Raw genomic sequence first — 71,520 nt, 5'->3', positions numbered from 1 at the left:
GGTGCTTCAGGAAAATGGTAAATGGATCTGCATCTAGTACAAACAGATCATTGTAAAAACTGTTCATTACTATTATTAAGTGAAGAGTTACTGCATGTCTCTTGTCATTCACAACATGTAGAGACATATCCTGCACCTACAAAAAAGGTTACTCTAACTGTACTCTAAAGTAACTTTGCTTTTGTTATGCTTTTGTAACATGGTTTTGCATCTCCCTATAGAATTCAGCTTAGTTTTGGTTAGGCTACATGAAGGATATTATTTTATGAAGATTAAAAATACTTAAAATACTGATTATTCAGTATGAATACTAAAATAATTATAATACAGTTTATTAAGTATGAAGATTAAAAATACTTAAAACACTGATTTTTCGGTATGAAGTCTCAAATTACTTATAATACTGATTATTCAGTATGAACACTAAAATATTTAAAATACCGATTATTCAGTATGAAGTCTAAAAATACTTAAAATACTGATTATTCAGTTAGAAGTCTAAAAATACTTAAAATACTGATTACTCAGTATGAAGACTAAAAATACTTACAATACTGATTATTCTGTATGAAGACTAAAAATACTTAAAATACTGATTACTCAGTATGAAGACTAAAAATACTTAAAATACTGATTGTCCTATATGAGGACTAATAATACTTTCACTATTTATATACAATTACAGTCAGTTTCACTGCTAGTGGTTATTACTAGTATTGCTTGTTTTTATTGTTTTTATTTTTATTTTATTTGTTTTTATTTTATTTTATTATCTGGTTTGATATTTTCATGAATAGTTCGGGTTTACTTAAATAAATCTGCTATACTGTGAATACTGTGGTGTATATTAGGCTCAGGGAGAGTGGGAGAGAGTGTTGCATGCGGGTTTGTCTCCACAATACTGAGAACCATACAGCACTGACATCATGCAAACTCTCAGCATGGTACTTTACTATCCCATTCTGCTGGGTAAAGAAAGCGCACTGCAAATGCCCCTTTCTAGAACTGCACTGAAGGCTGACAACATGAATTAGTTTAGAGTGAGGTTATACATATATTTGGAAGCGTTCAGGGTGAGTTGGAAGAAGCAGACACAAAGATGTTGACTAGAACCCACATGTAGACACACATATGCTAACATTCAGTAAGTGAGACTCCGGGTTAAGGTAGCTGTGTGGGAGAGAGAATGGAGCGAGACGCCTTAGCAGGATTTGACATCCTTGATTTCCTGTCACTGGCAGCAGTCACGTGCAAATGCGTAGGCGAGATAGCTGAGTGAAAATGAAAGGCATTAAAGGGGCGAGGCTGTACTGAAGTGTAGACACCCTAACACACTTAAAGTCACAAACATGTACACACACACACACACACACACACACACACACACACACACACACACACACACACACTCCTGCTTTGACTGATCCAGAGGCATTGAGGTGAAGAATGGTGGTACATTTTCACTCTAAGACATGCAACAAGTCTCTAGGACAGACTGCTGTGTGAGAAATGTGTGGTCTGTAGATTACTACATGCAGCATTGCAAATCAGAGAATCTACCCATTATAATGTGAGAAAAATGTCGTTCTCATACATGCACACATACACCATGACTCTAACGACCTATGGTGAGATTTCCTAATCAGAAACATCTCTGGTAGCGTGTCTGACAAATCTTTGTCTTATAAACAAACACATCACATCACGGTTATCAGTCTCATAACAAGCAAGTGTCTATTAGGGAGAATCTCCTAGTGCCATGTGACCAGAATTTAAAGGAGTTTTTTTAGAGTGCTCTAATGCTTGTGAGGTGAATTGCAATTACACTGAAAACCCCAATCAAACCCACTATATCTGTTGTATCTCTTCTTTGTTTCAGATGCGGGTGGAGCTAATTTTCAGGCTGGTAAAATGTAAACAGAAGCCTAAGATTAGGGAACTGGTCAGACCCATTGCATAGATTTATGGTAGATCACAGCTTTGAAGGTATCTTTGAAATTAGATTATTATGTTTATGCTTATATCCATAAATGGTTGTAGATCGCACCATTAATGATTAATGATGACAAAGAGATCTGTTCTGTGCACCATGAGTCTTAATGTGTACACCTGTGTGTGAAGTTGAATAGCTAAAATCTCAGGAGAATGAATACATGGTTTAAAGCATGGTTGGAACATTTGGCCTGTGCTTTTCTGATAACTCAACTTTTAATGAGAATAAAGAAGTATCCCACACCTGCTGTGCAAAGTCCTGGGATCAACTTTATTAGTCTTATCTGCAGCTATGTGGCTCATAGTATGCAACCAGTATGCCAGAGGCTCACTAGGCCAAAGGCGGTCCAACAAACAGGTAGATCCTTTAAACCTGTCAGGAAATATGACTTCTTGAAAAGTCTTATCCTGCAAAAATTTCCCCTTCCCCAATTCTTGTTAAAAAATATCAACTGTCTTACAAACAACATGTCTGTGCTGTGCCTCTGGAATACCTATCAATCCATTTCATTCCTAAGAGAGTATTGTACTATGTACTATGGATGCATCAACACCTTTTTTTTCAGACTGAGTATGAAAACATGTTTTTTATATACTTGTAGATGAGATATACTTAATTTTAAGCAATCATGGATCATGACAGGACTTATTTAGCTCTATTTATGTTGGTTGCTGCTCTGTGCTGCTAGCAATTAACTCCTTATGCTGAATTTTATGTTAGGTTGTTACGGCTTTTAAACAGTGTCTTTAATATAGACGATGGCAAGGGTGTCCAAAATGACTGCGCAGAGCAGTATCAGTGAGCATGGTCATTAAGGTGTTGTGAATTTCACGTAGACCCTGGCAGAAGAAAGCATGCATGTCTCAGTGCTCAGTGCTTGAACAACTGAAGTGTTCTCACATGTAACAGTTTCTCTGCATGTTCACTTCACTGCTTCATGCTCATGTATACTTTTATGTGCATGCATTCATGGCATCTTGCTCTCATTTTTAATGACCATGCTCACCGATACATGATTGTTATAAAATGTTGCTGCCCTGCTGCCTCATTAAGAAAGCTTCAGCTAGTTCAGAATGCAAAGTAAATCAGAGCTCATTACCCCAGTCTTATTCAAGCTACACTAACCAGTTCCTCAGCAGCCCCTCTGGCTAAACCATTAAAAAGTTCTATGTAGAACCCTACAGCACAGTGCTTAGCTATCAGAAAGAGTTCTAAGTAGGGTTATTCAATAAACTACTAAAGAGCCATTAAATCACCCTTTCTTTTCTAAATGTGTACGAGTTTGAATGGTTTAGCTCTAGTGCATCTTATCACTCGTCTAAAGGAGTATAGCTCATTACAATAATTTTACACTCAATCCCAAAAAACAGTCACATCTACGAGTGTTTTTTGATCATGTTTTTCTTATATCACCTGTAAACTCTGTAATAGTGTTCTCAAGACTAGGAATTTTTAATAGCTCTACATGTGTCCTTAATATCAAATGTACTTGGTTAACATGTAAAAAAACTTGTTAAACCTAGCTAATTCTTAACTATTGGGTATAAAGTTGGATATTTAATTAGAAATACTTTATTTTTCAGTGTAGATTCATGAAGACTAAGATTTTAAAGTCAGAATTAAATGTGCAATATAAGCAAACATTCTTCTTCTTCTTCTTCTTCTTCTTCTTCTTCTTCTTCTTCTTCTTCTTCTTATTATTATTATTATTATTATTATTATTATTGTCAGGGTCCATTCTTGAGCTCAGGTTGTTGTCGTCGTGGGTTTCCTCCATGTTCTCCGGTTGCCTTCTACCTCCCAAAAACATAGCTGAACTGGCTACACGTAGCTGGACTGGCTACGTTCACATTGAGTGTTTACTTCTACCCATAAATGATCATTATTTGCCCTTGTCACCCATGATGAGCGTTAGCACACCAATGTCACAAATATACAAAAACTAACCACCAAGCCACCATGCATCTAACCTGTAACTACATATACCTAAATTCCTAAATAAATACCTAAATGTATGCTTAAATTGTAAGCTGCATTTAATTAATTGGAGTGTGATGTGACACCACAATTTGTATACACTGGAAATTAAAATCTGTCTTTTAAGAAAAGGTAAATGGTAAATGAAAATAATAGAAAATATTGTAGATAATAGAAAAAACATGATTAGAGCTCCAATCTGATACATTTTATCAGTATCAGGCTGTTACCAGCAAAATATAGTGGAAATCCATTGCAGCATAGCACATATGATTTTTTTTTAATTAAGAAAAGAAAAAAAAACAAGACAAAGTAAAAAAGATGAATTACTATTTTATTAGCTAAATGGCATTCCCCTCATGGCAGTATGAGTATTTTAGAGAGGTTAAAAGGCACATTCTTTTCACAGAACATACTTCCAATGCATATATCCATTTTCCAAATGTACACACATATCATTCAGATTCATACTTATGAATAAGAACAAAAAAAATCATAAGAATACATAAATGAGTGAGCGTTTAATAATGTTATCTCTGCAAAACTTTAGAAAGTGGATATATGCACTGGAAGTATATTAAAAAACAAAAATAGAAGTGTCAGAATATTTATTTCCCCTCACTTCTTTGTAATTTAGTCATGGCTATTTCCCACCAGCAGCTCAGGCAGCTCTCCTCTATCACATGGCAGCCACCAACCAGGGAGGGCGAAGGCTATCACATGTTTCCTCTGGGGCACGTGAAGCTAGTCTAGTGCATTAGCCCACCTTCGCATTCATGAGCTCACAGATGCCCCTGATTGGCTAGTCTCACTGTGACTGATAGGGGATAGAGAGTATGACACCCCTCCCTCCCTGATCCCTCCACAGTTTTGCTCTCTTGGGCCACAGATGGCTGTGGCATCATCAAGATTCAAACTCACAAGCTCCGGATAATGAAAAGCGAACGCTTTTCTGTTTCTGTTGCACCACTTGGGAGCCCCCTATCTGCAAGCTTTTAACTTCCTCACTATGTATTACTGCATTTGGAGAGAGGAATAGCTACATGATGAAAAGGTAGCACTACAGGAGGAAGAGTTAGAGTTAGAGGAGAAAAAGTTAGAGCTAGAGGAGGAAGAGTTAGGGCTGCAGGAGGAAGAGTTGGAGGTAGGGTTGGAAGAGTTTGAGATAGAGGAGGAAGAGTTTGAGATAGAGGAGGAAGAGTTAAAGCTACAAGAGGATGAGATAGGGTTGCAGGTGGAAGAGTTAGAGATAGAGGAGGAAGAGTTTGAGCTACAGGAGGAAGAGTTAGAGCTAGAGAAGGAAGAGTTAGAGATACAGAAGGAAGTGGTAGAGCTAGAGAAGGAAGTGGTAGAGCTAGAGAAGGAAGTGGTAGAGCTGCAGGAGAAACACCAGCCTGGTGGAAGTGATTCATTTAACAGTAGCAGCTCATAGTTATTTTTGTAATGAAGAGATAGTGTTCTAAACATATACAAATGGAGAAATGATTACACATACAGACTATGTTTTGTTTTATTTTTTCTTGCAAGAAAAGCTTGCAGGGCCCTTGGTTGAGAAGAGGAAGATGATAATGAATGGAGGGGAAAGCAGCAAAATCAGGATAAAGAGGTTAATTTTTGGCATAATGGAGATGGTGACAATGATGAACTTGATCACCTCAATGACAGTGATGGCCTGAAGATAAGGAATATGCCACAAACAGCAACTTATTCCCATCAAGGAGAGCTGAGTTTGTCGCTATGGTAAATGTTCTCTCCATTACGGTGCAGCTCAGGGGAGTGAGGAGGAAGAAAGACAACCAGTTTGAGGAAGAGGGAGGCTTAGAGATGAAAAGTGATGAAGAGGACCCTCCTCATTGAAGTTGCAATGTAGACCTTGATGAGCAGAACTGAGATAATTGAATGAGGAGACACTGATTAATTAAGCTGAAAGGATATGAGGAGTTCATGGTGTGATAATCATACAATTCAGTATTACAGTTTTTGGTATTACCTATATTACAATCTGATTGTTTGTTTGGTGAAAATGTTATTTCATCTTCTCCTCTTCACCAAGCAAATAAATGAACCCTAATTTAAAGACTTTTTTTTATGAAGAATACAAAGCACTTCAGTCAAGCTGCATAAACACGTCCACCAAATGCTATGAATATAAATGTCTGTAAATATTTTTGGCCTATTTGAATATTCAGCATACTGTGAAGTCCAGGAAGTTTTGCAGACTGAAGACAATACTTTATGACTTCATCTGGTATCTGGGCAGATGAGAAAGTGCTGTTTAGTTAAAGAACATCCATACGTATCTCTAGTGTAACCAGTATCCAAACAGCAATGATGATAATCAGGCCTGGTTGGTTTTTGCTTGTCTCTTTGGAGGTTAAAGGTTTAATGTAGAACCCTACAACAGAGAGTTTACCTATCAGAAATGGTCTCAAGTAGAACCCCCTTAAGGGAACCCTTTTTCTAACTGTGGTAAAGTGGAGATTGGAAACTTTTCTTAAAATTGTAGTTGGATTTAAGATGACTTTTATATCTGTTTTAAAGTTATTGAGCTTTAGTTTGGGTTTAATGAATTTGGCTAAAGACTATAATGATTAGGTAGTATAATGACTACATACTAATTAAAACTGCAAGAACAACCATAGTAGCTGATGGCAGGACACCTGTCCATTATAGGTCAGCGTGCATGCACACACACACACACACACACACACACACACACATTCATGCCAAGCATGAATTTAGTGTAGCCTATTTGCATGTTTTTGGGAGGCGAGAGAAAACCTGAGAACTGGGGAAAAAACCTACGCAAACACTGGGAGAACATGCAAAACCCCACACAGACTGTAATCTGAGCTCAGGATCAAACTGGGGAAGCTGAAGCTGTGTGGCAGCAACTACATTATATAGTATGCCCTACATTATACAGGCTTAATACAGATACATATATTGTGTCAATACAATAAAATGTATTTACAGTGTGGTCCACAAAGAACACTGTTTGGTCCACAAAGAGCACTGTCCTTACTGTGTGAAGAGTTTGAAAAATTGAACCTGGAAGTGACTAATGCTTGTTAGCAAATGCAAGATGCTGTTAATGGGTGTGTACTTGCATGAATTGAAAGTTCACACACACCAGAAACTGTCCTAAAATGGAACACAATTTTTTTTTTTTTTTTTTTTTTTTGGGAGTATGAAACTACACTATAGGAAATCTGCTTACTCTTGGACTCTCAGAAAACCATTTCTACATTTTACATTAGTTCCTCTGTCATCTTCATTTTTCACACAAATGCATGTGTGTGTGTGTGTGTGTGTGTGTGTGTGTGTGTGTGTGTGTGTGTGTGTGTGTGTGTGTGTGTATAGTCAGTCAGCCTCAGAGATTGACTGTTGCAGAGTCACAGTGGCCTCTTTCCAGCCTCTCCTGGCTCAGGCCACATCTTTCCATCCTGCACAGTGTCAGTGTGGAGGAGCTACGCTAAGCTCCACACAGACAGCACAGCGAGTGTCACACAGTTCAAACCACTGAATAAAATACTCCTGAGTAAGCCTAGCGCATTTGGCCTGTCAGACATCTCAACAGCTTTACAATAACCCTTCAAACTCCCAGTGGTTTGGCTTCAGTGGATTCAGACATCCATTTCTTACTCTTGCAATGACACACATTTCCTATTAGTTTCACTGAAATACAGAATGCTATAATTTAAGTTGAACAACTGAGTAGTTAATGGCATTTTTACTCATTCATCTTAAAACATATTCGGGGCTAATACTATTTGAGTCTACGCTGAGTATGTGTCCATCTTGTGCAAAGATTTAATTTTTTCTTAAACCCTTTTACTGATGCTTTTCATACAGAATATTACTGCTTAATGGCTTTTACCAACATTATGATTCAATGTGGCCATCTAGTGGTTGATAGTGTAAGTGCTTGTTGGATAACGATACTATAACTGACAACTAAATGAATGTGCATTATTTATTATGACATCGTTATGACGTTTATTTGAGCCAATATATTTTCTATCAAGCTAAAATATATGTATGTCAGTAAATATGAAAGTTTTAAATAAAGTATTTTTGCACCAATCTAACAGTACACGTGAACATGAACATAGAAAACTGGTCTAGTGGCTATTAAAACGGCAGGGCACAAAAACAGTGAAAGCAAAAATAACAATAAAATCAATATATTAATGTATATGTACACATACTTTAAATAGTCAGGGGTAAAATTATAGTTGCTGAGTTGTGAATAATCAAAACCAGGCAATGAAATAGATGATAGAGTAAGAGTAGAATAGAATATTTATGTACCATTCATAAAGAAATGTTCCAATCAATATTTTTTATTTATTTTTATTTTTATTTATTTATTTATTTACTTTACATAATCTCTGTCTAACGCATCTGTGGGATTTGTATAATTACCATGGATAATAATTTCAATATGATTCCCTGCATTAAGATAATAGCTGAAAAACCTGCATGTAAAACTTACTTATCTAAGGGCAGTTGTTGATCTCTGTCAATAAATGTATAAAATTAATGATTATACAACTATATGAAACAACAGTCATATTATATCACTAAAGGTCTTAAGATGAGAGTGATTTTTCAAAAAAAAAGCAGTCTATGTTATTTCATTCCTTTTTTTCTATGTCCATGTCTATGTATTTTGTGTTCTTTCTAGACCATCACTCATTTTGGATAAACCCCACCCTCAGATTTTTTTAATTTTAGTGAACCAGTGGTGCTGTGGTGGAACAATATGAGAAAACTCTTCAAATGCATGATAGGCAATATCCTAAATTGCATATAAAAGTGCATCATTAACATGTCTACTCTTAAACTGTAGAACAAAAAACTCAAACAGAAACTAAAGGTGTATCTTACCATAATAATAATAATATGAAAAAGTAAATCTCTTGTCATAGCAGTGTTAGCACCCCTGTTTTTGTTGACTCATGACCATCACATTATTTGAACTTAACAACATTGAAGAAAGCTTTAAGCTCCATTGTTTCGGCACAATCATATCTATAGTCTATATAAGCTTATTATAGAGGGATTTCTCAAAGTTCATTAAAAAAATCATAACAATGCTTCATATTTTCTTTATTAAACAATAAATACATTGTACAGATATGATAAATAAACAACACATAAACTGGTTTGTGAAAGTTGTTTTTTAAATAGTGTATTCTCTTAATTCAAACATCATCCAAAGACTCGATGCTTGGATTGCTTGTGTTTTATAAAGTATGCAAATATATGCATATTTAGTTAGCCGTAGCTTCATTTGCCTACATAAAATGCAATTCAATAAAATCCAAAACAAAAACATATTTTCTTCTTTTTGATTAAAAATGTACAAATTAATGGATAAATATCTACATGTATTGTAAAATTAATCAAGAATATGAATATACATACATACATAAACAGGTCTATTAGAATGAACGCAAAAGTACACAGACCTTATCAAATTTGCATTTCCTCCCTTTTCTGTCCCAGCACATGCTGAGGGAGGAATTTCACCTAAGAGATAAGTTTCTGTAAGCAAAGTACCGCCATCCTTTATAGTATACATTGTCAATATTCACTGTTGTTAAGAACTTGTGTAATTGTTGTTTTAGCTTTTTAGCACAGATGTCAATTCTACAAAAAAAAATATATATATTTTTTTGATTTGGGTTTCCTATCAAGCAACATTAGCAAAGTGCTAGCCAGGTAATTATCTGTACTTCTGAGGTATATATATATATATATATATATATATATATATATATATATATATATATATATATATATATATATATATATATATATATATATATTTCAAAGTAAGGCTATGCCCTTTATAAATGAACAACCTAGCTCATCTGTTGAAATGGATGGCACGCTAATGCTAATCCTTGCTAATTCATATCCTTGTTTAATGCTAACGCTAGTTGAAGTCAACTCTTTGGGGGCCATCTTATAACCTGGGGGTGAAGCATTACGAACATGGACAGAGATGGGGGAGTTAATTTAAAAATATTTTATATATTTATTTTTTTTAAAAATAGTTTTTATGTGAAATCCACCTGCTTCACCATTAAAAAACTAATCTTGACAAAATTTGACTAATCTTTCCTAGTTCCCTTTTAAATTGTGGCAAAGTGATCTCATAGCCTCGCTATATTAATTTGTGGTCACGTCCTCTATTTAAAAAAATAATAAAAATCTGCTCATGTCACGTCAGTGGCTCTGTAAGCAACTCCTCAACTGTTTTAACAGCAACACTCATTCATATTTGGAACCACCTGTGCAGAGATTACACAGATTTCCTCTCCAGTGTAATATTTGAGGAACAGAATTTTTTTTTTTAATACTCTCAATTTGTTTTTTTTAATACTCTCAAGCTGTTTTTACGACCAGTGCAACAAATGACTTCTATAAGCTCACCAGAGCGCTTCATATATTTCTGCTTTATAATTATTTCATATATTTTGCTAATTGTAACATGGTCAGCTTGATCTGCTCATTATTCAGTACATTTAGCTACAATCTGTTGATTTAAATTCTACTAAAACGATTCATGATAATTTCAATGTACATACATAAATCATTATTAAATATCATATCAAAAATTCATATCACATCTCCATTTGTATCAAAATCATACAAGGAAGTTACTGAGAACTCTTTTTTTCACTCATTTGCTTCAGAGTGTTAAATATACATTAAATAACCACTAGGGGAGGTTAAATTGAGTGGCCAGAATAAAAAAGGGAAATGAGTCCTAAGGTTGTGAGAGTGTGGGGAAATTGTGAATCACAGTAATAGTAACATTGACCCCATTAGAATAAGTACTGTGTTTTGTCACCTAAAACAGAGTTACGGTTTTATGAACATTATCATCAGTAAATGTTTCTAACATTATCATCATCGGGGTGTGGAAAAGTAATGAGAAACTATAGTTAAGTAAAAGTGTAGATAATATGTCAAAATCTTTCTTAATAAAGAATGGAAATATCCAGCCATACAGTGGCTTAGTGGTTAGCACGTTCGCCCTAAAAACCTGCAGGGTTGGGGATTCGATTTCTGTCACGGCCCTGTGTGTGAGGAGTTTGCGTGTTCCCCCCATGCTGTGGGGGTTTCCTCTGGGTACTCTGGTTTCCTACCCCAGTCCAATGACATGCATGGTAGGCTGACTGGTATGTCTGTAGTGTATGAATGGATGTGTGCATGTATACAGTGCATCCGGAAACTTATGTACATGTGCTTTTTTTGTTTTTTATTTTGAATAAATTTGCAAAGATTTCAAACAAACTTTAGGTTGTCATTATGGAGTATTGTTTGCAGAATTTTGAGGAAAATAATGAAGTTAATCCCTTTTGGAATAAGGCTGTAACATAACAAAATGTGGATAAAGTGAAGCAGTAGAGAAAATGGGTGGATGGATGTTTTTAACTGATAAACTTTAGCAATGCCATCTTTTAATGTGATTTTTTAAAAACTGCAATTTTAGGGTTTCCCTGAAAAGGTTCTGCATAGCTAATAACATTAGCCCCTGGAATTGATGTTAGACTGACATGGCACTATCATTATTAAATTGTTGCAAAGGAGAAAACATTTTATCTTCAAATTTACTTCTTTGTTTATTTCAGCATATTGAAATGTTTTACTGCGGTAGTACCAGGGGTGTTCATCCTCAAAGTGCACCACTGCAGGCTTATCACATTTCACACACACACAGTGTAACTAATATATTTTTTTTCTTTTGAATATTAAGTTACATACAAGTATTCAATTTCAATAATACATACCCTAAAATAATACTTAGGTACAGTAATGAAGTAAAATTACTTTAAAATTATTTCCATATCTGAACATTGTCAGGAGAACCACTGTTGAAATCATTTAATATAAGTTGAATGAGATGCATTGTTCTGTGCATTTTATTCTATAACTGCCATAAATTGAAAAGATCCCTCTACATAACATTGACAACAAGGATATGAAAGAATCAGTTCCTCTTTTTCTGAAGGTGGAAGGTTCACATGAGCTTGAAGCATGTGGTTGTGGGTTGTTCATTTGAGAAGTTGGGACTGAAACATACAGACGTATACTGTTAACAATCAATCCACTCCACAAGCAAGGCAAGTGTTGCAGTTGAATTTTTTTACTACTTTTTCACAGAAAATGGCCTTTATGTTGAATGGCAAATAAATCTACTATCTACTGTTTTCTATGTGTTGATTGGCATAGGTAGCTTAATTTAAAAGTTATTATGCATTATTTGGATCTGACTGATGGCTCTTTTGGGACTTTACTGCTTATGCCTCAGACCCAAGCTAAATACATATGTTTTGTTTTCTCCTCCTTGTCTAGATGATTGCTGTGTTAGTGTTCCTCATGATAGGGCTGGTTTCTAGCAGCAGTGTCTGTCCAGACGGTACAAAATGTCAAGACAAAAATACTTGCTGCCAAACTAAGACAGGATATGCATGCTGCAAATATCCGTCTGTAAGCAGAAATCAGAGCTATTCATTATTTCATTAACTTTTGCAGTTTGTGGTAAATGATGAGTTACAATATTAATTTAATGTTGCATTCAATTAAAGTGCATCTTAAATAGAAACTTTCTTTGAACTGTGTAAATATCCTCCAAATCTGTGTGTATTTTTTTAAAGGCTGTTTGCTGTCCAGACAAGGCCCACTGCTGTCCACAGGACTACCAGTGTGACTTAGAGACTCAGCTGTGTGAGAAAAAGGGGCTTCCATGGTATAGAATCCCTCTTTCCCCTCAGATACCTGCTGAAAATGAAGAGAAAAGTGCTCCTGCTCCTCTGGTGAAATCTGACAATCCTTCTGTCTCTGTGGTTTTCTGTGACAACTTCTGTACCTGCCCTGATGGTACAACATGCTGCAGGTCTCCTTTTGGGCAGTGGTCATGCTGCATATACATTGTGGTTGGTATTTTTTCAGCAAATCTTGAAGGTGGTAAGTTTGAGAATGATCTTAACATTTTATCTGATCCTTTAGGGTCAGTGCTGCCTTGATGGCATCCACTGCTGTCCCTTTGGTTATCGCTGTGACAGCACATCCACCCAATGTTTTAGGGGAGCACTGAGACTTCCTGCATCTCCACAGATTGCTGCGATGCAGAGCAACACCATTCAGGTACAAGACAACTATAACCTTCTCTATTTCTTCAATAAAGCAGTGAATAAACACAGTAAAATATCAAATGACTGTTATGTAATAAATGTTAAACATTAGCAAAAATGACAAGCTATGAAAAGACTGTTTGTATAAGTGAAGAAAGATCGCTCATGAATCAAAATGTGACCTAGGATAGGGTAAGCTTTGTGTTTCATGTAAGAAATAAAAGACAAAGGGACGTGCTGTTATAAGAAAATAATAAATAAGAATTTGCAAAAGCCTTTGCGGAAAAAAAGAAACACACAACCCAAAAAAACAAAGAAAAGAAAATGATCTTCTGTGAATGAAGAAATTTGTCATTTTCATGAGATTTTTTTCTTTCTTTAAGAAGCCCACTAGTAAGTAGTGCACACGAGAAAGTATGTTTGACAAGATTATTTTCTCTGAAAAGGATATGATGTAATATGTTTAGGTAATTATAGTGTGTGCACCTCTTACTTTCTCGTTTTCTTTAAGAAAAAAATCTTGTGAAAACAACACATTTCTGCATGCATACAAACTTTTCTGTTGTAAATAAAACATTTTAGCATGTATTTATTTTTATTTTATTTTTTTTATTGTTGTTTGATGGTTGGACCTTGCAAAGCACTGGAGACTCCTTCCATAGATGTTAAATAAACATTTCCTTTCAAAAAGCTTCACCATATCAACGATTATACAAATGTACTTTCTTAAATAACAACACAATTTTTAATCTGTTAGATTATGTGGAGAGACCTCCATACATGCCCATGTGACTTAGCCCTTACTCAGGGCTGGGAAAAGTACTGAGAAATGATGCTTAAGTGAAAGTATAGATAATGTGTCAAAATCTTACTCAGTGAAAAGTTTTAGTATCCAGTCAAAAATGCACTCAAGTGAAAGTAAAAAAGTTGCAGTCATGTGCATGACTAACACAGCACAAACAAAACAAGCTGCAATGGCTGTATCTTTGAGCCAAAAAGACTTGGTGTTTTGCAGTTTTTACTACTCATTTTAATACAAATTGTTTTAGCTTTTATTTTGTAGCTGAAATATTGGGTCTATAAGGCTAACTAAATATAACTTCTCCAAATCTTGATTTAGGATTGAAAAACAAGTCAAAAGGCTACTGTAAATGCATCTTAAGCAATGTTGCCATTATCAAGACGTTACTCTCCACTATTTCCCAATGGTTTTCACAACTCTGATTTAAAAAAAAAAAGTGACACTCAGGCTGCAAGATAATTTCGGTTACCCATATTTTCCAACTCTTTTTTTTTTTGTCATTTTAAAACCATCAACATGTCAGCAAATCGGGGTTTTGGATGGATGCCCATGTACCATTTTCCCAATTGCCTAATGCATAGACCTTCTAAGTCAACCACTTAAAGTTTCAGCTTATTATTAATTTATTCCCCAGTAACAACAGCGAAACTAATGGAAAGGTGTGTAGTTACAGGAGTGAGGAATGTGAGTCTAAACCATCCAATGAATACTGGAACTTTAATTGGTTAAAAGAAAAATGATATATCTTAATAGAAATTAATGGTAAATGTCAGTCTCTTTCCCCTCAGATACCTGCAGAAAATGAAGAGAAAAGTGCTCCTGCTCCTCTGGTGAAATCTGACAATCCTTCTGTCTCTGTGGTTTTCTGTGACAACATCAATACCTGCCCTGATGGTACAACATGCTGCAGGTCTCCTTTTGGGCAGTGGTCATGCTGCATATACATTGTGGTTGGTATTTTTTCAGCAAATCTTGAAGGTGGTAAGTTTGAGAATGATCTTAACATTTTATCTGATCCTTTAGGGTCAGTGCTGCCGTGATGGCCTCCACTGCTGTCCCTTTGGTTATCGCTGTGACAGCACATCCACCCAATGTTTTAGGGGAGCACTGAGACTTCCTGCATCTCCACAGATTGCTGCGATGCAGAGCAACACCATTCAGGTACAAGACAACTATAACCTTCTCTATTTCTTCAATAAAATAGTGCATAAATAAAATGTGATAAAACATGATAATCCCAATAAGTTATGTGAACTTATTTCTTCTCTTTAACTCCAGTTGTCATGACAAGTTTTAGATGTTGAACTGGATGTGGAATTGGATAAGTTTTCAAAAAATGAAATTTAAAGTAATCCATTGTCTTGACTTGGAAAACTTTTAAAATGTAACTTTTGAGTTGAAACAAAGGTTATCTTCAAGTTGAGTTTACTCACATTTTTAAGGCAGCAGGTGAACTTTCGTCTCTAGGTTTAAGCACCTAAACTGTGAAGTGACTGTTATGTAATAAATGTTAAACATTAAAAAATGGCAAGCTATGAAAAGAGTGGGTGTCCAAGGGGAGAAAGATGACTCATTTATCAAATCTTTGACTTAAGATAGGGTAAGCTTTGTGCTTCATGCAAAAAATAAAACACAAAGGGATATAAAAGCATATGCTGTTATAGGAAAATAATAAACAAAGAGTTGGTGTGATAAAGAATGAAAGAATCATTCAAAGCCCCTGAAAGGACCTTTGCAGAAAAAAAAGAAGAAATGTTCAAATAAAATTTTTAAAAATCTTGTGAAAACAGAAAATTATCTTGTGTGCATGCAGAAATTTGTCATTTTCATAAGATTATTTTCCTTAAAGAAAGCACAGTAGTAAGTAGTGCACATGAGACATGTTTTGACAAGATTATTTTCTCTGTGATGTGATTTGCATATGTCCATTACAAGCCACTACAAGTTTCTTATTTCCATCTTTTGTATGTTTTGAATTGTATTCTTGTTGCAGGCTACACTAACATTTAATTTTTAATATCTTGAAATTATATATTTTTTGCAGATAAATTGCAAAAATATACATATATTTCTCTTTCCTTACCCAGAAACCAATGGCTGCAAACTTTTTTCACTCAACAGTATGTGACCTTAAAAATCCACAGCCATACTAGATGTTTGTCAATCAGTGGTCATTGCATCAACTCCATTGGCACACACATGATAGTTGGACATGATTGCCAACTATTAAAATCCAATCTTATGACACATGTTACATTGTAGTGTTTTGCAATTTCTAGCACTTGTTCTAATACAAACTGTTTTAACTTTGTAGTTGTAATATATGTAGTTGGATCTGTGAGACTAATAAAATGATGACTGCTTCACAGCTTCATTTAATTATATACCAATCAACAATATTACTATTAGTATTGATGTTGGGAAGACTTTGCACTCCACTATTCCAGTTGTTTTCTAAATGAGTGATAAAACTTGTCAGATGTATTCATAATTATACAAATTTTCCCAGACTTTATCTTAATTGTAAAGCCATTTTCATCAAATTGTGTTTTAGCTGTATGCTTACATACCATATTCCCTATTGCTTAATGCATAGACAACATTTCATCTTATCATTCAGTTAGTAATCTTGAAGAATATAATTCAAGAAATACAGTGACACTAATGGAAAGGTACATGCAGTAGCTCTTAGCCGAGCAATACTTACTGGGAGTTCAAAGAAAAGAAATGTAAAAAGGTATTGCATAATTTAATTTATAAGCAAATCATGAATGCAGCAGGTTTATAAGTCCATCCTATATGATTGTTTATGGTCAGTGCTGGCTTCATATCCATGCAGAGCCTTTATGAAGGACTTAACATGGTTAATCTCTGTAGGATCAGTGCTGCCAGAGTGAGACAGGCTGCTGTCCCATCGGGTTTCACTGTGATGAGGAGAGCAAAGCCTGTGTGAGAGATTTCGACTACTCATCTCCACTGAATGTCCAGAATCAGGCCGGGATTATACACTGCAGTGACCGATTCTATTGTCCAGCTGGAAATAGCTGCTGCAAGACACTAACCGGCCAATGGGCATGCTGTCCATATACTCTGGTACATATATCCATCTATCTATCTATCTATCTATCTATCTATCTATCTATCTATCTATCTATCTATCTATATCTATATCTATATCTATATCTATCTATCTATCTATCTATATATATATATATATATATATATATATATGTACACCTATCTATCTATCTATCTATCTCTCTATCCATCTATCTATCTATCTATCTATCTATATATATATATATATATATATATATATATATATATATATAGATATATAGATAGATAGATAGATAGATAGATAGATAGATAGATAGATAGATAGATATTCATTCCTAAAATAACAACACATTATCTTCTTATATATAATAATTAGAATTATGATTATCTCTTCTCTTCTACTGTATGTTCTTTCAAAGGGTCAGTGCTGTAAGGATGGAAAGCACTGCTGTGAGTATGGCTATGACTGCAATTGTACATTTACTAGATGTAAAAAAGGCTACTCAAGCGCACCTGCTCTTCTCACAAATGAAGCACTGCTCCTCTGAATGCTTCTTCCTTGAACCAAAGGCTAGGTCCATAAAAAGATATCGTAATTAAGAGTATTTCATTTGATCAACAAATGTCATACTTTTTCTAAGCTTTATGATTTGAATTTTGCTATACTACAATAAGCAGAAGTAGTTACAAAAAATAAATGACAATGCATATGTTAATTAATAAAGTTATTTTAATCCCAAATTTGCATTATGTTAATTATTTTTAGTCTGATTCTTCATTGTATATTGTATTATAAAAACTTTCTTTATTTAGTTTTTATAAAATTTCTTATATTTCTATTTCTCTATTTGCTATTATTTTCTGTTTTTTATACTTATAATTTTTTTACTTCATTATTTAATTATTTTGCATTTCTTTTACCTTATTATAATGAGACCTATGTCACAATGTCTCAGTATTCACTATATATTATATTAATTGTACAGGTGACACTTAGACTATATGGCCAAAAGTATGTGGAAACCTCACCAACACACCCATATGTGATTTTTGAACATCCCATTCCAGATCTTGTCCCCTTTTGCTGTTATAATAATCTCCACTCTTCTGGGAAGGCTTCCACTAGATTTTGGAGCATGGCTGTGGTGATTTGTTCATTCAGCCACAAAAGTGTTAGTGAGGTCAGTCACTGATGTCGGGTGAGGAGGCCTGGGGTGCAGTCAGTGTTCCAGTTCAGCTCAAAGCTGTTCAGTGGGGTTGATATTAGGACTTTGTGCAGGCCACTCAAATTCTTTCACTCCAACCTTGACAGACCCTGGACTTCGCTTTTTGCACAGGAGCATTGCCATGCTGGAACAGGTTTGAGCCACTTAGTTCCACTGAAGGGAAATTATAATCCTACAGCATACAAATACATCTTCCTCAATTTGCATCATGTGATATGGCAGCTGATTATAGCAGTGAAAAAAAACACCACTTAAACACTAACATAACAGACAATAACAAGACTAGCAACACAGAACAAATAGCAGAAAGCTATTACCACATAAGCTTAGCAAATCAAAAAAATCTAACCATTGATTTGCCAAGAGAAACTGAAAGTAAAGTGCTAGTTTGAGTCCTGTCTCAACGTATTTAAGTATTCAAAAGTAAAAATTAAACGTTATTTAACTTGTGGAATTACATAATGTATTGTTTTTTTGAGTGTGAAAACTAACTTTTCTAACTTATCTAAAACTCTTATAAGCAAAGAAGTCATATAGAATGTTTTTTTTTTAATGATTAAGATATGTGTATTCTAATAAATTATGTTATTAACACAACTCTAAGGTTATGCATTATTTATAATTATAGACAGAATTGTTGAGAGTATAGTACCTCCCAGACCTCAAAGAGTGTGACCCTACAAAATTTGAGTCCATTTTACTGTCAACCTTTAAAGAATATTCACCATAAACTTTGCCTGTATGGCTGCAATGGACTCTAGTCACATCCAATTTGTATTTACACCGGTTTGTATTTTGTAAAATACACCCTGGATATGACCCTAGTCCATTGTAGATTACTGGAACCTAAAATTACTTATTAATACATAAAGGCTTAAAGTTTAAGGTGGATTTTCTCCAAAGTTGACAATGAAATGGGCTCAAATTTAGTAGGGGCATGCACACTCTGAGGAGATCAAGAATCTGTCCGTTTTTCAACTATGCAATATTTCATAACTAGTGCCACATGAATATCAGTTATTGATGACTGTAATATAGCCATTTAGGCAAAATCTAACGTGAATCTAAAGTTTGACAGTGAAATGGTCTCAACTGTACTCAAACTGGGCTCAAATGTTTCATCATGCTGATGGCATATATGAATTATGTAGTATTTCATAACTAGAGCCACCCAAAAAAATACCCAGATATAAGAATGAAAAATCATCTGAATCAAGATTAGGGATAGGACTGGATATGTTCTATCATATTGTTCTAATTATAGTACTAAACTATAACATATTATTTAGTTGAGCCTGTAAATATATGGTGTAAAGCTATATTTTACCTTATATTCGTTTATTATTTGATACAGTGGATCAGAACATTAAACATATATTGTACACAATGTTGTCTAAACAGCATTTTTTACATCTATGTGACCCTTTTGGCTTTCCATGGTCACAACTCCACCTCACTTACTCTTCAGGGTCTGATAACGAGATCAAGAAATCCGAGTGTTTTGCTACATAGTTTGAATTCATTAATCGTGAATCGTAAAGTTTTCTCTACTGTGTCCAGACCAATGGCTGTGTTGGTAGACGTCCTATCAGGGATTCAAAAGTGAAGCCAAAATATCTCTGAGGCCCTCTAGTGGCTGACTGCAGTACAGTTTTTAACATGTTAGTGAATGGGAAAGGACTCAAAATGACATTTTTAGAATCTCCATAATTCGTTTTTGGTGATTAATAAAAGTGCATGACTGATGAGTTGACAGTCATCAAACTGACACGACATGACAGTCAAGTCTCATAGATGCACACACACTCTCCAACAGACACCGAAAGCTCTTGAGAGATGTGTAGCCTATGTAACACCTTTAGGTCAGTGGAACTTGTGCAATGTGTTACCACTATCAAGAGATTAAACACATTAAATTCAATAAAAGTCAGTGTTTTTCTATTTGGTACAAACAATCAGGAATTATATTTGTGTTCACTTTCATAATACATAAATAAATAAACTGTTGTCCACTAGAATTATCTAGTCTAAACTGGCATTATCAAAACAGGCCAACTTTGTAACTTATTTAAATATAGCCAGTAAAGTAGCTAAACTTTCCTCAACATGCATTTTAACATTGGAAGGAGTTCATGGCTTCTATGGAGGAAATGAATGTGTCGTGTATTATGAATCTTTGCTTACTCCAGCACATTGAAATATTTTACTGAAGCAGGGCCAGAGGTGCTTATCCTCAAGTTCCACATTGCAGACAAGTGGCCTATTCAGTTTTAAATTCACATGAATAGATATAACGTTAACTAAACTGTGTAGCATGAGAAGCTGACCATAGATGAGGAATTTGCACAATTCTTGAGGTTTGAGATGTGTGGGAACCTATTTGATTGATCACACAGCATGCAGTAAATGGCTAGTTGAGAGAAGAAGAGACCTTTAATATTTGTAATGAGTACAGGGTTCCCGAAGGTCATCAAAAAGTGTTAAAGGTCAGAAAATTGAATATCCTGATTTTAAGGCAATTAAAATGCCTCAATATGTGTATTTTTTCTACAAACCATTGAATTTTTAGATGAAGTCTTAAATCTGATAAATAAATAAATATAGCCGTTTAGGCTGGATTGCAACTCAGTGTTGTTATGTAGTCTTGTTTACATTTGTGACATTTTGCACACTTCAGTGTGTCACTTAACTTAGAGTTAGCAAGCAAATTGGGCGTAATGGGGAAGGGCAAATTCAACTCTCAGTGGTTCGAAGATGAGCAGTTTCTGAGATTGTTGGCATCAACTAATGACACTAATGAAGCCAACAATACTTTTAAATTGGGTACAATGGGAATTAATGCAACTGAATCTCATAGTTGGTAAATCTGAGAAGCACCAGCGCAACACTGCTAGTCAGAGTAGTGTACTGTAGTGGATTCCTATGTTGCCGCTAGTAGCAGCTCTTCTCATCAGGTGAACACTAAGGCAAACACAACTGTAACACAGGCTTTTTAGTTTATCAGAAAAATTGAAAGCTGACGTGCTGTGGGTTCTTCACACTATAAATCGACACCATTCCTAAAACAAAATCAAACGACGAGATCAATGCAGTTTTTAAAGCGATGTTCCCCGATTCTGAATGTGCATAAGTCATTATTTGCGGTAGAGACACAATGGCATACTGTAGAGTGCTTTTGCTCCATTTATTCAAAGAGAGCTTGTGTCTGAAGTAGGGATGCACCGAATGTTCGGCAACTGAAATTATTTGGCAACCGAAAATATTCAGCCGAAAATAGCGACAAAAAAAAAGCACTTTCGGTGTTCGGCCGAATAAGTGAAAATGCCAAATAAATTTGACCGAACAATGACGTGTTTGATGACGCGACCAAATAGCCTAGCAACCAGAGTGAGACGCGCAAATGTCACGACCTCGATGAGGGGGCGCGCGCATGCACGAGCTACGTGCACGAGCTACGTGCTCTTCGGATGTTTTCTGTGCGTTTGTTTTGTTTCTGTCACGTCGCGAGACGTAAGGGAGTAGAGTAGGGAAGCAGGTATAGACATATTTATCTATATCTAATATAATACTGTGTACAGTGTACAGGGACGCGAGCAGTATATATCCCCAATATAATCAGCCGTATAGAACCGAATAGAACCATTTTTTGCACTCTTGTCAATGCACTTTTTAATGCACTTTTTAGTTGTAGGCTACAGAGTGTTCCATTCTTTCAGCAGTCAGTTATAGGCCTAACATAGGCTGTTCAAGGGGGGGCTCAAAGATGACCACATAAATATTTTTATTTTACTCATTTATTTATTTAAAGTTATATTGTGCCTTGTTGGTAGCTTATGCCTGCTGGAATGAAAAAAAAATGTTCAGTGTTAAATTAATATTTTGAAATTATAGTTTTTGTAATTGATTTTTTATTGAAAAGCAAGACAAAATAGTAAAAAGCACATTTTGACTATTTACTTTATGCAATGGTGAAAAAAATGGCAAAATAAATGGAAAAAACACGAAAAAACGTGTTCCGTATTCGGCCTTCGGCTTTCGGCCAAGTTTTTCATTATACTCGGTTTCAGCTTCAGCCAAGAATTTTAATTTCGGTGCATCCCTAGTCTGAAGTAGAGATTGTGTCTCAAGAATCTGTTTTGTTGTTATGATCGACGAAATTATGAACAAGATAACTAAAAAAAACCAACTGGACCTCTACTTGAGATACTGCACCACTGATGAAACGGGCATTATGCTAACTCTCACTGTATTGAGATTGTGTTAGCTTGTTCTTTATGTTCGTCCAGTATTCATTTTTATTTCTTCAGGTCTTAAAAAGGTCTTAAAAAGCCTTACATTTTAATTTAAAAAAATAATAAAAATAGTCGCAGCAACCCTGGAGTACTTTCAAGATCTGAATAAAAATGCAATTAATTAAATTTTTGTTTTTTGTTAAATGTAATTAAGTAAGTGTACAAGTACTCAGGTAGTATAACACTCAAGTAAAGTATAATACTCCAAAATACAATTACCTAATTATTTTCAATATCTGCTTTCAAAAACATTTAGTGTAATCTGAGTCAGGTTCATTGTTCCATACGACACTTGAAACATTGTTTTTCACAAGTGCCCTACATGAAAACTCTTTCTATGCAACACTGACAAGAGGGATATGAAAGGGCCAGTTCCTCTTTTTTTTGCATGTTGAAGGTTCACATCTGCTAGATATGTGTTTGTTTACAGGTCAATATAGTCATTTGAGAAGCTGAAATTGAATGTACGGACGGATATTGCTAACAAGTAGTCCACTGCAAAAGCAAGGCAAGTGTTGGAATGAGATTTGTATTTTTTTCATAGACAACTGCATTTACATTGAAGGGATTAAACACTACTTAACTTGACAGTCTAGTTTTGACTGTAGTTTTGGATGCAGACATTCTACTGTCTTTTATGTGTTCATTGGTGAAGGAAAATTTAGAAATTCTACATTATTTAGATCTTACTGCTGTTTTGGGGGAGAATTTATTGTACATAAAGGCATTATTGTAGATAATGGGTAAACAAGTATGCTTTGTTTTCTCATCCTCTAGATGACTGCTGTTTTAGTGTTGCTTATGGTAGGGCTGGTTTCTTGCAGTATTGTCTGTCCAGACGGGACAGAATGTGAAGACAAAAATACTTGCTGCCCAACTAAGACGGGATATGCATGCTGCCAATATCCATCTGTAAGCAGAAACCAGAGCTATTCATTTCTTGTGGAGCTTAATTAATAAGGATTTATTACAAATATGTGATCTGTTTATCTAATCAAAGATACAATAATGTTACATTATGACTGAATCTTAAATACATCCTATATAAACAAAAACCTCCTTAGTATCCTCTAAATTATACCCTATTTGTATTCTTTAAGGCTGTTTGCTGTCCAGACAAGGCCCACTGCTGTCCACAAGACTACCAGTGTGACCTAGAGACTCAGCTGTGTAAGAAAAAGGGGCTTCCATGGTATAGAATCCCTCTTTCTTCTCAGATAGCTGCAGAGGAGGAAGAGAAAAGAGCTCCTGTTGCTCTTGTGAAATCTGACAATCCTTCTCTCTCTGTGGTTCACTGTGACAACTTCTATACCTGCCCTGATGGTACAACGTGCTGCAGGTCTCCTTTTGGGCAGTGGTCATGCTGCATATACAGTGTGGTTGGTATTTTTTCAGCAAATCTTGAATGTGTTAGGGTTTATGAGTATAATCTTAACATCTTATCTGATCCTTTAGGGTCAGTGCTGCCCTGATGGCATCCACTGCTGTCCCTTTGGTTATCGCTGTGACAGCACATCCACCCACTGTTTTAGGGGAGCACTGAGACTTCCTGCATCTCCACAGATTGCTGCGATGCAGAGCAACACCATTCAGGTACAAGACAAAATGATATTCTCCCTTTCTTCAATAAAGTATTACATAAATAAAATGTTTTAAAATAGGATTTAGTGACAAACATTAGCAAACTACAACACTGTGTGGTTGAGTGGGTGTATACAGGAAGGAAGATGACTCATTATAGGAAAGTACTTAACAATAGGGTGGTGTGATTTGTGTCAGGCCATTACCATCCAATCTTCATATTTTGTATGTTTTGGATTGTTTTCTTGTTGCAGGATACACTTCATTCAGTATATCTTAGAATTATCTTAGATTTCCTTGCAGATAAAGTGTAAAATATAGGTACATTTCTTTTTCCTTTCCCAGAAATCAAGGGGGCTGCAAACTTTTATACTCAAATGTATTTAACGTGGGGCACACTGTGGTTAGCATGTTCGCCTCACACCTCCAAGGTTGGGGGTTCAATTCCCGCTGCAGCCCTGCGTGTGTGGAGTTTGCATGTTCTCCCCGTGCTGCGGGGGTTTCCTCAGTCCAGAGACATGCATGGATGTATCTAACATTAAAATCCACAGCCATACTAGCTAGTTTGTCAGTCAGTGGTTATTGCATCAACTCTAATGTCTCCCAAGTGACAGTTGGACATGATATCCTGGTCTTGTGAAATCTGATCTTATGACACAGTTTACATTTTAGTGTTTTGCAATTTCTAGTACTCATTATAATCCACTCTTAGTCTTGTAGCTGGAATATTTGGTTTGTGAGGCTAATAAAGCAATAATTTTTCCACAGCGCCACAGAAAGTTTAACTCTTATTATGTAAACTCTTATAACAATATGGAACGTGAATCTCAGCCAACCAATATGCATAGAGTTTAAAGAAAAGAAATGAAAAAAAAATATTGCATTATTTATCAAGCAAATCATGAATGTAACTTGGCTAACTACAGTTAATCTCTGCAGGATCAGTGCTGTCAGAGTGACACAGGTTGCTGTCCCATCGGGTTTCACTGTGATGAGGAAGTCTGCATTACTGACTTTGACAATACTGCATGAGTGACTTTGATTTTCTTTAAAAAGAAGGCTAGGTTCAGAAAAAAAAGCAATAATCATTTACTGTATTTTATTTAAGCAACAAGTGTATTACTTTATTATGCTCCATGGTTCAAAAAATTTTTATGCCACAATAAACAGGAACAGTTACATTGAATTTTATTAAGTTCTCATTTTGAAGAAACAAGAAATAAATTACAAAAATAAATGACTGAAAATGAGTAAAAAATGTAAATGATGCAAATAGAAATTAATCTTAAAAAATGTTATTCACAAAATTGTATGCGCATTATTTCTAGTTTATGATTCTTTATTGAATGTTGCATAATATTCAATAACTTCTGTCTTTATTAATTTTTATTTTATTTCTGATATTTTTTATTTCTCTATTAATTATTATTTTCTGTTATTTCGGTTTTTTAAAAAAATCCTTTTTATTCTTTACATCAATATCTGTTCATTTATGCATTACTTTCTCTTTATGATAATGAGACAAATAGCCTATGCCAGGGGTTCCCAAACTTTTCCAGGGCAAGACCCCCCAAATAGCATTAACATTTGACCGAGGCCCCACTTTTGCAAGATGTCTTTAAAACACATTAAAAATACAGACTTCTGAATATATTCCACTTTTTTAAATTAATAATTACATCTTACATCTTTACATTACATTACATTAGGAATTGATTGTGTGTGTGTGTGTGTGTGTGTGTGTGTGTGTGTGTGTGTGTGTGTGTGTGTGTGTGTGTGTGTGTGGTGGTCTGAAAAAAAAAACATGTAAAAAAAAATCATCAATCAAATCAATTCACACCAAATTGTTGAGGTCCCCCGGGCGCCCCCTAGCGGCCCCCACTTTGAAAACCAAAGGCCTATGCCGCCGCGCCTTATTGCTCACAGATATTATACTGTGCAGGAGACACATAACTACGGAAGCCCTAAGCGGCCATACATTATTACTTTTTTTACTGTTGTTTTCTCGTGATCTCGACATAATAAAAGTTGTTTTCTTGTTATCTCGACTTAATTTTCCTGTGCACTGGACCTCAATCATCCCAAAGTCAATGGGGGAGTTTAATGGTTTTTTTGGCAAAATGCCTGAAATAAGGTCTGTGGTTAACACAAGCTCAATGTATGTTCACGTTTTATACTATGCCATAAAATACATCAGTAATACCCCACGCAGGATTTTTTAAAATGCTTTTACGTGTCTTGAAAAAGACGATTGCTAACAAGTAGCTAAATGGGACTACAGAGGTTGTCAGGGACATTAAACGTCATCACGCCGAACAGGTAAACTCGTCTGTTACAGCCTCGTTGTGTTTATACTCGCACTCTTGCAACTCAACTTGTAGATTGATCAATTTATAGTATTTTCCAATTGTATTGTATTTTAAATAAAGATTGAAAGAGTTGTCGGAAGCATAGCGGTGATGATGTTGAAGCCATGCGACCGTGGTGTAGTTCTTTTTTTAGCCTAACATTAGCTTTTTACTTCTGGCGAGTGTATAGGCTTCAAAATCTTATGAGTCTTATCTTAATGAACGAAACATGTAAGAATCATAAACATTTGTTGGTCACATAGTTTATTTTCTGCAATAATCCAAAAACCAATGGAAAAATCCTATTGGCTTTTTTTGTCGAGGGAACCAGGACAATGCTAACTTCTGGGCTGGCCTACAAAAATACTTCAACCCTGCAGGATTGACGACTTCTACATTAGTGTCCGACACTTGAGAAGGGGACACACACCCCTCTCTAAAGTCCATCTCGATCCTCGATAAAGTCCATCTCTACAGCGGGCAACTATTACATTTATGAAGGAACACCTGTCCCATTCACAAAGCACCAGATTTTCTCACAATAAAATTACATCATGAAAAAACAACTTTTGCTATGTCGAGATCACGAGAAAACAACTTTTGTTATGTCGAGATCACGAGAAAATTAAGTCGAGATCACGAGAAAACAACAGAATAAAAAAGTAGTAATGCATGGCCACTTAGGGCTTCCATACACAACTGAGACTCGGATGAATATGTTAGTCAGGATTATTTACTCTTTCATGTGTAAAAAAAGGCAAAAAAAAAAAAATGCAAGTCCTCCTTTATGTGGAAATCTGCAGACATCTTTGTTACAAAGATTGTTCTGTGTGACTCAGTTTGTGTCCAGCGTAAACAGGACTCCTGTAAACAGTGCAGCGCTTCCGGGTCCCGTTGTATCGCCAGAACGTGCGACATAGGTGAGGACTTGCATTTTTTTGTCTGCTCTCACGTCAACACAACACGCATACGTCGTGGTTCTCTCGTGAACATGCGTCAGAGATCTATATAGAAGTGAAGATATTTTGTGAATAAAGTTTTGTTTTTCTGTGCACACAAACTCGTATCACGAGATTAAACCACTGGAGTCACATGGATTACTTTTGCGATGCCTTTATGAACTTTTTGGGGATTGAAAGTTTTGGTTACTTGGACTGTAAATGGAAGGACAGAAATCTCTCAGGTTTCATTAAAAATGTCTTCATTTGCGTTCCAAAGATGAACGAAAGTCTTATGGGTTTGGAACGAAATGCGGGTGAGTAACTGATGACAGAATTTTCATTTTTGGGTGAAATATCCCTTTAAAGGTTTGTGGACACCTGACCATCACACCCATATGTGCTTGTTGAACATCCTTTGTTGTTATAATAACCTCCATTCTTCCAAGAAGGTTTTCCAATAGATTTTGTAGTGTTGCTGTCTAAATGTATCCATTCATCCACAAGAGCATTAGTGAGGTCAGGCACTGATGTTTGGTGAGGAGTCCTGGGGTGCAGTCAGCGTTACAATTCTCTAGGGCTTCCATACACAATTGAGACTCGGATGAATATGTTAGTCAAGATTATTTACTCTTTCATGTGGAGACTTCGGCAGAAAATTTACTACAGAGTACTTATTTCGATTGGAAATGTAAACACTAGATTTACTAAATCTAACACTAGAAACACTAAAAGCAGCATGTTTGCAGTTTCATGAGCAGTTCAGTGTAGTGAGGTAGGAAAAGCCAGCATCAGTTAATGGATGCTGTTGAGGATCCTTATGAAATGAGGGAAGAAGCTGTCCTTTAGCCAGAAGGTGTGTGCAGTGCTGCTATGGAAGTGTTTGCCAGAGGGAAGGGAAGGGGGAAGTGCAGGACATATAAACTGGGCGAGTTTCCACTTTATTAGGTTAAAGTTAACGAGCTAGCAGGTTTACTAAAACCGGTAGAGTAAATCCTAAAAGACAAACAGAAGGTTAAATCATAAACGGCTCTGTCGTAGATAATTAGTGCAGTAAATAGGGTGTATAAACTGTTCTTTCATGTACAGTGTATTTTGGATTCAGCCTTACAGAAGACTTGTAGGTATTTGTCGCCCTCTAGAGGAGGTAAATAGAGGCGGATTTGAGTTTCCATGGTAACCCAGTGTCAACATCCTGAGTTATTGAGCGTGCGCTTTCAGCATGTCCGAGATGTCTGCGCTGAGCAAAAAGCTGATTCAAACCTTGGCTGAAACTCTGTCTAAACAAGTTAAACACTGTAAGTATCGCAGATTGTTGCATATTAATTATCTGGATGTTACTCAGCGAACAAGAAACATGCGTGTGAGCACTACTGAGATATATAGTTATGCATTACTAGCTTAGCTAGTTAGATACATTATTCACCAACCAGTGAGTGGACCTTTAGTTTTAATAATCGCTTGTATATATACGTCATACTCTGATATGTCAGACCCTGGTACACCTGGAGGGTTAGTATTAAAGGGATAGTTCACTCCAAAAAATTCTGTCATCAGTTTCTCACCCTCGAGTGGTTCCAAACCCATAAGACTTTCGTTCATCTTCGGAACACAAATGAAGACATTTTTAATGAAACCTGGGAGATTTCTGTCCCTCCATTTACAGTCCAAGTAACCAAAACTTTCAAGCTCTGGAAAGTTCATAAAGGAATTGTGAAAGTAATCCATGTGATTCCAGTGGTTTAATCTCAATTTTTGGAAGTGATACGAATGCTTAGTGTGAGCAAAAAAAAACTTTATACACAAAATATCTTCACTTCCGCTTAGATCTGCGACACGCGTTTCATGAGAGAACCGTGGCGTATGCGTGTTGTGTTGACGCGAGAGCGGACAAAAAAAAAAAATGCAACTCCTCTATGTGGAAATCTGCAGACATCTTTGTTACAAAGATTGTTCTGTGTGACTCAGTTTGTGTCCAGTGTCCGTCTTCCTCTGCTGTAAACAGTGCAGCGCTTCCGGGTCCCGTTGTATCGCCAGAACATAGATGAGGACTTGCATTTTTTTGTCTGCTCTCACGTCAACACAACACGCATACGTCGTGGTTCTCTCGTGAACATGCGTCAGAGATCTATATAGAAGTGAAGATATTTTGTGAATAAAGTTTTGTTTTTCTGTGCACACAAACTCGTATCACGAGATTAAACCACTGGAGTCACATGGATTACTTTTGCGATGCCTTTATGAACTTTTTGGGGATTGAAAGTTTTGGTTACTTGGACTGTAAATGGAAGGACAGAAATCTTTCAGGTTTCATTTAAAATGTATTCATTTCATTTCACTTCATTCCAAAGATGAACGAAAGTCTTATGGGTTTGGAACGAAATGCGGGTGAGTAACTGATGACAGAATTTTCATTTTTGGGTTAACTATCCCTTCAAAAGTTTGTGGACACCTGACCATCACATCCATATGTGCTTGTTGAACATCCTTTGCTGTTATAATAACCTCCATTCTTCCAAGAAGGTTTTCCACTAGATTTTGTAGTGTTGCTGTGGAAATTTATCCGTTCATCCACAAGAGCATTAGTGAGGTCAGGCACCGATGTTTGGTTAGGAGTTCTGGGGTGAACTCAGCGTTACAATTCTCCCAAAGGCGTTCAGTCAGTGTTGAGGTCACGGCTCTGTGCAGGACACACAAAGTTCTTCCACTCCAACCCACTGTGTGCTTCCAACTTTGTGCCAGTTTGGGTTAGGCCTATACACATGGGTGTGATGGTCACGTGTCCACAAACTTTTGGCTATGTAGTGCAAATATTTATGTTACAAAGCCATCTTGGCTCGAGGAAAATAAATCGCTAAAATTGGTGAAATATCAACTGACATTTAAACTGCCTTTTTTTTTTCCAAATCTAAAACAAATACGTGAACTCACAATGTTTATCCATGTCTTATTTGCACTCCCATGCATCTCATGCAGCAACCCCAAGCATGAGAAGAGGTTTTGTGTGTCTTTAATCTTCCCCAAAAAACATAGATGTATTGAAGGTTAGTCATTTTAAATATTATTATCTGTCCCAGTTTTACAAATGTAATACAGTAGATTCGTTGCTAAGCAGTGAACAGTATGTTATACAATGTGTAAATTCACCCATCTTCACAAGCAACTCTTCTCTGATCTCATAAAGAAGTTTACACCTGGTTGTTTCAGTACAAAAGTCAAGTATTAGGAGAGATTTTGGTAGTCAGATACTACTAGACTTTATTATTTTTTTTCAAACTGGTCTGGAATATTCTTCTTGCTGTGCAGTTAATAAAACTGAAGCGGAGTGCCTGATCCGACTGTTTAACACACTGCTGGGAGAACAGACTGAGAGGAAAGCGGCTCATGGACTGGACCGGGGAAAATTCCGCAACATCCTGCACAACACATTCGGACTGACCGATGACATGATTATGGACCGAGGTAAGGTCACAAAGTTTGTGCATAGATGACAGAGTGTATTCTGCGTGTAAACTATATAATAGATAAAAGATAAAAATTTCTCGAGTTTTCAATAAATATACTTCATGTTATCCGTAAGTATACATTAATTCTCATCTGTCCTAGTTTTTCGTGCCTTTGACAAGGACAACGATAGCTACATCAGTGTTAAAGAGTGGATAGAAGGACTAGCGGTCTTCCTCCGAGGGACACTGGATGAGAAAATAAAATGTAAGGGAATTCAGTGCTTACTTCTATATGAGTAATTTCAGTCACAGTGCTCATCGTGCCAATGTCCTGTTTGTGAAATTCCTGCAGTCTGTTTTGACATTTATGACCTGAACGGGGACGGCTACATATCTCGGGAGGAAATGTTCCACATGCTGAAGAACAGCCTGATCAGACAGATGACTGAGGAAGACCCCGATGAAGGAATTAAGGACCTCGTGGAAATAATACTAAAGAAAATGGTAAGGGAAAAGCTGGGCACTGTCGAGAGAGATAGAGAGAGAGAGAGAGAGAGAGAGAGAGAGAGAGAGAAACAGTCATCTGAAAATATGACAAGTTCAAGTAACATTTATTCTGCAACTGATGTTGATGTCCAGGATTATGACCACGACAGCAGACTTTCATATTCAGACTTCGAAAAGGCTGTGAGGGATGAAAATCTTTTACTAGAGGCTTTTGGATCTTGTCTTCCTGACACAAAGGTAAAAATTAACAAAAGCACACATTAAAAGTGATATGAATGTACTTGCCTGTGAGGTAAATGGCAATAAAAACACTGACATGCCTTGTATTTCTTCCTAAACAACCCCAGCCCTTTGGTTGAACTACAGACAGGTGACAAATGAAAGTAAAAACCAGCAGCTCACAATGCCCCAATCAACCTAATGCCTAAATGAGTAGTTTGTGACAATGTCTATTTTTCAAACTGCTATACAGTTTAATAAATTTTAATTGAAAGCATCTCTAATAACAGTCAAGTTAATCTTTTATTTTAAAAAAAATAAAAAATAAATAATAAATAATAATATATATATATATATATATATATATATATATATATATATATATATATATATATATATATATATATATATATATATATATATACACACACACACACACATACACACACACATAATGTATAAATAATATATATACATAATATATAAATATAACATAATGGTCTGCCATCGTTTTTTTATTAATATACAAAAGGCTGTTCAGTAATATACTGCTTTTTTGTTTGTTTTGCAGAGCATACAGGCATTTGAACAACATGCATTCCAGGATACACTGAGGACCTGAATCAGTCAAATAACAAATTCACAACAAGGTTTTAAAAGCAAATGTACAACGTGTGTTTCTCTGTAGGAATTGTTAGAATGTGATTAAATTCTTCTCCGAGGCTTTGTGGTGGTGGTGGTGTTACTGCTGGTCTTCATCTCCGTGGGAATTGATGAGACCTTAAAAAAAAAATAATAATAATAATAATTTGAAATAATTCTGATTTCAGTAACCAGAAAACCTAACTTTCATGAAACTGATCAAAGTGACACGATAGGGGTTTTTCCACACACACACTTGTCACACTAAAACTCCATGCATACTATATAAGTCTCATGTTAATATGAGTTAATAAGTCCTTTTAAATGTTGTCTATAATTTATTGTTGTGTTTTTAACTGTTTTATTTTTGTTTGGGCAACAGACAATAGGAAAAATGTGTTTCCTTTTCCAGAAATTGGTTATTTTCGAGAATTGTAGAGTATGCCGTAATCTAACCAGACATGTACACACACAGTCCATGAACAATACTGATAATGACAGATTCGGATAGGATTAAAACCCCAGAGATGCTTCAGTAATAATTACATCACCCCACCTTCCCATGTAAAATAGAAAGAAATGCATTTTAATCAGTATTTTGAAAAAGTCAACACTGAGGTAACCATTAATCATATATCCTGACTAACCATGAAACTGTGCAACTGTAACAACACTATTACACAGCGTACCTTTGCCATTGTTTGCCGGATTAAGCTGGCCGTTGTGTTTAATGAATTATCTTCCATGTCCATTTTTTGTTGTTCTGGTAGTTTGGGTCCAAAGAAAGGAGCATTTTTGTCCAACATTCCCAAAAAGTCTGTATTGTCCATCATTTTCCTCTTTCTGTTTTCCAAACGTGCCGTCCTCGGTATGAACCTTGGTGCAGTGGATGGAGGATTTCTGGATATTTTAGACCTGTCTCTTTCTTCCTTGTCAGCAGATGCTGAGTTTGGCCAATTTGTGGTCTGTTTGGAAAGTTCTGGGGAAGCTGAGATGAAACGATGTAGAGATCCCATCTTATCCTCTGTAGGCGCATTTGTTTGTAGACTGTGTGATTTAAATCCCCAAGAAGATAAACATTGCTGAGGGGCTTCTTCCTCTGGCGGTAAAGGCAACAGTGGAAACCCAGAATAAGTGTTGGGATTTGAAGTTTCTGTTTGAGCACGGTTTCCGTCTTCCCATGGAGTAGATGCCAGTGCTGGTGCCGATGACTCTGCAGGTTTTTTGGACCTTGTGGGTTCCTTTTCACTTTCTGTTTCTGTTAAATAAATAAATAAATAAATAAATAAATAAATAAATAAAAAATAGGCAGGAAATGTCTAAAAATGCAGAAAGATCTTAAACATTTTAACATAAATCTAGAAAGTGTGCTGTCAGTATTTCATCATAATACCTGATTTTATACATGCTCTGTTCATGTAGCTCCTCCGGTCTTGCAGCTTCTTTCTTATGTCTTCTACAGTCTCGTATTCAGGAGCATAACACACATGAAGTATCCCTCCATAGAAGCTTTTTTCATCAGTGTTCCGCTTTGCAGCCCTGAAAAAAAAAAATAAATCAATATAATCACACTTTCAGTACAATGTATACCATGGGCGCTGTTTTTATTATTCAGATATCACAAACTGATTCTCACCTTGCACTTGTAAGTTTCTGAAACTTCATGAGATAAACTTCAGTGAATTGTTCAGCAGGATACTCATCAAGAACTCTATATTCCTCTATCACTCCATAAAGTGCAAAAAGTTGCACCAGCTCGGTCATCACACCGATAGCAGGCACTCCTTGCACCAGGAGAAACCGAGACTCCAAGTTAATGGTGTACACCTAAAATGAGGCAAGGCAGAACATACCATGCAAAAGATATAAAAGCGCACTCAATGTCTGAAGTACAGACTGATGATGACAAAGGCAGTGTTCAAAATGGCACACTATCCATACTATTCATATATTGATATCCAGCCCTGATGTCATCCAGTTTATCTGCAGATAAGAAATATGAATCTGCCTATCTCTGTGTTCAATATATCTTTACGGCTAATTATTTAATTATGTTAATCACTGAGGATTTCACATATCATACTCACAATTACTCAATAGTTCTAAAAAAAAATCTGTCTGATTAATTAACTGGCTGGGATCAGGGATCACACCACATACACACACACACACACACACACACACACACACACACACACACACATACACATACATATCTTTATAGACTCTGAAGTAGCTGTGTCCAAGGGTGAAACTGACTGACAGGTAATTGATCATGTGACTATGTTGTATATAAAATAATACTATATATCAACAAGACAGTTTTCAGTACAGTAATGTCATTTCCAACCCTGCCGTCGAAGCTTGAGTCGCTAACTAGTGCAGTCAGTTTTAATTAATTATACTAACTTCCCTTCAAATGTACAAGAATTAACCCGAACTGACCTTGACAGCTTTTGGTCTTCTTCCCTCCCTGTATTTTGGTCTTGTGTGACAGGCTTTCTGTTGCTCATGATGTTTGTACACTCGCGGTGTATCCCAAACAGAACAGCCCTCGGACGCCGCCATGTTTTCTCACAGTCTTCTCCGAGCATGCGCACAACGAAAGAGCCGTACTGATGCAGCCTTCACGTGCTGCTGGAACTATTATCAATTCGAGTTTCCGACCCAAAGGGGACAAACGAGCGTTCCTTCAAATCGTAATTACTAGTGAGAACATCGGAAATAATTACAATCAAAATAATTTCCAAATCAACCTAATGTAATCAAAGCTGCTGTACCACTGTATACACAAACCTGAATTTTAGATGTTTTATTTCAATGCTAATATCATGTACTTTAGGACATTTCTATTGCATTGTGAGATGCTAATCAAATTTTACTCGACTTGTAAGATGACAATAAAGATATCCTATCTCTATACATATTTGACCATAGTGTAGGAAAAGTAGTTTCAGTGGTGGTTGTTATTCTATTATTAGTGGTGGGTTAGTTTCAGTGGTAGGTAATAATGATTAATTCATTTTTTTTTTTTATTATATACCGTTTACTTTTACTAACCTCTGGTTCCATTATGTATATTTGTGCAATAGCTAGGAAGGTTAATAGGGTTAGGGTTAGTAAGTACAATTTCTCAGGAGGAATAGAAGTAAAAGAGAGCATGAACGCTGCACAAGACCAAACCAATCTATCTAACTGATGCCTTTGAATTTACAAAAACTAAATACTTTTTATTATTATTATTATTAAGTATTCTCAATCATCACAGACTTCAAAGTAACAATATATATATTTCAAGTATTGTCTGAATACAACAAGATTAACTTTTTTTTTTTTAAACAAAAATGTGTGTGCTCAAACGCACCGGTTACACTGTTTGCAGACTGACCTTAATTTTTTAAAGCTTATTTATAAAAAAAAAAAGAAAGAAAGAGAGAGAGAGAGAGACTTTTCAATGCACACATTCATCTAAAATAAAAATAAAAATGTGTATATACGCGTTTGAATATCTTTACAGTCCTCATCATTATATGATTTGTCTAGTGCCCAATCATTTTATCGACAGCTCTATTATTCATGCCTGCCGTGTAGTATGGACCTGGTTAGCATGGCAGCTTGTCTGTTCAAGTTAGCTAGTTAGATAAATATTATCTTATAGTTAGCATAACTACCCTGAATAAACAGTTTAAATCAGATTTCCATGCGATGTTAGGCAGTTATGGGATTCAGCCAGTTACACTGGTGTTTAACAACTCTAAAAACTGCTTTCTTCACCTGTCACCCAACTTAATCTCTCTGCTCTGTCTCCGGGAGGTGTGTATGAAGAATAATAGTTTTCTAAACCGTACTTGTTTTCTCACTGAGCATATGTCTGAACCCGGTGTCTGTTAAATACAGAGTCAGGTGTTGGAGTTGTCTTGGGTTGATGGTGATAAAGCCCTGTTCTTAAGCTGGATCAGAGGCGGGAAGATATTATCCTCAGGGCAGGAGGACAGGGTTGAGCTCAGCAGACAGCTGGGAGAGAAGCTCGGGTTACCTGAAGGAACACAGGTAACGAGGTTTAATACTGTGATCACGCTGCATTCAATCTGATTGGTTTGTGAGAAGGGTGAGATCCAGTGTACTGTTTTGTTTGTTTGTTTGGGTTTTTTTCCCCCCCAGGGCTTCTTGAGGCCATGTGTGCAGGTGCAGTCAGTGCAGCAGGTGTTTGTGGAGCCTCTCTCCTCAGATGACTGGGAAATCCTGGTGAGTTCTTTAGATCCTGAACACATTTTTACAATTTGCACTTATATAGTAATACTTTATACAGTATGATACCTGAAAGGATTCATACATAGCTGCATGAGATCCAGAGTTCTGTGAATTCCAGCTTTTGGTTGGACACAACACTCATCATCCTTCAAATCACATCATGTTTCAATGATGGTTTTATGTTCAGTGGTATTGCTAATATCTAAGATATTATATTATTCATTCATTTTAAGTAAATGCTTTATATTCTTCAGGATCATGGTAGCTCTAGAGACTATCTTGGGAATACTGGGCGTGAAGTGGGTGGGAATGCACCCTGGATGGGATGCCGATTCATTGCAGGACACCATGCACACACATTCTCACACTCATTTAGTGCTAGGGGCTTGTTTGCACCTACCGCTATGTTTTTGGTAGTTGGGAGGCAACCGGAGAACCTGGAGGATACCCACACAGACACAGGGAGAACATGCACACAGTAACCTGAGCTCAGGATCAAACCAGAGAACCTGGAGCTGTGAGGAGACAACAGTGCTCACTGGGAACTGTAGTTCACTATGAAAGCAGTCCCTTCAGGATTTTGCGATTGCAGGAATGAATGCACAATCAAGCAAACTCCACAATATTCGGAGGAGCTTGCAATTTTTCTAAATTATAGCAGACTTTCTGCAGATTTGAGCCAAGTCGCATCACGTAACGTCATCACAACACACATTCAGCCAAAGCCCTCTTCACGTGCGTCATATGAGTACAGATAAAAGGTCTCATTTACCAACAAACATCACTGTTTTGTGCAATTGCAATTTTGCAGATTCAATTTCACACACACACACACAAAAAATACAAACAAACAATTTTTGAAAAAGCCACAGCAAAATCAAGCATTTTGGCCACAACAATCACAAAAAAACGCCACAAAATCCTGTCCTTACTGTGAAATTTTACTGATTATATGATTTATTTTTTCAGTCAACATTCTCTGCATAAAACACACCAGTTGTATGCGAAAGAAAAGAGCTCTATTATCCTTCAAATGTTTTCTGCAGGATTCACAGGTATCCAGTACAGTGTTCATTAAAGCAAGTTAGCAATTTTAACTAAGCACATATTTGAATGTTTCCAGGAGCTTCACTGCTTGGCTCTTGAACAGCAACTTTTAGACCAGATCCGAGTGGTCTTCAGGGACGCAGTGTTCCCTGTGTGGGTGGACCAACACACTGTCATCTACATCAAGATAGGTTAGTAACCTCAGTGCTTTGTTGTAATTCTACTACTACTACTACTAGTGCACTCTGTAAGCCATTTCCCCTCTCGTCTTTATAGTCTCCTTCTCTCCGTCTGTCTCATACGGCCGATTGGAGCAGTTCACCGAGCTGGTTGTCTCCCCCAAACTTCGACCTGGAGGCAAGCAACTTCCTCATGTTCCCCCAGATACTGAACCAAAGAACCAACTTCTGCAAAGGCAGCAGAATGCTGAGCTCACATCCTCATCCATTACCTCGTCCACTGGAACCGACTCTCTACCCGAGTCCATTACAAATCAACCAGATTGCAGTCAGAGTCATCGGGGTGGAATGGCTGATCTGAGGAGTCTGTTAAGATACGTGTTCACAGGAAAATATGAGCATGCGAAGGTGATTCCTGAAGTTCCTACTATTCCTGCTGTCTTCCAGGATCGTGTGCTTCGGGTGTGTGGAGCCCCACCCGCAGCGATCAGTCATCTTGGCTCAAGTCATGGAGATGTTCATGTATTCCCATGGCACCAGTCAGACTGTTTGAGTACAGGACAGCCTGTATTAACCTATGGTAGACTTTCAAAGATTCACTCTCCTAAAGAAGTGAGGGAGCAAGCCAAGCAAGTGATGGAGAAGAAAAAGAGCAGTGGCTCTCAGACAGATACAGATATGCAGGAACACGCAGACGAGTCGGTGGTGGTTAGGATGATTTGCCACAATGTAGAGAAGCTGCAACTGGATCAAAGATCGTGTAAAATGGGAGAAATTTATAGTGGGAAGATTTGGGTGAGTAGCATTCAGCACCACTTTTTAACTTTTAAAATATAGATTAATATGGTTTTTCATCCTTTGCTTAATCAAAAATCAGATCTCACAGGCTGCAGACACTAATCATTACCTCATAAGGGTTGGCAGTTAAGTTAATAATTTCTTGTACTAATATATTATAAAATAATAGTACAGTAACTGTTAGGATAGTTCATGGTGTTGAGGGAAAATAAAATGAATGTAGCTCAAGTGCAGCTTGCAGAAAAAGTGTTCACATATGAACAGTTGAGTGTAAAAGTTTGTGTACCATTAGGAGAAAATTATAGTAATTATAGAAAAATGTATAGTGTTCAGTTTAAAAATGAACATATGCTACAAACACTCTTAGTTGCATTGCAAATTTCGTTTTGTTTTAAACACAGCATGTAACTGAATGTTGTTGTTGTTTTTTTAAACAATACAAATTTGTAATTAAATAATAATAAAAATAAACAGTTCAGGCATTGCTGCACTTCCATGTGTCACGGCTTGCAGTTTGAGAACCGCTGCTGTTACTGAAATTAAAAGAGTAGAAGATGCTTATGATGACCTTATAGTTGAGATCAAAAGTACACATACTGTACACCTTGCAGAATCTGCGAAATGTTAATAATTTAAAAAAAATAAGAAGAGGGATCAATAATTACATTTTGTTTTTTACATATAGATTATTACATATAGCCCAAAAAACACAACAATAACTGAGTTTACATAAATGAACCAGTTCAAAAGTTTACATATGAAGGGACTCATGAACAACTATCACAAAACATAAAATTAGTTGTTGATCATCCAGGATTACAACACACAGTATTAAGAATCAAGCGTATGCAAACTTTTGAACTGCTTCATTTGTATAAATTAGAGATCGACCGATAATTGGTTTTACCAATTATTGTCCACGATATGTAAGCATTTTTCCGTAATCGGGAATCGGTTTTGTAACATCGGATCCACTGATAAATGGCGCCATCTTGTGAGCGTTTTTAGAATTTCACGCAGGACCGCCTTTGCGGCACTGTATTTGAGGGGAATTGAGTCAACAACGATGTGAACAGGTAAAGTATACTTGCTTTGCTTTAATTAATAAACTTTATTTAACATAACAGCCATAATTCCACAAGTAAGATGAGTTACATAAATGCTTGATATGTAGTTGGAGTAGTAGAGACGAACTTGAGACGAGTCATGTAATCTGTTTAACTCATCAAAGCTTTTATTAAAAAAAAGACACCTGAGTAGCTTTATTCCTTGCACCCTTTCAGATCCCTCTATTTATTGGTGCATAAATAAGAGTTGTTTGTTTTGTTTTGTTTTGTATGCAAGGAGGAAGTGAAATTGACAAAATTGTAATAAATAAAACGGTTTGTTCAGTTCAGTGGTGTTATCATTGTGTCAAAAACAGAAGGAAAACAATAAATAAATATCGGTTATCAGGCACATAAACATGCAAATAATCGGTATTGGTTATAAAAAATCAACATCGGTTGATCTCAAGTATAAATTCAGTTATTACTGTGTTTTGTGGACTATATGTAAACATCTGTTATGTGAAATGGCTTATTCAGGGCAGCACAAAAAAAACAACAAATGCAATTTTTATGATCCCTCTTATTTTTCTTATTTAAATTATTAAAATTTTTACAGATTCTGCAAGGTGTATGTAAACTTACGACCTCAACTGTAGGGTGATCAAAAGTCGTCCTGTTCTTTCTCCAGATCCCACGCAGTTTACGAGGCAGGTTGAGCATCGACAAACACTCTGCTGTGAAAGTCCTTCCTTTAAGCTGTACCCCTAAAGTAGCACTAGCTGTTTCGCTCCAGCCCTTACATCCACTGGTGAGTGTGTCTCTCCCTTTCTGTATCTACTTAGTAACCAGCATGTTTTCACTGACATTTCATCATTCTAATATTATCTATGAACTTTATTTAAGGCACGTAGTGGAACATGGTGCTTCTGTTAAGAGGAAAATTCTGTTTCTGTAGGCTGAGAGTGAGAGAGAGGAAGATATTCAGTCTGCTTTCCTCAGCTGGCTTCATGCTCTGAGCCATCAGCCTTTAGCATGCCTCACAGCACGGACCGACCTCATCGTCCTGCAATGCACTGAAGGTAGAAACAAGGCACATATGGTTTGAACTATTAAATAATAGTTTGTCTTTATCACTCATTTGGTTCCTGCTGTTTTCTTAGGAAAGTCTGAGTTCATCTTGACTGTACTAAAACCTGAAGCTGAGCCAAAGCAAGTGGATGAGATCTTTCTCTTATCCACTGGTGCCCTATACAAAGCAGACATACAGGTCAGGTAGTTTGTTGCAGGGATTTATGGATATTGGACGGAGCAGTAATGGCTGTTTTATAAAAAATAATAAATATATATAAAAAATTTGTCAGCCAGTTTAGGAACATCAGTTTTATTACACTTTTATTATTTTAACTAAACAGAAAACAGTTTTTTTCTTTCACAGTACACATTATAAACTTGTAGGTTTATATAAAAATGTTTAAAAATGCTTTAGTCAAGTATAGGCTTTGTTTTGTTTTGTTTTGTTTTGTTTTTTTTACAGCCAGGGACCTGTACAGAACTGTAAAATAAATTCCTCTGACCCCCACACTTCAGATTTATTTATGAACATAATCCGATTATTCAAATGTTAAGCTACTTATTTAGTGTCCAATAATATTTTGGCTATTTATTGGAGCCATAAAGCTTTTTATTCCCTTCCACTGACAGAACATATTCGATTAAAGTTGTTGTCATTTATATTCTTACTAGTTGAGATCTTGAGGTTTGTATTAAAGCACTACAATTCAAGTGATCAGTCAAATATGATAGTAAATATTGGAGCTTAATAATAAATATAAGAATTTTGATAATGGTGGGTTTATAATTTCCAGCACTGCCACCAAAATACGGGCCCCCTGAAAGTGCTTCACAGACCGTGTTTCTTGAAGACTTTTTGAAGTTAAATATTAACAAAGGCTAACAAAATACATTTGCCACTACATTAAGCATCTAAACAGACAATTAATATTAAGAGAGAACACAAACATTTATGAATCATATAACCAATATCACAGTCTATTTTAATTCACAGTCACAGTCTAGTTTAATTATGTCAAAAGTTAATACTAAAATAATGTGATAAATTGATAAGGATAATGATTAATTGTGCATCCATAATCTGATTTTCATTCTCAGCTTTTCTGTTTACATTTGTTGAGCACTAAAATGAGGCATTTCATGGATTTTGATCTAGATTGTCAAGGAGCCTCATGTGTCGAACCACACACCACCACACACTGCAGACAAGTCACCTTGTGATGGCTTTCCTTCCCTCAGCTCTCTTGGGTAAATCCAGTAAATAACAGGTTGTGTTATTGTATAGCAAAAACAAACATACCAAACCTGAGTGTGTCATACTTGTGTCATTAATTATTTACAGTATGTGAAATTTTGTGGAGCACTTATCTGATCTCTGCTTGTTTAGCGGTGTGGAGGACATCAGTATATGTGCTTTTGAGCACATCTCTCTCAGTCTGATGGGAGGTCCACTCTCACGTGAGCTAGTATCCACTGGCTGTGGTCTCCGCAGTGGAGCTCTGCTCATCACGGGAGCCAAGGTGACCATTTCACACAGTTAAATTGAGTCATGCCAGTTTAGAGCAAGGCCAAAGGTAGACAGTTTTAGCAGCAAGCCACTGACAATAAGGTTATTTATTTATTTATTTGTTTATTTTATATAACCATTTAGTGCATTAACTTCTAATATTTCTCTCTGTGCATCTGTAAAGGGCAGTGGTAAGACTTCTCTAGCCAAGGCTCTCTGCATGAAAGCTGTGGAAGAGCTGGATGCCCACATCGAGGTACTGGACTCCAAGAAACTTAAAGGTAGGCAGAGGTATTTGTGCATCTGTACTCTAGCATCTGAAGTGTTTCAATCCTCTTGTACCACAGCAATTTGCCAACGTTAACAAGTTTTTAATATATTAAAGTATTTAATCCGCTATAGTCATGCTTAATGTTGTGGAATGTTTGAGAAACAAACTGTTTGCGTCATTCCCTCACCAACTGTTTATCTGGAAAAAATGCAGCTTGTCATGTTACCAACCACTCTGTCCTGAAGTCTTCCCGTGTCAAAAAACTTAAAGGAACAGCTTTACCTCTGACTGTTACAAAGCGCTGACACTGGAGACTCAGTACAAAAATTTGAAATAAAAATCTCCTCATAGAAAACATCATCATGTCAACAATTACATACAAAAATCCCACTGAACTGTCTTATTACAGAAACAGTAACGCATTAGAGAGTTCAATACTATATAAACCTGTGATTTGTCTTGCAGCTGGAAGTACTGTTCGAGCTGCCATTATAGAGAATTAATCAACGACGTCAGACCAATCAACAGTGCTGTTGTATGAGTTTTAATTCTGCATGACGTTGTAATACCTCTCTCAGGTAAACGAGCAGACACGGTGAGGCAGAGACTGGACGAGGTTTTTGAGCAAGCAGTGTGGAGACAGCCGTCAGTGGTCCTGTTGGATGACCTAGATCACATGACTGGAGCAGCCACCACACCTGAGCAGGAGCAGAGTGGCGAGGCAGTGCTGCATCACCACATCGCACAGAGTATACCACGCCTGAAGCCTAATACTGTACACTATTTGGGGCATTTTTTGAAACAGTGATCTGATCTAGACACTGTGTGTGTGTGTGTGTGTGCGTGTGTGTGTGTTGCTCAGGCCTGAAGGATTTGGTGGATGAAGTGGTGGGACGCTCCAGTTTGGTGACTCTGCTAGTCACGGCGCAGAATGAACGCTCTCTTCACCCAGTGCTGACTGAAATACAGGGTTCACACTTCTTTCAGAGCTTTTGTAAGATCGAGCCACCCAACCAGGTTAGCTCAAATAACTTTTTGCATGAAGTAGGCCTTTACAATCACACTGGTTTATTATCACTGAAATGTAATGGTGTTGAGAGTGCATGTTAGATGATTTTAGAGAATATTTCATTGTTCAAAATAGTTATATTAAAAATACATTAATAAGAGTCAATTTAGAACAAAGCTCACACAAGCAATCAGTGATTATTTCCCCACCAACGGTATTGCGAATCATAATCAGTGGAGTGAAGAGATGACGATAAGGTTCGTGTTTAAGTGCTAACGGGGACTTTTACCTTAGGTCATTAGAATTCATTAGGTATCACTGGCCACAATGGACAACAATCTCAACATGTTTTACTGTATTGGGAAAAGAACACAAAACTTGTTTTTTGTATAATGAAAGGGCAGTTGTTGGGATGGTCAACATTTATACAAAATGCATTTTATATAGTGATTTAATTAACTTCAGGGAAGGGAGGTGTAATTTTTTTTTTTTTTTAAATAATCAAATCTGTCCTCCTTTCGGTTGTATTGCAGATAGGCACTACAAATCCTTAGGGAAATAATAAACAACCTGTATGTCTTTTTACTATATTGCTCTAGAGTTTGGTTAAAAGTTGGATAAAATTACACAAAAACAGCTTTGGATAGACAATCACTCACGTGTCTAATACTAATACCTTTATCATTAAAGCTAACACTTATACTAACACTTTTTCAAATTAGCAGGTTTTCGGTTCTTTTTCTCAGCACTCAGTGCATCTCAATCGGTTAAAATTATTGTCAGTGATAATCGTACACAAGCTACAGATTCTAAACTATCAGCATTGTAGTGCATCATGCTAAGGAAATCTATTAAACTTTTAACTAATAATATCTTATTCTACACAGAAAAATGAGAGCATATTATAATTCTAATAGTTTTAATAACTGATGGTGGCTAAGAATATTAACAAGTGTGTCTTTAAAAATATCTTTTCAGTTTTCCATAGCAAACAATTCAAAACTTGCTCTACTGATGCACTTATAAATCCATTAATATCATCTTGACTGCGAAAGCAGATACAACATATCGAAAACCATGATATTGGACTGTTTGGTGCTTATACTATGATTTTTATTTTATTTTATTTTTTTACAAACGGTTTAACCCCTAGCTATCTATCTCTCTATCTCATATTATATTTATATATATATATATATATATATATATATGTATATATATATATATATGTATATATATATATATATATATATATATATATATATATATATATATATATATATATATATATATATATATATATATATATATATATATATATATATATGAATTATTTGCTCTCTGTTCATGCAATAAATTAGGACTGTGTCTGTACAGATGCAGAGAGTGGACATTCTGAGGTCGCAGATGAACTGTAAAAACGTCGTACGCGAAGACTGCTCAGGAGTTCTTGATTTGGATGACGCAGCCATGAAAACCGAGGGCTATCTTCCACGAGATCTGAACCTACTACTGGACAGAGCCATCCATGCCAGTGTTGTACACAATAGAGTCAGTGGCAATGCTCAAGGCAAGCACTGAGTAAAGTTTCAGTTTACTGTGAATGTACGATACATGTATGTTTATCTGAAGGTCTACGATGTCCCGCAGGTGTGTGTTTGAGCAGTGCAGACTTGAATAACGCTCTGCAGGGTTTCACACCCCCTTCTCTGTGGGGGGTGCAGCTGCAGATGCCCAGCGTTGTGGGGATGGAGCAGGTGGGCGGGCTTCATCATGCACGCCAACTTCTTATGGACACCATCCTACTGCCTGCCAAGGTAAGGCAAAGCTGGAGGTGAAGCAGTGAGTCATTTCACACAGTGTTTTAGCAGACAATCTGTGAAGGTTTGCATCAAGTCTAGGTGATTGGACAATTTGCTATTAATATAAACAGATTCATGAGTTCACTGAGGTTTCTATTATTAGACCGTCTAGCTGTCAGTGCTAATGTGCAGCATGGTATGTTGCAGTACCCACTGCTCTTCTCAAGTCTGCCAATTCGCCATCGCTCTGGTGTGCTGCTCTATGGAGCGCCTGGTACGGGGAAGACCCTACTGGCTGGAGCTGTTGCCAAGGAGAGTGGCATGAACTTCATCAGCATTAAGGTGATAATGTATGCTTTTGTGTCTGTTACCATCATCCACTCAGGTGACTGAAAGAAAGACTCTTATTTATATGAAGAATGAAGTAATGCATGATTGTAATGCTCTAGCAATTGCCTATAAAAGTAAAAAAAATAATAATAAAAAGTATGGGGAAACACAAGAGAAGTATGAGCTCATTTCTTGGTGAGGAAGTCTCTGCTGTTTTTAGATGCAGCTGTTTCCCTTCCTGTGCTGGTATTGTTCACACTTTTGCATGGTTGAGTGTATTGTAGGACTTTTCAAGGCAATTATGTGTGTGCATCCTGAAACAATACTGTCTGAAAGCTGTAAAACAAAACATTTCGTCTAAAGGTATGCCAAATGCCCATAAAACAAATTCACTTCATTTCTGTGTGTGCATGTTTGTTGTACTGTGTATCTGTGTTAAGCGTCACCATCTTAGACAGCCAGATTGATTAAACTGTTCTCTGTGTTCCTCCAGGGACCGGAGCTGCTCAGCAAGTACATTGGTGCTAGTGAGCAGGCTGTGAGGGACGTGTTTCAAAGGTTTGCATCATAATCCTCCAAAACATTCAGTTTGCCGGTTATGACACAGCATTTTGCCATTCATTGCAATGTTTAATGTCTTAATGAATGACACGTCACACGTTTGAACAGTTTATAGTTAGATTTAATGTTGTGGAATATCTAAGAATCAGATTAGTTCCTGTTTTCCCTACGTTATTTCTGTGATACACGTAAATCGATTCTGGCTCGCTCAAGCTTATTGCAATCTCTCTCTCTCTCTCTCTCTTTCTCTCGGTCCTCTAGAATTTCCCGTACTGGGAAACCGAGACTCCTTTCTTAAACATTAAACAAATGTCTCCTAGAAAAATGCCACCACATCAATGATTCTAAGTTTTACTATGTTTAACAACATGTTTTTTTTTAAATCGGTTTATTATTAGTCATGAAGTATGTGGAATGTCCACTGTACAAGTCCCTGTGTATGAGCTGTTACTATAGAAACAATGACGTCTTAGAATGAGCGCGTTGATATTTACCTATCGTTCATGTTACAGCCGGAACTACTATCCGAGCCGTGCTGTTAGATGAAATTAATGCACACCTACCGACCAATCAGATTTGGACATTTAACCATGCTGTGGTATAAATTCTCTTAATTAAATTCTGTTGTTTTCTCTGTTTGTTTTACTTTAATTTTTTTCTCTTTTGGTTCACTGTAGAGCACAAGCAGCTAAACCCTGTATCCTTTTTTTTGATGAGTTTGACTCCCTGGCACCACGCAGAGGACACGACAGCACAGGGGTCACTGACCGAGTGGTTAACCAGCTGCTCACACAGCTGGATGGAGTAGAGGGGCTGCAGGGTGAGTAAAGGAGCAACACATGTTGATTTTCTGGTATTTGAAGTGTTACCCTGAATTCACATCAGGCGAGTGTAATTAAATTTTTTTTTTTTTAAATTAATGCTAGTATGTAGCCATTGTATAAGCAAGAAGGACTGAAAGAAACACCACTCCACTTCATGAAGCATTCAGCACTGTCACCTCATTCTTTATTTGTTGTTAATGCCTGATAGTGCTTATAAAGGCAGCACATGTTCCCACAAATATTTCTACAGTCTTTATGCAGCTATATGTTTTATTAATCTAATACACAGGAGTGTACGTGCTGGCAGCCACCAGTCGTCCTGATCTGATCGACCCTGCGCTGCTGAGGCCCGGGCGGCTGGACAAGACCCTGTACTGCCCTCCTCCAGACCGGGTCAGTCTTACTTCACTTGCTGAAATGGACTTTTTGGCTTAGTAAACCAGGATACATGAATGAGTTGCATGGATTCTCATTTTACTGAAAGTTTTAGCTACTAGAGGCATTCATATTTACTGATATTGGATATCCTTGTGCATACGAAAAACATTTTTCTACATAAGAAATGAGTTTTCCTTAACTAGTCCGGTAACATTTAGAATTAAATGTGTTCCAGACTGTACAGATTCCCATTCAAACCCTGTTATTATGGAAACAGATTTAATTATTTGAGGGCATGACCATGGGTAACGTAGGGAGACAATGATGAAATATTACTTTTGTAGCCTGGCATTTGTACTCTTCTCTCTGATGGTAGTGCGGTCAGTGTTTAAGTGGTCAGAGGTGTGACTGTGAGTGTTCTTGCCTTTAGGAAGCCAGGCTGGAGATCCTAAAGGCGCTGACTCTCGCTGTGCCTCTGGCTGCAGATGTGGACTTGGAGCAGCTCGCTGTAGCCACTGAGCTGTACACAGGAGCCGACCTGAAAGGCCTGTTATACAATGCTCAGCTGGAGGCCATTCACAGCAGTCTGGGACCTACCGTGCTGGCTGTGAGTCACACACGCACTCAGAAATTCATGGTGGCTTCATTATGGCATAGGCTTGTCTGTACAACAGGCAAAAACTGTACAAATGTTTGAGAATGTAAATGAAAATGATTGATGTTGAAAAATCTACTGAGGTCAGGTAATAAGGATGGATATTAAAATATACTTTTTCTAATTCTGTTAACAGAGGAGGTGTGCAAATATTTTTTAGAGCACTTATGCAGTGGGTCATAACTAAGCTTGTCTCAGAGCCCACTTTCCTCTCTATGTTTCAGGAATAAAAAGTGTAGTAATAAATTTTGTGCAGTAAAAACATGAAATAAATGAACAACCCCCCGAGTTGAGAACACTGTAAAAAACAGTATTTCCTCCATTAACTGTGCAGGATTTGGGCTCAGGATCAGACAGCGAAGTAAGCGTATCATCGCTGATCTTCCTGAACCACAGCAGTGGCTCTGATGACTCTGCAGGAGAGACTGAGGCTGGCATGGAGACTTCTGCAGTGGCACTGGAGCACAGCGAGATTCCCACTGAAGATTTAAACCACAACATCTGGCGCCTCTACTTTGGCAGCTCATTTGAATTAGAGCTAGGCCACCATTCACCTTCCGAGCTGGTATGAATCACTTTAGTCTAATTTAGTCTGCATTTGATTTAACTGAGATCTCACCAGCTGCGATCTAGGAAGAACAGACTGCAGCTTTAAAACACTGGAACCTGTACTCACATGGTTGACACTGGTACCATGGTATTAGAAATAGTGATAATAACAAGAGATGGGCAGTTCTCTGCTTGTGACATATGAGAATGTTTCTGCTACTGTGCATGCTAGTGGACAGAAAAAATATGGTTCCTTATTACCCTAACCTCACTTTGAAGAATGGGCTTTCCTGGCTGTCTTCTTTTCCCCAGCCATAAATGGCTCCAAAGTCTTTAAAAGCATGTTTTGCATAGGCATAGCATTACTACTATTATACCGAGGGATTATTTCTGTTTGACCCCATTTTCTATAGGAGCCCAGATTAAGCTGATGGATGACATAAGCAGAACAACAGAACGTTTGTTGATGGAGGATCTTCATAATATAGTCTGACACGGAGAACTCGCATTCCTAGTCTCTCAGAGAGTCTGTTAATAAATTCAGCCAAGATTTGATTGGGATCATCCCATATAGTATGACCAGTAATAATCTTAAAAGACCACTGTAAGCACACAGTATAAAACCGGCTTAAGTCAAGGCAATGTTAATTATTCGAATACTATGTGCATTAGGTTACTGCTTATACTTACATTTTTTTTGCTGTCTGCTCCACACCCAGAATTCACAGTGCATGTCTGTCCCCAACTCCACCACACACGAGCTGACGGGCGCATCAGTGAGAGACGTGACTTTCCTCCGGGGCCCAGCGCTTATGTCCTCTGTGCAGCAGGGCTTCCAGGAACTGAACCTTGAGCAATCTGAGCATCTGAGAGCCGATCTCAACACCATCAAAAGCAGCTATCACAGGAGCCCAGTCAGTTAAAGATTAGTGATAAAATCATGATTTGTTGGCCATAGATTCCATCCAGGATGCCATATACAGCTCTTATTGTTGTGTGCATGTGTGTACTTATAGGAGGACACCAGTTTGGGACAGACAGGCCCCATTAAACCTGTGGTCCTGATATGTCAGTCTCACCTCACGTCAGCACTGGCTAACACTAGAGCTTCTATCAGTAGACAGGACTGGAGGAGGTATACTGATCTGTAAGTAACTTTGCTTTACCAGTATTTTGTTGGTTTGTTTTATATCCAAAAATAATCACAATTTGACACGTATTTTTGTGCTTATGTGGGCGTCACTGCAGCTACGAGTCATTTGGGGCTTTGAGAGAAGCCAAGTCTCAGAATGCTGTGCTGTTTACACCAGGTCAGCGAGTAACTCTGGCTTAATGAGGACTGTATACACACACACACACACACACACACACACACACACACACACACACACACAGCGCATATTTACTAATTAATGAAAGGAGGTGAATGTTGGACTCTCACGTATTTGAAATAAGTAACAAGGTCACCTATTATATGTTTGGATAACATATTGAAACTTGTATCGCATGTAAATAGTTTTGCTAGATTAGAAGATTTAATTATCCTTGATTTAAGATAACCAGAGGTTTTAATAATTGTAATATATTTCAGAAATGCTTAAGTGGTTTTGATGTGGGCAACCGTATAATCAAGGAACTGGTGTGTAAACATTTGATTCCCTAACTTAATTAAATTAATATTGATTTACTGTATTTTTTAATAATGAACTATTTTTTTTACACAAAGTAATCTGCTGATGGGGAAAAACATCCATCAAAGCTTTGCATGTCGTTCACAAAAGTCTTATCTGTCTGCTTATTGAAGCAAAACCAGTTGCTTAATAAACCAGGCGTTGTTCACCTTCCCAAATAAATCTTTTATATGTTTACACTTTATGAAGCCCAGTAGATGGCAACATTATGCAACAGACAGAACAGTTTAAGGCAGGGGTGTCTAGTCTTATCCACTTAGTTGGAAAGAAATACTGCAACCACACCAGCTCTTTGTAGCCACACCCAAGTACCCCTTACTGAAGAACCAAAAGTCCAGGAGACTGGAGTTGAAAAAAAAAAATTCCAAGAGGTGAAGACAGCTTAGTATGTTTCAGGATGGATATGTGTGTTTGTACAGCCTCTTGTTGACTAGGGTTAGAGGTTAGACTTAGTCTTATAGGAGGAGTTGGATCAAGAGGAGGACTACCGGTCAATACCCAACACACATCTATGTGGATAAGATTGGACTCTACTGCTGTAAAGCATTTGCTGGGTTCATCCTGTGCATAATTTGCCATCTTTTAATACCCCACAGGACTTAATCTTTTATTCTTAGACTTCTACTTCAGCCAGCCTCATGCAGTCTTTCTGAAAATGTGAAAGAAGTATGCTTCTAGGGCTTTCTTAGTGCTTTGAAGTTCTCTTCATGGTTCTCAACAGACTGGAGTTCTCTCAATATTTCTGATTATCAATACTGTTCAGAGCATGTCTGTTCACTTTGCCACAGGCTTTTGTTCAGTATCTCTTGCACATCTTTTTGCTAAATTTAAAAAGTTACTAGTTGATACAACACGTTTTTGTATTTTTCAGAAAAACACTTAATGCCACTGGTCTCAATCAGAATAGCGTGTTGACTGAAAACATGCACCAGTGCCTGTCGATGTGCAGGTTGAAATTATGAGGGAACATTCTCTGATGTTGTCATGCATCACCCAGTTTCAGACAGCCTGGGTGAGGCGTTAATTCAAGATTCATTCATTCAATCATTTGTCTTCAGTATCTTCTTTATCCTGTTCATGGTAGTGGTGGATCTGAATACACCCTGGATGGGATACCAGGCCATCACAGGGCACCATGAACACACACATTCACACTTGGGGGTAATTTTGAGAAACCAGACTACCTGCCAGCATGTTTTTGGGAGACGTGAGGAAACCAAAGAGCCCATACATATACAGGAAAAAGAACAAACCTCAACACAGACAGTAAACTGAGCTCAAGCTGGACCTGGGGACCCTGGAGATGCTACTAACTGCACTATTTTGCCACCCATTCAATTTGACAGCTTTACAGAAACCTGGATGTAGATTTTGATCCCTAATGAACAAACCAGAGGTGACGGTAGCAAGAAAAACTTCCTAAGACAAGATTAGGAAGAAATCTTAAAAAGAACCAGACACAAAACGGAACCTATCCTCACACCGGGTGACACCGGCTGCTCATTCACACCAATGCTGAAAACTCAGAAGGGGAAATCAATCATGTGAACCTCAGTTTAGCACACAATAGTAGTAGTCTAGCATGAAATCCATCCATTCATCCAATTTCTGTACTGCTTATCCTACACAGGGTCACAGGGAGCCTGGAGCCTCTGGACGTGGTGCCAACCCATTGCAATCATTCACACAATCGCACACACACTCACACACCCTTTCACACACTACGGACAATTTGGAAATGCCAATCAGTCTACAACGCATGTCTATAGAATGAGGGAGGAAACCGGAGTTCCCCAAGGAAACCCCCAAACCGTGGAGAGAACACGCAAACTCAAATATGCAGGGCGGAGGCGGGAATCAAATCCCCAACCCTGGTGGTGCGAGGCAAATGTGCCTCCTTATAGCACAACATTTAATCTAAAATTGATTTCCACCTGCAAACACAGCTATAAAAAAGAAGGAGGTACATATAATTTTTTGGACCAATGCCAAACATTCCTTGCGAATGTACATTTATAGCAAGTTGTTGTTTTAATGAAGAAAGTCTTAGGCTATCATAGGATTCTCAGAGACCTACAGTGCTCAAAGGTTACACAGACCATGTACCATTTATTGGCCTTTTGCTGAAGGAAGAACAAGCTACAGGAATATTCTTATTGATTTGCCAGAGCACTTCCTGCATTGGGAGAGGAGCACATTATGTTGTTAGATGAGAACTGGAAAGATTTCACCCAAGAAGCCACTGGGAATTCAGTCTGCCCAACCCGTGACTATGGAACACTTCTTTCTGCAGCATACAATCAGTTCAGGGATGAGGTACTAAGCCCTGATAATCAATGCACATTCCAACCTTATTCAGAGCTGTACAGGCTTGAGGGAACGTATTCAGCGTTCTGTGTAGCCTCCAAGGAACGTCAAGTTTTCCTTTAAAGCAGCTACTGAATTTATTTGTAAGACAAGTAGGAGGGTTCTCTTCAATTGCATCTGTATTTGAGAGGCCTGTTGTTAATTCGCACTCCAAGCACTTGGACTTTGATGTTCTGCCTCTTGAAGAGAATGGGAGGGGGAAAAGAGAAGCCTAAGCCTGGTGAAAACAAAAGGGACACCTCAGAAAGGACAAGTACAGTGTTTTTCCCTCAGCTGCGATTTAGAGCCTACTGTGTCTTGTTTTTCTTATCAATTCTTAATTTCTCGTCCTCGGTGCACATTCAGATCAGCTGTCTGTAATTGTTGGGTGGAAAAATATTTTCCAAGCTTCAGTAAGCAGGCTTTCGCTTTAGCTTAAAAATGTCAAACTTGCATGTGAAACTCCACACACAGTAACCCAAGCTCAGGAAATGAACCAGCAACCTGGAGCTCTGAGGCGGCAACGTTACCAGCTGTGCCACTGTGACATCCATACTTATGGCATACTTATCGTTATCGCAAAACTGCATGTATTTGCCAATGCTAAGCCTGGACGTTTCATGCTGAAAGCTCATTGGCTAATGGTGACCATGTTTTTGCAGCAGAAGATATTTCCAGTGCTTGGAGCCCCAATAAACAGGCAGCTCTGTCTTCAAAGTTACATTGACTCAAACAGGAAAAGAGCTGCTTCTCTGCTGTTTCCATGACCATAAACTCTGATAATAACTGACACCCCCTGGAAGCCCCACCCCCTTCCTCCCATCTCACATTAGTAATGTTTTGGCTGATGCGCTCTTCTTGACTTTCTGTCAAGGTAAATGGAGAATGTTTTTAGTTGATTAACGCAAAATAAAATTATCGTTGTATGTTTAGTTTGGCTAACTTTAGACAAGTATGTATGGGGTTAGATTTGTTTCATAATTCTAAATAAATAGATTACGATCCACAAATAAATGTGGTAAGATTTGCAAAAATTAAACAAATGCACAAATATGTTGAATGAGATACAAACATATTTGTTTATTTAACAGGACAACAAATTTGTGTAAATCTCACTACATTTATTTGTGGATCGTAATCTATTTATTTGGAATTATGAAACAATTCTAACCCCATAAGTATACTATTGATAACATCAGTTTCCTGATGAAAGCTGATTGGCTAATAGTGGTCACTTTTTTTTCTCCAAAAATTCTTCCAGTGATTGGATCCTTAATAAACAGGTAACTCTGTTTACTTTAAGACAAACCTGACTGAATTGCCATGACACAGATAGGATGAGAACTGCGCCTCTGCTGTTTCCACCACCATGACAGGCGTTTTGAAAGACGAGAGATATCTTCTGACAAGTAAAGGCATGTCTGTGTGACAAATCAAATCAGACTCCAGAGAGGACACATAGTCTGCTATAGATAAAGCTTTCTCTGGTACAAAGATCTGTGAACAGATTTTGAGCACAGATGGGGGCCCGGACCTGTTATCTTACTGAGAGATGTGTTCATAGCTAAAAAATGCCTCATATCAAAAGTACCAGGTATTTTAATAAATCCAGGATGGCAGTCAACATAGAGTTTAAGTCATAGGAACTAAGTTTCTTTATTTGGAAATTGGTTTCTACAACATACTCGCAAAACTTTGAAAAGAAGGAAATGAAGTGCTGGTGTAGAGAATTCAAGTGTCAGCCATTATCTTCTGTTCAAGATTACATAAACTGACCTTTCAGTCAGTCCAAGCTGGGTCTTACATAATGAAGTTATTCTGCCCTGTTAATTTTGCTCTTAGGCAAGCCACACACACACACACACCCCAACCCTCCAATCTCCCATCTGTACACGCACTAATCATGGAAAGTTGAGGAAAAGCTTGTCTGTCTTGAAATTATATTGCTAAATCAGTCAATATTTTATTTATTTAACACAGCACCACGAGTGTGAACAATGCACAATAAAAGATAAATAAATAAAAGTCAAGCAGTGCCAAATCAAGAATTGTACTTCCAAGTGAGGAGCATAAGTAATCTGCATGAGTACTTCTACACACTTGAATGATCCATGTAAGAGAAAAAACTGAAGAAATAGTCATGGAGTGGATAAAAGTGACATTTATTGATCTGTGCTTTAACCAGTTGGACAAAGGGCTTATTACCTGGTTGATTACTTCACGCATGTTCCGTAAAAGCTGCACATTTTTAATATATCTTCTCCCACTCCAAAAATACAGCCAATCTACATATGAAACTGGAATGACTGACAATTGAGTTTTAACTGACACAACCCTGGAAGCTCCGCCCCTTTCTCATCTAACATTAGTCATGTTTTGGCCGGTGCTTTCTTCTTGGATCACTTTTCCCACCTAAAAGGTAAATCGATAATGTTTTTAGTTTATTAGCCTGAAATAAAACACCAATTCCAAAAGAGGTGGGACATTGTGTAAAATGTAAATAAAAACAGAATGCAAATCTCATAAACCTATGTTATTCACAATAGAACATAGAAAACATAAAATGGTTGCCCTCATCCCAACTTTTTTGAGACGTGTTGCGTTCATCAAATGCACAATTACCTTTTTTTTTTCTTCTTAAAATTGTACATTTTCTCCATTTAAACATTTGATATGTTTTCCATGTTCTATTGTGAATAACACATGGGTTTGTGAGATTTGCAAATCATTGCATTCTGTTTTTATTTACATTTCACACAGCATCCCAACTTTTTTGGAATTGGGGTTGTAAAACCTATAAATGTGTTCATGTTGTTGTTTGTTTTTAATGGCAATTATTTAGGGATTCCCACCATTCCTCTCTTCCTGGAACTACTCATTATCTCTCTTTGGGGTCAGTAGGTCTTATTATCACTTAAGTAGGCATTATCACTTACCATTATCAATAACCATTATGCCAAAACTATTGACACTCCTGAAGGATATTTAAACAGTATTCAAACAAATGTTTCACTTCCCAAAACTCAAATTGTTACCTTTGAACAACTGTCAGCCATCACCAGGGGAAAAAGCTTTGAACACAAAAGAGACAGATGCTTGTTGACCTGGAAAAGTCATGCCAATAGATGGCTCAATGCTGGGATGATCCTGTATTTATGATGAAAGGCATTTTGACATTTATCTCTAATGGTGCTGTTCAGAAGTGTAAAACAGAGCGAACGCTGGACGATGACATGAAGCTTGAGTACGAGCCATCCAATCACTGCCATATGTAATCAGATCAGATTAGCGTGTCTGGCTGGCTGGCAGAGAGGAGCAGCTGCTCCCGAATGTGTTGAACTTCCCTCACAGGCAAGCTGGAAAGAGACTCAGGGGGACTGACGTACTGTGAATTATTTATTCTAGGGTTTCCTCCACTAAATCTGTCTACAGCTGTGATAAATAATTGGTCTTTGTTGTTTGCTGGACATAAACACAGAATTCAACCTTCACCTCGCATTTACTACTGTGAAAAAAAACAAAAAAAAAACACTTTTGGTGTGTTGCCTATTTCTCCGTAATGTTATCTGGTTGAACATGCCTGATTTTTGCAAATTAAATTTACTGAGACAAACAGAAAATCAGAAAATACATACAATCCCATTTCAATAGATTCATTCAAACAACTAAACGAATACGCCTACAAGCTTCTGTTATTCAATTAGCAGAGTTTCAACGTACTCTCCGTCTACCGCATCTGTAACGTATATTTCCCTGTACTGAGAATAGAATAAGAAACATATACAATGCCCTGTCCAGGGTGTACCCCGCCTTGTGCCCGATGCTCCCTGGGATAGGCTCCAGGTTCCCCGTGACCCTGAGAAGGAGTAAGCGGTAGAAGATGGATGGATGGATGGATGATAAGGCAAATTCAAAACTTCAACAGTTACAGTAGAACAATACCTTTTAGGATGAGACAAAATGAAAGATCTGTACCTGAAATCTTAAATCTGTGCATCTGTGCTTGCAAGTTATCCAATTATGGCAGCAGCACAATGCATAAAATGATGCAGATACAAGGTTCTGCCTGCAGAACTGCCACTCACTGGGTGGTGGTGTTTTTTTGTTTTTCGCACCACTTTATGTAAACTCTAGAGATTGGTCTAAGTGAAAATCCCAGGAGATCTGCAGCCCATCTTGCACCATCACCCATGTCACGGTCAAAATCACTGAGATCACATTTATCCCCATTCTGATGTTTGATGTGAACATTAACCAAAGCTCCGGTATTGGCGTGATTTTATAGATGTGTTCAACTTCATGCCGCGATGCACAGACCGATCGGCGGCTGACTTGAAGCAGTGGCTTCCGTTTAGAATGTTTGTCCAATTTGAGACGGCGCCGACGAAACGTCACTGTGACGTATCGGATCAAAGTACCGCGATAATGATACGTGAGCAGCCGGCTCCCTCAGAGCGGCTGCACGAGCTCTGATGACGACACAGCCATTTCACATTTGGCCAGATTAACAGACGACAACGATGTCATGCTTTTCATGTTTATTCCTTCACCTTCAGATCCACTAAGGCTCACAAATCGGTATTTTTAGACAAGTAAAAACCCTTTTCATATAATCTTAATGTTATGTTAATGTGTCAAGTTTATCAACATAAAACTGATTTAAAAAAATACCCCATTTTATTGGTTTTTAAACAATACAGGCTTATGTCGAACGTTCTTCTTGTTAAGCTAACCTATACAATGAAAAGTGTTTCTGGTTGCTACATGCAAAATTCAGACGTCTGTTAATAGATATATTGATTAATGAGATATATTACATGTAATCCACTTTGTCTGCGATAAAGAAAGCAAACACGGCACAAGTGTCACTGCGGGAATAATAAAGTGAGGAAGGATGTGATCTGTCCTGGCTACCGAGTCTGTATGTGGTGCTCTTCAAAGGGCATGGCTAAGCCTGGACCCTGCTATAAGGTTCACTTTACTAACAGCTTGAACAGGCTTCCAATGCATTCTGAGAGTGAGAAAGATACGCTGGATGGATCTGAAAAGTCGCTCTCTGAAAGTGACGCATCTGAACTGCCTGCCCACACATCGTCTTTTGAATGAAAAAGTAAAAAAAGTAAATTTTAAAAAAATTACAAAACGGCACCCATTTGGGTTAATGACCCTCATGATTCTATTCAAGCTGTGGAAAAAAAAATCTGCAAACAACAACCAATAAATAATGATAAAGAATTTAAGCAAGCTTTATCGCATGGAATTCACTACTTATCAGAGAACCAGAAAAACATTAGATGCATGCTGTGCTTCAGGTATGGCTTTTTTTTTTTTTTTTTTTTTTTTTTTTTAAATGGTGGTTTCTACAGGCACCTTTTGGGTAGAAATAATAATTGTTACAGATGTTACTGAACAAAAGGTTACAGAAAACCCTCCTGACATTTAGTAAAAGGCCATTAACTCGCATTTCAAATACTAGAGATCATCTTTTCTAGAAACTAATTGTATCTGCTATGATGGAAGAAGAATGGCTACTCACTTAGATGTTAGCATTAAGATATCGCGAGTATGCTAGTGGGATGAATAAGCAGGAGGACAGTGTATTTTAAGCTGCATGTATGCCATACATGCACTTTTCATTATATTACAATAATGAAACAATATGAAAGATGCATCAAACACAGAAGTGCAGAAAAATACATTCAGAGTTTTTATAAAGCTCTCTACACTACATGAATCACTGATGTCAGCATGTTGCTTGGTATTTGTGTGTTGAATAATAATTCACAGCAGGTTCCACGTAACACAATCAAATCAAATTAAAATACACAAAAACAAAATGCATAAAGTCAGAATCTTTTGGTCCAAAAAAACAAGGACAGCAAGTTCCTTTAGCCACAAAGCCCATATAACCTATGGCTCTATAGGTGAGAAGGAAAATGCTTATAAAACTTTTTCGGTAGCCATTCTCGCATGAATGTAAGTGCTAATATGAAGTAGTTTAGATAAATGCCTCACTATTAAACATAATGAACCTGAATGGTTCTTTAGTTGTCCATTTAGGGTAACCTTAACAGCAAGGGTATCCAATGGGAACCCTTTTTACAAGGCTAACAGTCCTTAATTATCCAGTTGGCCCTTAAACAACCCATAAACTATTTTTTCCCTAAGAGTGTATCCTGGGCTTCTCATTAGCCCAGTATAAGGCTTCAGAGTATCTGGTATTATTTAAATATTTCTACTAACCCACGTTCAATTCAATTCAGTTTTATTTGTATAGTACTTAGATCCCTAATGAGCAAGTCCTGGGATGAGCACAGGACAGTCTTTCTGATTACAGCAGCAGTTCTACAATATCCAGGTGGGATTATACACTGAAGCAAAGGTGAAACTTGGGCATAAATAAGTGAAAAATGTTTTGTCTCTATAGTAAAGGATTCACTATTTTCACCCCATGCACTATTAATATTGCAGTTGTGTATTATAAAAATGTACTAGAAAAACCTGTTAGAAAGGGTGGTTTGTAATCGACAGTCACTCCACTGATCTGTATAAACCTGTGGAATGATTTACAAATGCCGAGGAGTGGTTATGTTGCTCAGCAGCAAAGCTATTGGCAATGCTAATGAATATATTTGTGATTATAATGAATGTGAAACAACAAATTAGTATGGGGTTAAAAATAGTGAAGCTATCCTTTAAAACTGTGGAAAATGTGAGAGGAAAAAGCCATTTCTGGCAGTGTACTCAGGTAATAAGAACACAGGACTAGAGGCAGGGTTTTATGGCAGTGCAGAATGTTATTTTTGACATTTGTAAGGTAAAATATTCTTGCTAAGATTGACAGCTAAAAAAGAACAAGGCGGCTGCAGCAAATGCTAGGCTTCAAAAGCACTGGGGAAATTATACGTGGGAATCTTGAGCTTCTGTTGGAAGAGGGTTGAAATTCTGGTAAGACTGAATCAATTCCTTTTGCAATTCAGTGTGTGCTGAAACAAACGAATCAAGGTCATTAGTATTATTATTATAGTATACTAATTGGAAGAAACATTTGATGAATCAAATCCATTAATCAGTTCCTAAATGCTGTGTTCCTGTTTCACTCTGAATAGAATCAGTGCTATTCATATCACTGTAATATCAAATTTCATCTTTTGTAATGGTGTTCTAATTACTGTTGTACAAAGAATTAAATACATTTTGCAAATTAATGTGTGATTATTTAGCAAAATGTGATTCTTTCCTCTATTGTTCATGTAATTACAATAAAAAAAAAAACATTTGTAATTTAAAAGAGAAATAATATGCCTTAAATGTCATAGTCACACTTGTACATCATCACAAACTGAAATATCAACTATTTTAAGGATTACAGTTGGGATATTTAACGAGTTCTAACACATGCCTTCATTATCATAAGTAACAGAAATGGTGAAAAGTATATATTAAAATATTAATTGTAAAACAATCAAAATATGTCTAAATTTGAACTTTTATTCCACTTTTTCCTGTTTCATACAGCTTGCTCAAGCTTTTTGTGAATCTAGCGGCTATTTTTCTTCCACTCTGGGTGTATTTTTGTGTGTCTGCATGGTGGTATTTCTCTGTGAGTGAATAGTTTGATATTGTTTATGCCCTTCTCCAGCTCTCTAAAATGTCAGTATTTCTGTTTGAAGACAGGCGATGGACATTTTCCTGATTCCAGACTCTTGCTAGCCGACACTGAACTTGATTGCTCAAAGACAACTGTTTTGAGATCTTGAGCTGGTTTGTAAAACCCCAGTTCCAAAAAAGTTGGGACGCTGTGTAAAATGTAAATAGAAACAGTGCAATGATTTGCAAATCATTAATAAACCCAGTAATAAACCCATAAGTTATTCACAATAGAACATAAAAAACATAACAAATGTTTAAACTGAGGAAATGTAGCACTTTAAGGAAAAGAATATGGTAATTTTGAATTTGATGGCCGCAAGGCGTCTCAAAAAAGTTGGGACGGGGCAACAAAAGACTGGAAAAGTAAGTGTTACTAAAAAGAAACAGCTGGGGGTTCACGCCCCCTTAAGTGGGCGTGACCCTCCGAGGTCACGCCCACTTAAGGTTTAAATCAGAATACAGATAAGAATATTTGCAGCATTAAACAGATACAGATAGTAACATTATGTTCCACCCCTACCAGAAACCATGGGGGAGATACTTTCTTGAATGAACTTATATTACTTTACAAACACTAAATGGCCTTTTTCCTAATTACTTCACCAAGTAATAAAGGTCTATTGTTCACAGAAGTACAGGCAGTGAACTGTAAAAAGGGTAATGGGTTCGATCCCAGCTGATAAAAGCCAGCTGCTCCCACTGTGCCCTTGAGCAAGGTGGCTAATACAAAGCTAAAGTGTTCGAAATTGCAATTACACATCATGGTTGTTGTTTCAATGGAGTTGCACATAGAAGTCGAATTTGCAAAGTGTTATCGAATAGAAATGCAATCAGAAGGCTGAGTTGGAATTGATCTTTAATGTAAACAGCATGGTGTGGGGCTCTAAAATACATAAACATCTGAAAGGATAAAAAAATAATTCAGGAGGATAAAACAGTGAGAGTATTTATCATTTAACTTAAATTAACATCAATGATCAAATCTATCTCGTGTTCCTAAAAAATCGTTTAACTGACACAAATGATACTGACTACTTGGCTGCACAAATATCACTAAAGTTTACACCATGTTACAAAAACAGAAGCTCAATATATTGCTTTGGAATGTTACAGCAGTCTACCACAAGTCTGGTGGGTATCAGGTAGAAGCAAGCGTTGGATTTGGATTTGAATTTTCAGGTTACAGTCCCACAGGCTGGCTAGACCACTGAAGGAAGGACAGACTCAGATCAGGGCTAATATGAGACAGGAGTTCAGTTAACAGTCTATCGTTTGAGAAGCATCGACAGAACGCGCTGATGCCGATGGACTTGGACACTTACACTAATGCCACTTACGCTGCCTTTTCTGTGCTGTTAGCTGCCGCCTGTGTGAGTCAGACGTCTGCTGCAGGATGTGCTAAAAGCCAAAGTCCCCAGGCTCTGCACACACTCATCAGCGGGGCTCTCACCTCAAACAGGATGGATGGTAATAAAAACGGAAAGGACAAGCATTATGACAGTGTACATGAGCCAGAGTTAACCCTGGTGTGTGTAGTTACCGCAAAGTTAGCCAAAGTTTTTTTTTTTTTTAAAGAGGTGCAGGTGGGATATGGGACATAACCGAAGAGACAACCGAAGAGCAAACTGTGAGTTCGATAAACTCACCGGGAAATAATGCAATTTAAAAAGAAAAGAATTAAGCGAAAGAAAGAAAGAAAGAAAAAATCGATCCTTTTGTTTGTTTTTTTTCCTAAAAGTTTTGTTCTTTCTTCCAGTCTGCATGTAAAAAAAAATAACTTGGTCCAGTGGAGGGCTTTAGTTGCAGTCATAGACAAAGTCATAATTACTAGGTTCTTTTGGGATAGGGGGTGGGGCCTCTGGAATCTGGATGTTCTCCAGGTCCAGGAGGCGGAGCTTCATCTCCATGTTCAGAAGAGTGTCCAAGTCTGAGCGAGTGAATTCACTGGTCATCTCCTTTCCCAAAAGAGCGTTCAGCCCATCTGTCCACACACAGTACTGAAACACACACACACACACACACACACACACATTAGATATTAATCTACAATGGAGTGCAAAATCCTGCACAAATTTTCACATCCTTAGAATGAAGACTTGACTTCTTGTAGCACGACAATTAACACAAATGCTCAAATAATGTATGTTATTACTTTTTTTTATTATTATTTTAAGTTTTCATCCATCCATCCATCTTCTATACCGGTTAATCCTTTTCAGGGTCATGGGGAACCTGGAGCCTATCCCAGGCAGCATTGGCAGCATTTCCAGATGTACTGTACAACTCTGTCTTTTTCAAACCTCTGTAGACTCAGACACTAATGGCAAAATCTCTTTTCAATCTAGTTTGGGTTGTGTTTTAGACTGTTATTATGGAATTCTATTTTTCGCTGAGAAATTGCAAACTATACATAAAACTTTATTTAAAAAACCATGGTGGATGCAAACCTCTGCACTTAACCATATTTACTGTGCACGCATGCAGGGTTTGTTCAATATAAAAGACATGATCATATATAATGGGCACTGGTAAACGAGTAGCATTTGAAGTGTAAGGATTTTAACTTTATGTCTACTATTATAAAACACTGCGTTTTGCAAATGGCTGTTATTGAAATTGCGAAGCTTTTAAAAAGGTGCCCCGCCCCCTCTCTTTCATACTGTGGCATTGTTTACCTCATGCTTGTCAGGAGCAATGAAGTTTAAATACTCATCAGACTCATAGAGGATAGAAAAGGCCAACTCCAGCACTTCCTAAGAAAGAGACAGAAACAGCAAAAAGAAAAAAGAAAAAGAATCAGTTTATGTTTCTAAACCATTTACATGTCTCCTCCGCATATACTACAGCAGATGGCTTATCCTGTCACAGTGAGAGTGTGCATGCCTCAACTTCTGCTGGGAACCAGTGAGCAGCCAGCACGGGGAGTGTTTCAGTGCTTTACTGTAACGAGATGCTCCTCAGCTCCTGACAGATTGCACAAGACAAATGTTTTTTTGAATAGCTGTCAGGGAAACCAGCTACCACCAGGCAAATGTTTCTGGATACAAAACTGTTCTCATGTCAGACAAAGCTGGCTTTTAAGCCAACAATTTGAGTCACAAGTCACAAATCCTTTTTATTCTTTAAGTGTTCAACTGGTGAAGGATTTTAAATGGCTTGAGGTTGAAATAGAATATATTTTCTATGCCTCCTCTTTCTCATAGATGCTGTTAAATGGATTAAAAGGGTATGCTAATGTATTAATAGTAAGAAAATAACTCAAAATGGATGGCAAATTTGGGTGGTTAAAGAGGTTTCTGAAGATGAATGAATGCAAATTCATATCAGTTAAAAAAAAAAAAAGAAAAAAAAAAGAAGAAAAGAAAGTGTATTTTCTTCCTGAAAGTAAACAATTTCTTTTACTAACCCGTCTGTTCAGATTTTTTACCCTTTTTTAATGCTTCTCCAAAACTTTAGATTATTTTCATACTGTTATATATATATATATATATATATATATATATATATATATATATATATATATATATATATATTCATTTTATATTTAATTAGAATTTCTTTTTGTAGATAAATTGTTAAGCACATTTGCCCATTTAAAAACACTGCAGGGGGACTAACATTTGCACTCAGCTGTAGTAGAGAACCGTGACACAGTTTGACTATAAACTGAAGAGTGCAGGCACAAGATGTGTTTTATATTCAGGGACAAATTTCTAGTAACAGATTTAGGAAAACAACCACATTCTAGTGGAAAAAGAGCAATACGAGAAAACATGACATACTTTAAATCAAGATTTTGATTAGTGAATAGCCTTACCAGGTTAACTTTTCCCTTGACGGTCAATTCGCCTTTGTTCTCAGAGCATGTGTAAGCCCCAGGGAGCCTTGAATCTATTGGAGCTTTATCAATGCTTGTTTGTTTACTGACCGTATCGGTTTATCCAATACAGAGGATACTCTCTCTCTATTAAAGTAACCAATCCAGATCGGAGTACTAGATCAGGAGGAAACCCAAACGGACATGGGAGAGCATAAAAAGTATTGGAGCTGTGAGGCAACACCACCACTGTTGCTCTTCTAATACTGATACAGCAACATCTAACTCAAACACAGCGTGGTTGAATGCTTGAATCTGATTGGTCAGAAGGTGTGCATTATTTTCATATAACAACAGCACAGGTAGTTGTGGTTATAACATACATTTATATTAATGGGCTCATAGTAACAGCTAATATACTTCTACGGTGGACACTCCACATAAGACTAATAATAAAGGGATTTAAAAACAGGTGGTTTAACGCATTAAAGTAAAACTTTAATCATGGATATGGTGAAGTTTAAAGACACTTATTTAACAGTATATGGAAGGAGTCTCAATTGTAAGCACTCTCGGTCACGATTTCAGTTTTCTCCAGTTCTCTACTTTCTCTGTAAAATCACATGCTATGCTCTGTGTGTGTGTGTGTGTGTGTGTGTGAGAGAGAGAGAGAGAGAGAGAGAGAGAGAGAGAGGGAGAGATTAAGATTATCACAGCTATAACATAAGTGAGAACACGAATGAACCTGTCTCAGAGACATTCAACCATGCTCAATTTTTAAAACAATAAAATGTTAAAATGTGCAATGCGTCATTCATTAATAAATTCAACATTGTAATCTTTGGATAATCGCTCCACAGTGCACTTCAGGTGGGGTGGGGGGTGGGGGTATGGGTAGCGGCACTCTGCTTGTGTGTCGTGCCACATTACACCCCCCCATTGTGCATTTTATTCATACAACAACACAGTCTGTCATGTGTTATTCCTTACTAAGTAACCACTCGTGGCTTAGCTTTTGTATGTAGTTTGACAGGAACTCTGTAGGAGGCGGTCTTATTGTGTACAGGAATGCCACAGACTGATCTGTCTTATTGTTCAGAATGAGTGATACCATCTGGGTGTGTTTGGGTTCTCGCACTGAGCAGAGGCGGTAGTGCACCATGGTGCGCTCTGTGCCCCAGAGCCATTCTTCCTGCTGCATTCTCACTGATAAATCCATAAACATAGTTGACAGAGCGGCACAATGCGGCTTTGTTTTTCACGCTAAATTTGTCTTTTATGAGTCAGCCTGCGGGACTCAGGGGAAAGCCTGAGGCAGCTGAATTCACCTGAGTACACAGAGTTCCCTCCATTTTAAAGCAAAAGAACACCATTTACGAGGTCTAAAATGATCAAGCAAGCTGGATTTTGAGTCTCGCAGCTTTACTGAAAGCTTCACATTGAAGAAGTTGGTGTCCATTTATTCACTCAGTCATCTACAGTAACTACTTTATCCTGGTCAGGGTCATGGTGGATCTGAAGCCTATCCTGGAGACATGGGCATGAGCTGGGAATACACCCTGGAAGGGACTCCAGTCTATCTTCATGCACACATCTATCCACACAACAATGTACACCCAGGGGTAATTTAGCTAAGTCAGTACAGCAATCTGGTAGAAAACCGGAGAACCTTGAGGAAAGGCACACACACTCAGAACAATAACCCAAGCTCCAGATCAAACCAGGGACTCTGGAGCTGTGATTTGGTGTTTCCGCAGCGAATGTTTGTGAAGACCAAAGTCACAAATGACAAATAACTGATGCACAGTAACCTCCTGGGCAAACACTGATCAATACAATAATCAAGTCTCTTGTAGCGCACACACACACACACACACACACACACACACTCACCTTGTTCTGCTTCAGGGCTCCCTTCTCCTTCATGTGTGGACAGTCCTTACCGGTGACAACAGCTTTGATATCAGCCACGGGCACTGTCGAGAAGGAAGAGGAGCAATGAGCTATAATCCCGGTCTGCTCCAGGCCTCTGGTGTAATCGTTCTGCACTACAGTGATGCACTCAGCTGTACTTACATTTGTCTTGTAGAGAATCGTGAGGTACCTCTCCCTGAGGACTCTCCTCCAGGTCCCCATAGTGGAGTACTTTATGATTTGGTGACAATCGACAATACCAGAACTTATCTGAGAGAGAGAGAGAGAGAGAGAGAGAGAGAGGGAGAGACACATCACAGGCATAAACTGCATGATTGTGTTTGTATTTGTCAATTATTATATCATTTTTGGACATACCCATAACTTTTAGACTTCCACAATATTTAAAATATGGAGGCAGAGAAATTTCCCATGATATTATCAGAAATGTTTTTCAAGATCAATACCATATTTTCTTATCACCTAGATCTATGTGGGGACCAGACCAATTTTGTAGCACACCTTGTCAATTATGATGTAGTGTTTTAAAAAAAAAAAAAAAAAAAGTTTTTTGAAATTAAGCTTTTGAAATAATTGACTTATTTGCTTCCACAACTTTGTCTTGTATTATACATGTACATGTAAAGGTGAGACTTCAGGAGGTGCTATTGGCCTGACTGAATAAATCTTTAACTGGCATGAAGGCTCTCCACCCCCTGCCTGGCACCTCTTGCACCGGACAGAAGGCTGGCACAAAGTGTCAGTGCTGCTCACACATAGGCTGACGGCTGGCACTTGCTCTGTTGCCTCCATCCAAAGCCTAATTGCTGAGAATAGCATCCTGGCAACGTGGCAAAGAGCGGAAAGTCTGGGATCTGCCGAGCTGTGCAGAATTGTGCACAGTGGCACTTTGCAGTCCGCTCAAGCTCTCGCATGGCACGAGCTGAAGACAGGATTTAATACAAACAGACTGCTCATTACGCTCTTTCTGTATAGTATCATCCTCCTAACAAACATACCCACCCGACTGAAGCTTATTTATCTATAGACACAAGCCGAGCGGCTGTGAGGAGCCAGACGGTGGAACCGCCGACCATCTGTGTATGCATACAAGATGTCAGAAGAAATCAAGCATGCTGATTATTTTCAAGGTGTAAACAAATAATAAAACAAGGCTTTACAAGTGAGGTTTTCTATGTAAGGACCCTGGTTGCAGTTTCTTAGATAGATTTCTTTGCTAACTGTTAGACACTCAGATTGAGAAGGAAGTACAGAAAGACAACAGTGAGAGCGAGCAAAGTCATTTACATTTAAGAGCAACTTGATGAATATTTGATGGGCAGATGTGGTTTGAGTGGAGCTCTTCAAGTAAAAAATGTTGGCAGAGACATTTTAAGCATAAAGACAGAACGAAAGGTGGAGTCCGAATGAGAGGAAGAGACTTCTTTAAGCTTAGTTGGGTGGAGAGACATTTTCTGCACGGTACAAATGTTTAATATTTAATTCGATTTGTATAGTGCTTTTAACAAAATCACGATCCCAAAGCAGCTTTACAGAAATCCATATGCAGAATAAAGATCCCTAATGAGCAAGCCAGAGGCAACAGTGGCAAGGAAAAACTCTGAGATGACATGAGGAAGAAACCTTAGAGGAACCAGACTCAGGAAAAAGAACTCGTAGATATAGTAGCACACCCATGCAAGTACCATAGATTTGCAGGAGTGTATACATAAACTTACTTAGTACATGATCCTCTAATCAACATCCATTAAAACAAAAACACGAGGAAAGAACAGACAGTGAAAATAAAGTGATGTGTGGGTGCACATGCCAGATTGTGCCATGAAATTACTCAGAGGAACTCAACAAGGAAAGCACAAACATTTCTATTGAAATTTACATAAACAGAAAACAAAGCAAAAAAGTTTATGCACGAGATCCAATACCATGTTCTAGTTTTCTGAACTGAGCCCTATTTGGACAGAATTGGTATAACACGGGGATCTGGGGCAAACTAATTATCACCAGGCTCTCTCTCTCTCTCATTTTTCATCACGTCCGAATCAGTCCGATCAGTTATATTCACAGACTGAATGTCTGGAATGATTAGGCAATTTTTTATTTACTAAGCTGTCTGATCATGTAGGGGAAAAGATTTTGCATAAGAAAGAATCCATTCCAGAAAGTTAAAAAAATGTATTTTTTATATATATATATATATATATATATATATATATATATATATATATATATATATATATATATATATATATATATAAATATTATATTATAATTATATATACACACATACAGGGTTTCCCTGAAAGTCTCCATACATGGGGGAAATTAACACTTTTTCACAATTTCAACTCCAATCCTTAGTTTATATTAGATTTTTTTCAGATAGTCTTTAAGAACGCCTTTGACAAAAGAAGAACGTTTTGAAATCATTCTCATGGCTGGATCGGGAAGCTGTCGCAAGGTTGTGATTGACTTCAACAGGAAACACGGTGAGCACATCACACACGGACGCGTGCACACCCACGCACACGTGCACACACACGCGCGCACACACACGCGCGCACACACACGCGCGCACACACACGCGCGCACACACGCGCACACACACGCGCACACACACACGCGCACACACACACACACACACACACACGTACGTACACACACACACACGTACGTACACACACGTACACACACGTACACACACGACATTGTTGCCCAACTTATTAACAAGTTCAAAAAGACTGGAAGTGAACGTCCACCAACATCCAGTGATGAAGGGACAGCCAACGTGGAGCTGGCAAACATAGCCCCCTATATATGGAGACACCCTATAGTATAGCATATAGGTGACATTTCCAGTGGCATTAGATTTTAAAAAAAATTTTATTTAAAGGGTACTTCCATAGTGCCTTTATAATACATTCATAAGCGTTACATAAATATTTTATAAAAGGAGAATTTATGAAAGGCTTAGGTCAAAATGCACAAGATTTTGGAGGTTTTATGGAACTCTGTCTTTACATGGAAGAGAGAACAACAACCATTAATAGTCATTATGATACTTTATTACAGTATCTACTTCTTATAGCAGCATGTATTAAAATGATTATGGTGCCCCATTTTTATTTATAAAGCCTATATTTTAATGCCCTCAAACATAAATATTAATCAAATTGACATCAATTGTGTCTTATGACACACTGTGTGTACCTTTGACAGCTTGTGTCATGAATGTGCTGTTAGTAAAAACAAGCTAATACCTGTAACAAGGGTTATGTTTTTGCGTGCTAGCTCAGACTACATACACATTTAGGCATGTAATGCCCACAGACAAGCAGTTATAATGTGCGTCATTCAGTTTGCTCAGAAGATGTACAAAATGTACATAAATAATTAAGGAATACTGTGGAAGTTTTTGGTAGGACAACAATGAGTACATAGTGTAGACCAGTGGTCACCAACCATCTTTCTTGAGATCAACCTTCCTGCAGGTTTCATCTCCAACCAAAATCTAACACACCTGTTTCAGTTGACCAAGAACTTTTTAAGGCAATGATTACATGGTCAGGTGGGCATGATTATGGTTGGAGCTAAAGTCTTCAGGAAGGTAGCTCTCCAGGAACAGGGTTGGTGACCCACTGGTGCAGACACGTCCACCTCTGTCATTTATATAGAAAACTCTTATCCTGTGCAAATCAATCAGAATCATTACAGATCCTACAGTAAAATAAGTGAACAGAGATATGATCGATATGCCATCTGAATTAGTCCAGCAACAGGAGCAGAAATGAAAGTTTATGGTGTTATACACAAGGCATAAAAAAAAAAAACAACACTAACAGCACAGAGGAGGTAAAAGTTCCTCAGGATCATCCTGAGATTTATCTGAATTCTGCTGGGAGGAATGCTAAGCTGTTTAGGGATGCATTTAATGCGGCTTAATGATCCTGCACTGCTACACAACAGAAAGCTAAAAGTAACTATCCTATTTATAAGTGGATGAAGTAAAATATGGCTTTCTTGTAAAGCTACACTGCAGCATTTTTGTGATACAACGGATATAAAACCAGTCACACGCCGTTACTGGACCGAGCCGAACCTCTAATTCCAATCCGAGTGAAGGTCAGAGAAAGATCAGATAGAAGTATAATTGTTAAAACTGACAGACAACAGGTAGGAAAGTGTGAGATGGAGAACTAGAGAACAGAAATGAGGTGTCCACTTTCACAGTGATCTAATCATGTAGTGTGAAGTGTGCTAAATTATCCAGGCTAACTGATAAAACCACCCTACGTTCCAGCAGACAGCCCCAATCACGTGAAAGCAAGTAACTGCTCTCCGCTCCACACTGTAAAAGCTTTAACACTCCTTTTAAAACAGTTGTTTTTTTAAGCCAGTTGTTTAAGCCATCTTGTACTGACTGTGTCTTTAATACAATGAACAATTTCAACACAAATTCTTCATATAGCACTTTTAACAATAAACACTGTCACGAAGCCACGAAGCAAGAACCTGGATGTAGATTTATATTTCGTATCTAGATTTTATTTCATCCTAACAGCAAACAGTGTGTTCATTTCGGAATAATCTGAATTACCAGAAATGTCTTCTGTTCATCCTCGTTGTCTATAGTCTATAAAAGGCATCTCCATGCTTCTGTTTACACACGAGCCTCACGATAGTGTCCTGTGTACTGCACTAGTACTCTTTCGCGAAAGTCTTGCCTGAATTTCAACTCTGGCTTGTGCTGACATTTAACTCTTTCCTTCTTCATTTCAGTTAAATTCTTATTTATTTAACAAGTGCATCTGTGAGAGGGCCCGTATAGTCACGCAGACAATTTCTCGATTCAATCACAAGTTTGACTAAAATATTAGAAGTGGAATATACAGGTCTGTGGAGAGAATTTAAAATGATGGTTTTGTTTAAATTCATACACAAATAAATAAATAAATAATTGAATAGTAGAACAGTGACCATGAAAACCCTAGAGATATCAGAAATTTGGTCGGAATTCTAAAATACGTCTGGGTAAAGTAAATACAAGACAAGTTGATGAAAATATTTGAACATATGCAATATCAGTGGCTTAAAGACCACTTTACACCTTTTCAGGACTTTTCTTTTCAGGATTTTCAGGGCATTTTGTCTGTATTTTCCATGACTGAAGAACTGTTCTTGCAAACTTCCAGGCTGCTTACGTTTTAATACTTTAATACTAGGTTTCCGTAATTGGCCAGTGGATTTCCCGTTAACCCCATAATCAGTCGGAAGCTTGGTGGTCAGCTAGACTCTTTCAGAAGCAGAAGGATTAAATTAAGTAATTCCACTGTGTTAAATTAAGTTAAGCAATTCCTCCATTACTGCAATCAATTCCTGTGCTTCTGGTCAATGTCTGGTGGAGAGTCAAGTGGAAAAATGTACATATACAGCAAAGATCATGCCTGTGTGTGTGTGTGTGTGTGTGTGTGTGTGTGTGTGTTAGAGCTTTACCCTGTCTCCTGCGGCTGCTGATCTTCCTGAAGCATGTGCCTTCGCATAAGCGGTTGAGACGCTGCTGTTTGATCAACTCCATGATTTCAGGCTGGATCTTCTCCCTCAGCTCCCTGTA

At 37.4% G+C, this 71,520-nt stretch overlaps 6 protein-coding genes across 14 annotated transcripts in view; 4 read left to right on the top strand and 2 right to left on the bottom strand.

Moving 5' to 3' along the window:
- The first annotated feature begins 11,991 nt into the window (after positions 1-11,991).
- Positions 11,992-17,728, top strand: LOC108257376 (progranulin). Of its 2 annotated transcripts, none has more exons than XM_017455094.3 (8): positions 11,992-12,114; positions 12,347-12,481; positions 12,649-12,927; positions 13,001-13,138; positions 14,716-14,877; positions 14,951-15,088; positions 16,805-17,020; positions 17,407-17,728. In XM_017455094.3, the coding sequence occupies exons 2-8, from the start codon at positions 12,347-12,349 to the stop codon at positions 17,533-17,535; spliced, it is 1,197 nt and encodes a 398-aa protein (XP_017310583.3). In that variant the 5' UTR covers positions 11,992-12,114; the 3' UTR covers positions 17,536-17,728. The 2 variants fall into 2 exon arrangements, with proteins under 2 accessions (XP_017310583.3, XP_053531311.1); XM_053675336.1 differs by having other exon boundaries at positions 14,701-14,877.
- Positions 17,729-22,845: 5,117 nt separating this feature from the next.
- LOC128629076 (progranulin-like) lies at positions 22,846-26,128 on the top strand. Its single transcript, XM_053675337.1, has 5 exons — positions 22,846-23,013; positions 23,283-23,417; positions 23,606-23,884; positions 23,961-24,098; positions 25,026-26,128. Exons 2-5 carry the CDS (start codon positions 23,283-23,285, stop codon positions 25,116-25,118), a joined length of 645 nt encoding a protein of 214 aa, XP_053531312.1. The 5' UTR covers positions 22,846-23,013; the 3' UTR covers positions 25,119-26,128.
- Positions 26,129-28,576: 2,448 nt separating this feature from the next.
- Positions 28,577-32,266, top strand: clxn (calaxin). The gene is given in 6 exon segments (NM_001200837.1): positions 28,577-28,670; positions 30,679-30,834; positions 30,979-31,083; positions 31,171-31,322; positions 31,458-31,562; positions 32,116-32,266. Coding segments are annotated over 6 exon segments (645 nt in total). The 5' UTR covers positions 28,577-28,594; the 3' UTR covers positions 32,167-32,266.
- rbm48 (RNA binding motif protein 48) lies at positions 32,039-34,802 on the bottom strand. The gene is made up of 5 exons (XM_017455036.3): positions 34,632-34,802; positions 33,823-34,013; positions 33,580-33,725; positions 32,876-33,444; positions 32,039-32,324 (listed from the first exon to the last, which is right to left on the bottom strand). Exons 1-5 carry the CDS (start codon positions 34,752-34,754, stop codon positions 32,250-32,252), a joined length of 1,104 nt encoding a protein of 367 aa, XP_017310525.1. The 5' UTR covers positions 34,755-34,802; the 3' UTR covers positions 32,039-32,249.
- Positions 34,803-35,752: 950 nt separating this feature from the next.
- Positions 35,753-50,159, top strand: pex1 (peroxisomal biogenesis factor 1). The gene is made up of 24 exons (XM_017455035.3): positions 35,753-35,999; positions 36,084-36,236; positions 36,348-36,431; positions 37,561-37,675; positions 37,761-38,458; positions 40,199-40,318; positions 40,466-40,589; positions 40,671-40,777; positions 41,738-41,829; positions 41,969-42,101; positions 42,273-42,369; positions 42,938-43,108; positions 43,222-43,376; positions 44,746-44,938; positions 45,019-45,185; positions 45,378-45,512; positions 45,994-46,058; positions 46,739-46,881; positions 47,175-47,278; positions 47,694-47,870; positions 48,253-48,483; positions 49,187-49,381; positions 49,484-49,614; positions 49,716-50,159. Exons 1-24 carry the CDS (start codon positions 35,892-35,894, stop codon positions 49,798-49,800), a joined length of 3,783 nt encoding a protein of 1,260 aa, XP_017310524.2. The 5' UTR covers positions 35,753-35,891; the 3' UTR covers positions 49,801-50,159.
- A 10,837-nt stretch (positions 50,160-60,996) lies between these two features.
- Positions 60,997-71,520, bottom strand: part of elmo1 (engulfment and cell motility 1 (ced-12 homolog, C. elegans)) — a 91,482-nt gene continuing 80,958 nt past the window's right edge. For all 8 annotated transcript variants that reach the window (XM_047150744.2, XM_017454714.3, XM_017454717.3 and 5 more), the window contains 5 exons: positions 71,403-71,515; positions 66,051-66,158; positions 65,868-65,950; positions 62,833-62,910; positions 60,997-62,154 (listed from right to left, as the gene is read on the bottom strand). In XM_047150744.2, the coding sequence (XP_047006700.1) occupies positions 61,954-62,154; positions 62,833-62,910; positions 65,868-65,950; positions 66,051-66,158; positions 71,403-71,515 (583 nt within the window). In that variant the 3' untranslated portion in view covers positions 60,997-61,953. The remainder of the gene's footprint in view (positions 62,155-62,832; positions 62,911-65,867; positions 65,951-66,050; positions 66,159-71,402; positions 71,516-71,520) is intronic.

Source organism: Ictalurus punctatus, chromosome 24 (genome assembly GCF_001660625.3).
Source record: "Ictalurus punctatus breed USDA103 chromosome 24, Coco_2.0, whole genome shotgun sequence".
Lineage (NCBI taxonomy): Eukaryota > Metazoa > Chordata > Actinopteri > Siluriformes > Ictaluridae > Ictalurus > Ictalurus punctatus.
This window is presented reverse-complemented; position numbering and strand designations above follow the sequence as displayed.

Excerpts from the sequence above, each read along its gene's own strand:
- rbm48 (XM_017455036.3), bottom strand. The coding sequence starts at position 34,754 with ATGGCGGCGTCCGAGGGCTGTTCTGTTTGGGATACACCGCGAGTGTAC. Across the intron at positions 34,014-34,631 it reads GAAGACCAAAAGCTGTCAAG|GTGTACACCATTAACTTGGA; the intron begins GTCAGTTCGGGT and ends GCCTCATTTTAG. Across the intron at positions 32,325-32,875 it reads TCCGGCAAACAATGGCAAAG|GTCTCATCAATTCCCACGGA; the intron begins GTACGCTGTGTA and ends TTTTTTTTTAAG.
- pex1 (XM_017455035.3), top strand. The coding sequence starts at position 35,892 with ATGTTAGGCAGTTATGGGATTCAGCCAGTTACACTGGTGTTTAACAAC. Across the intron at positions 36,237-36,347 it reads GGTTACCTGAAGGAACACAG|GGCTTCTTGAGGCCATGTGT; the intron begins GTAACGAGGTTT and ends TTTCCCCCCCAG. Across the intron at positions 40,590-40,670 it reads CGTCCTGCAATGCACTGAAG|GAAAGTCTGAGTTCATCTTG; the intron begins GTAGAAACAAGG and ends CTGTTTTCTTAG.
- LOC128629076 (XM_053675337.1), top strand. The coding sequence starts at position 23,283 with ATGACTGCTGTTTTAGTGTTGCTTATGGTAGGGCTGGTTTCTTGCAGT. Across the intron at positions 23,885-23,960 it reads CATGCTGCATATACAGTGTG|GGTCAGTGCTGCCCTGATGG; the intron begins GTTGGTATTTTT and ends CTGATCCTTTAG. Across the intron at positions 24,099-25,025 it reads TGCAGAGCAACACCATTCAG|GATCAGTGCTGTCAGAGTGA; the intron begins GTACAAGACAAA and ends TAATCTCTGCAG.
- LOC108257376 (XM_053675336.1), top strand. The coding sequence starts at position 12,347 with ATGATTGCTGTGTTAGTGTTCCTCATGATAGGGCTGGTTTCTAGCAGC. Across the intron at positions 14,878-14,950 it reads CATGCTGCATATACATTGTG|GGTCAGTGCTGCCGTGATGG; the intron begins GTTGGTATTTTT and ends CTGATCCTTTAG. Across the intron at positions 15,089-16,804 it reads TGCAGAGCAACACCATTCAG|GATCAGTGCTGCCAGAGTGA; the intron begins GTACAAGACAAC and ends TAATCTCTGTAG.